This window comes from Pinus tabuliformis, chromosome J (assembly GCF_031772625.1).
Source record: "Pinus tabuliformis cultivar Carrire ecotype Pingquan chromosome J, CPIR1, whole genome shotgun sequence".
Taxonomy (NCBI): Eukaryota; Viridiplantae; Streptophyta; class Pinopsida; order Pinales; family Pinaceae; genus Pinus; species Pinus tabuliformis.
In genome coordinates this window covers 572,961,224-573,033,312 of record NC_142295.1, presented here as the reverse complement: position 1 = coordinate 573,033,312, position 72,089 = coordinate 572,961,224, and the positions used below count along the sequence as shown (strand labels likewise).

Sequence of the window (72,089 nt, the reverse complement as noted above, 5' to 3'; positions counted from 1 at the left end):
TGTCTTTTCACTTCTGTGAGCCATGCAGTGTCTAGCTTGGTGACCGAAGTTTTTACAGTGAAAACAGTGTCCAAGAAATATGGTTTTGAAGCAACCACAGTTTAATTCGCCTTCCTTTATGAGAATTACTCCTCCCTCGTCCTTTGGATTTTTGATGGGCCCTTGGTGGAGTACAGGTTTGTATTTGCTGTAGTGTCCATGATTTGACTCCACATTCTTCTTTGGAATAGCTCTTTCTTTATTCTTGGAATCTGGGATGCACTTTTGATAAGATACTTTTTCATCTTTTGGGTTGCAGGAAAGTGCATCGGCATAGCTTTTCGCACTATTCTTAGTGCTTGAGGATTCTCCCTTGAAACCTATTCCAGACTTATCATGTTGAGGTTTTTGATTTTTCAGAATAGTATCAAGTATTTGAGAGCTTTTATAGCCCTTTTTAATTTGCTCCAACTCCTTTCTTAGAGATACTACTTCGGCCTCACGTTCTTCACAAGTCTCTTCTTTTTCCTTAAGCTTTGTTTCCAAGAGATCTTCTCTCCTTCTTATTTCCTCGTTTTCCACTTTGAGAGAGATAATTTTGTTCCGTAGTTTCTCGTTCTCTTCAATGGCACTTATTAACAGTTCATCCACATTTCCTTCTTGCCCCAAGTCATCATCATCTGTGAGTGCCATGAATAATGCTTCTTGGCTTTCATCATGATCGCTTTCCTCATCTAATTTCTTTTTGATTACCATAAACTCATCCTCATCAGACTCATCTTGCTTGGAGAGAAGGTTTTTCTTATTGAACCCTTTCTTTTTGTATGTCATTCTTTTAGAATTTCTTTCATCATCACTGTCATGTTTATTAGGACATTTTGCTGCATAATGACCTATTTTACCACATTTAAAACAGATAAGAGGATACTTGCCTTTAAGCTTAGATCCTCTCTTCAGCTTTCGTACATATTGAGCCAATTCGGATTCCACATCTGACTCATCACTACAGTCATTCCTTTCTTTCCCTTTCTTTGACTTTGAGGCCTTGAATGCTGCATCTTTGGAGCTAGGGCCACCTTTCCTCATTTCATAGGCAGTGAGAATTCCATGGAGTTCATCCATTTTGAGGGTGTCAAGATCCTTTGATTCTTCTATAGCACTTATTTTGGAGTCAAATCTGTTTGGAAGAGACCTTAATACCTTTTGTACAATAGTACTTTCTTCAACTTTTTCATCCAATCCTTTCAGGGAATTTACCACTTCAGCTACTCGGAGGAGATATGCTGCAATGTCTTCTTCCTCTTCCATCTTCAAACTTTCAAATTGTCTTCAGTGAGTTTGAAGCTTTGCCTTTTTGACTTTTGAGTCTCCATCGTACAAGCCGACTAGCTTCTCCCACATTTCTCTGGCAGAGTTACAGTGCATGATTTTTGTAAACTTGGAATCAGTGATTCCACTAGTGATAGAGTTCATGGCTTTTGCATTTGCAATGTAGGCTTTCCTCTCATCTTGGTCTGTTGGAAGAGTGGAAGTCGCTCGGTATTCAGTTTGACAAAAATTCTAGACTTCAGGTCCAAGGGACATTAAATAGTAAGTCATTCTTTTCTTCCAAAAACCAAAGTTAGTGCCATCGAACAGAGGAGGTTTTCCTGATGCTTCATGATTTCTCATCATGGTTGCTGATCCTTCTTCAAGCTGTTAGGCTAGAATGAAGAAGCCCGCTCTGATACCAATTGTTGGAAATACTGAGAGGGGGGTGAATCAGTATTTCTTTTTCTCACTATTGTTTTACTAGTTAAAACATATATGTTCAGAACACAAAATGAACAGCAGGAATAAATGCTTTTATTAATATAACTGTGCAGTAAAGTAAATACAATAAATAGATGGTCACAATTGGTTGCCAAGCTCCAACTTGGACTTTTGTGAGGCTCCAACCTCCTGAGCACCAACTCTATTTTTCCAAGACACCAATCTTGGACTTAGGAGCACCAACTCTATTTTGCCAAGACACCAATCTTGGACTTAGGAGCACCAACTCCCAAGGACTTCAATCCTTTTCAATTCTGAGGCTCCAACCTCTTTGGTATACACTGGTGTGCTGCTGCACTCTTTTCAGCTTCCACTGCTTCTGCTGCCCCCTTTTCTTCTGCTGCTTCCTCTATCTCATGCTCAGGTTATACTATCCACTAACAACCCCAATAGTTCTCTATTTTTGTTGCTTTTATATGCTCCATGCCCCTGTCCATTCGTTTCCTCTTACATGCTGGCTCTTTGGCTTCCTCCTCACTTGATCGCTTGATACTTCGGCTTCCATTCCTTTGCTTCTTCTGTCTATACAAGTGTTCCAAAATCTGAGTAGAAAAACCCAAACTCCCCTTTCTTAAATAAAACTCGGCCCTTGACCTGTGGTTAATACCTTACAGGCTTTATCGGAGGTGTTTAATCACCCATCGGAAGCCACCACCCGAGCGTTTTAATCAACCAGCGGAAGCCACCACCCGAGCGTTTTAATCACCCATCGGAAGCCACCACCCGAGCGTTTTATCAACTATCGGAAGCCACCAATCGAGCCTTTAATCAACCATCACCGAGCGCTTTAATAAACCATCACCGAGCACTTTAATCGACCATCGGAAGCCACCTTTTATTCGACGATTTCTATCAATAATCAACCATTGGAAGCCACCACCCGAGCCATTAATCAACCATCACACAGGCTTTATCAACCATCGCACAGGTTTTAATATATACCTTAACCCCACGGCCATGTATCATATAATACACAGAAAACATTATAAACCCCCGCTCTAATTCAAATGCCGGACTTCAATTATTATGCACCCGCCTTTACAATTATCGGTGGGTCCGGATTTCGGCGGTCGCAATAACTCTTAAGCCCAGACCTCCGACGAGGTGCGGACCCGATATGGCTTTAGACTCCCTTTACTATTGTTTCGGGTCCGATGAACATAGGCGTTCGCTGTAAACAATAGACCCATTCCTCTGATGTAACGCGGACCCGATGCCTCCTTACATTTCTTCCTAAACTGAATTTGGATCCGTCATATCGGCGGATTCCTTATCGGCGAGTCTTGATGGGTTGCGGACCCGATCTCCTTTAGGCTGCTCCAAATATAATTTCGGCTCTGGATGATTTCGGCGATCGCTACCTCCGCTGCTCCGATGTGATACAAGAGTTCTGCGGACCCGATATGATTTTACACTCCACTTGATAAGGGACTCGGCTCCGGAAGTCGGAACTTTGCACTGCTGAAGGCCCTTTCCGGACCCGATCTACTTTATACTGGCTTCATAATATTTCGGCTCCGTTAATTCGGATCTTTCACTTCGGCTGTTCTAAGGCCTCTCCTCCGATGCGATATTTGGTTTCCGGACCCGATATGGGTCTGGACCAAAATTAATATTCTTTCAACTCCGCCACTGTCCCTCTTAAGGGGAAATATTTTGAATTCTCTGTGTAAACAGAGATATTCGATATAGCACTTGTAAAATGATTTATGGAGTCTGTATACGCTAGGATAAAAAGGAAATGACTCCCAAGGCTTCAATCACATATCATGCAGAAAATAAGCGCTCCAACACTTTCAATACACAGTGGATTAAGCTATCCGATACATGCATAGATATATATTAGCAGAACACCATTAACTCCTATACACAGATGGAAAAGCTTTCAAGAACAATGCTTTTGCTCGGTCCTCCTCTCGCTATAATTACAGAACACACACTTCTTCTTTTGTTTTGACATAAACATGAAACTCTTCATATACTTGCTCTCTGATGACTCCGATGGCCCTATTTTCTTGTAATATATATATGGCTCCTCTTGGCCCCTCTTGCTCCATCTGCTCCTCTCGGTCCACTCTGTTTGCTCCTGTAGCTCCTCCTCTTTGGCTCCGATATGACATATACATATGTGGTTCCTCTTGCTTAGTCTACACCTCTTGGCTCTGTTTGCTCCGATAGCTCCTCCGATGGCTCCTCTTGCTCCGATATATGTGGCTCCTTTGATCCTATCGGCTCCGATATGCTCTGTCTCCTCTTCTTGAATATTGCCATATTGACATCAATGACAATCTGTGTCCAACAATAGTATGTTCCATAACATCTTCCCTATATCCTTTTGACTCATCATATGAAAAGGCCAAAACATCCCTATATTCTTGAAGTAAATTTACTAATTTTCTCCTTTCCTCCTTAGTGGAACCCTTGCTTATCTTAACAATATTTGGATCATGAGTGGTAACAATGTTTATTTCAATGAATTCCTCTACCCCTATCAAACATTTTCTCCATGGCTACATGATCCCCAGGAGTGGGATTTGACATTGCATTACACTCCTCATATTTGAAACCCTCTTCTTTGTAGTCAACTTTAAAATCAGAAAATTCCTCCATATTATTCAAAAATCGAATCACTTGGCTTTCATCATTAAAGACTTGTCAATGCTCAATATTATCAGGAACTGATGGTCTAAAAATAACCTCCATCTTATTCCTATCATCCATCAAGCTCTCCCCAAGCTGTAAAGTGGATGCAACGACAACCAACTAATCAACTTGTTTATTTCCTTCGATAAGAATTATTTGAAGATCTAATGCATCGAAATATTCCATATTGTCCCAAACAAGATTACAATACTTCTTCAATCTATCATTCTTACAAGTAAATTGATTCTTTACTTGAAGAATGACTAAATCAGAATCCTCCTTCATACTAAGCATCTCTATTTTCAAGTCCTTTGCCAACTCTAGACCCAACAATAAAGCTTCATATTCTGTTTCATTGTTAGTTGCATCAAATTCAATCTATAAGAAAACTTGAATATATGACCGAGGGGGAAAGTAAGGAAAATTCCAGCACCATTACCAAACTTTGAATGGGCACCATCAAAGTTCATATGCCAAATCGAATCCTTCTTATTTTCCACTTCCTTCTCCAAAGGAGTAATAGAGTTAGCCAAGATAGCATAATTTCCCAAGTCATCAGATTCATACACAATTTCGTTATGAGGCTTCTTGGTATTATCCACATGATACTTTCTCTCCAACTCCCTATCCAACCTAACCATGATGCCCTCACTATTAGGGATCGTAGCATAACTTAGATCCATTTGCAAACTACCCCCTATATCAGCTCCCCACTTTCTAGACAATAACATCCCCCAAGCATCAGGCACATCAATCACCACAATATCCATGGTGATCATAATATCAGGATGTACTACCAAGTGGACTTGAAGATCCTTTATCAAACCACAAACTTCAATAATTTTTGAATCCATAGCATAAATGTTGTGGTAAGTTCTAGAAATTCTCAAGTTCAATTGATTCATGACATTCTTGTTCATGACACAATATGATGCCCCAGAATCAAACATAAAATTATGCAAAAGTAACCCATCAACCAACAATGTAATAAAGAAGTGTTGATGGTCCTTCTAACTTCTACACATATCACTACTTTGCAAAATGATAGGGGCATCCTCACATCCATCCTTAGCAAAAGTTGACATTTTTTTCACAGGAGGTGCATCAATGGCTTTCAACAAATTAAAATTTTGGGAGGGAATTTTTAGGGTTCAGTCATAGGTACTAAAATCTTTGCATTGTTTATCCATCCTCCCAAGCCAATATTTAAACCAAATGCAGGCGGAGTGAAAATTTTAGGGGCGTTTGATATCTTTCCTTGTTCCTTTCCCTTTCTCTATCTTTGGCTATCTCTAAAATCTGATTCGATGAAGGATTTTCCCCATATAATTCAGTGATCCTATCCAACTCTTCAAAGTTATTCACACTATGAGATGATGGAGACTTCTTATTTATCTTTTGGCTATTCTCCACAACTCCCATCCAATTCTCCATGGATAAATGTTGTTCCTTTCCAACCACATTTATTTACTCACTTGTCCTAGCCATTCCTTCTAAAATTCTTCTCACATAAGGACAAGTGACTTCATCATGCATTTCATCACAAGGTCTACAATAAGAAAGTGAATCATCAACTGAATTAGTAGACTCAAGTGGATTTGGTGGCCTATGCTCATTTGGAGGTTCTTTCTTTTTCCATCTATCATTTCCTCAATTTTGGAATCTCCCAGCATGATTCGTTTCCATGGCTACCAATCTATTTTTGATGGCATTCATTTGAGTTCTGTGATTTTCTTCTATAGTCTTAATGAGTTGGGTTAATTCTTTGATAGGATCATGTGAATTTTCTTCCTTGGCCTTCAATTTGAAGTCATGAGACTTTGATGGACCTCTATTCAAACCAGGAATGCATGATTTTTCCTGATTCCTTTCTAGCCCTTTCCATCTTCAAGCCTTTAGTTTGAGCTGCACCCAAATTTACAGGCTCTTTCCTCCTTAACTCATAGGCAGTGTCAACACAAAAAACATCCAAATATGAGCACAAAAGAAAATCATCAGGAGGCTTAATAGTAACATACATTCTTTCCACCAAATCATTAAATCTCATGTTAAATTCCTCCATGGTTTCATTCTCATTCTTCTTCATATTGCTAATGGCATTGATCAAGTGTCTATTATTTTTCTTCTCTCCAAATTTTCCATAAAAGTAGTCATGATAGCTTGCAAGGAGTCATAAGAGTTAGCAGGTTGCTATGTGAACCAATCAAGAGCATCCTCTCCTAAAGAGAGAACAAAAAGCCTCATTTTTACATCCTCATGGTCAACAATGTTACACCACTTAAAAATACAAACATTGAAATTCTTAACATGTGATGTAGCACTAATGGCATTGTTACCTTGAAAAGAAGACAACTTTTCAATAGCCTTGTCAGGGATATTGTGATGATAGCCATTAATGTTAGAAAAGTTACAAGGAACAAAAAGATCATTGATGATGTTAGGCTCTACTTGTTCTTGAAAAAGCAAATGGTTATAAGAAATAGCCTCTAGCCCAAGATGAACAAGAGTTCTACTATGAGAGAGTCTATTTAACCTCTCTCTAAAACAGCTTTTAGGCTCAAGAATGGGGCTAAGTAGACCAATTGAATGCCTCCTAGTAGAAACTCTTGCAGAATTTGAATTAAGTGGAGTTGTCACTTGAGCAAGAATATACTCCTAAAAGTCCAATATGAAAAAAACCAAAAATTAGTCGATTTCCATGTACAAGAGGAATTTTCCCCGACAAAGACGTTAAAATAATGTTACACACACACCTAAGTTAGTGATAAAATTCGTTAGCCCCATAAAGTGTGGTTGGTGAAAAAATCAAGAGATGGGGCTGTCACTTATTCCCAACTCTCTTTGTTTAAACTCTCTCCTAGGTAAGCTAAGGGGGGTGGTCCCTAAGTGAAAATCTAAGTGAAAAATGATGTGAGGTGTCTAGGAGATGTTAAAGTCAATTGGATTATTTTGAGATTATGAGAAAATTTCAACCAGTATGATGAGCAATAGGAAATGAAATATATTCTCAATAACCATCAACACATAAATCAAATATGAGCATATAAAACCAGTGCCTTCAATATTGCTTCAAAATAATAAACACTTTTCTCAAAATGAAATGCTTCAAAGTGAAACACTAAGAAATAGAGAAAGTCAAATGGATGTTAGAAAAATGATATTAACTTGCAAGATGTAAAATTTCTCTTAAAGAAATGCTTTCAAAATATAGCCATTCACAATTCTAAAGAATGTAAAGAAGCAATGCAAAATAACTTGCAATATGAGATGAAATAAACTAAAGATTTACTTGCACAAAATGATATTATACTTGCTCAATGAGATACTTCAAAATTATCAATTCAAGACATTTTCATCATGACAAGCATATAAATAAATTGCAAGTAAAACACCTTGAAAGTAAAGTGAAATGCACTTAACTAAGGTTAGATGCAATTATATTTATTAATTTTAGACTAAATGCCTATTCTAAGTGGGGGAATTTCTTTTTAAACTCTTGCAAAAGGGTAAAAATTGGGGTGACTGTAAGGAAGAGGGTTTGAGGACACAGAGGTGTTGTTAATGATACCCTTCCCCTCAGCTTTATGAGCCAATGTGTGCTTTTGTTCCTACAAGGGGACAAGCCACCTTCATAACTGTAGGTTCACACACCTTTACCTTCATTCATACCAGTTGGAACAATTCTCCAAGAAAATCTTTGCCCTATGATGTATATTAACCAAGATTATGCTTGAAGGTTAATTAAATTAGAAATGCAGACTATGTTAAAAATCCTGAATGAAATGCAAGTAAGTTTATTAGTTCTTTGCAAAAAAGAAATGCCTCAAGAAAATGGAAATATGCTCACAATGATATAACTTGAAAAATTTCTCTCAAAATTGCACAAGACATATAAACATAAGCTTCATAAGTAAATGAAATTACAAATTTCTTCAAGTAAATACCAATAAACAATAAACTTATAGCAATTGAAAATGAGATGAAATTAAGAGTGAATGCTTGCTTGTAAAGCATGCTTTGGAAATAAATGAGCAAAAGCACAATTGAGCCTATAGTGAGGCAAATTGTAAAGAGATCAAATGTTAAACACCTAAATTAAACTTGCTACACAAATTGAGATATTTTCATGTAAGAAACGAGTTGCTCTAAAATGTCAACTTGTACTTTCAAAGAAAAAATATAACGCAAAGCATCAAATGTGATTTTGTAGCAAAAGCTAACTTAGAAAAACGACATGTGATAGTAAGTTTGTCTTAATTTTAAAATATGCAAATGCAAAGATTGAAACACAAATTTAATCCACCCACACAAAATCCTCCTTCTAAATAAGGAGAAAGGATGCCTTGGGTAAAACCCAAGATCCCACAAGAAAACTAAGCCTTTTATTAACTTATTAAAATGATGTAAAAGCTTTTTAGAGGGCTTCCAAAATATGAAGGAGATTTGTACAAGATGAGAGCTAGAAAAAGCTAGAATATCCCTTCAAACTATGGTAACTCCAAAGGGCAATGAAGTCCTTCTAAAATCATAAAATTACAAGCTCCAAAAGGGTCCATGGCCTAGCCTTCTTTGCAGCTCCTTCTAGTGTCCACGACCTCTTTAGAATGAAGCTTGAATGCTTGAGAGGTCTTAAAAGAACAAATAGTTAGAGTTTCAATGGTGTTTCCTTGTTAAAATTGGCAACTAGGGCCAAAGTCCATATGGGTCTTCTTATTCATGGAAACTGATATTTTTCTTGTATTCCTCTCACTGAGAGGTGTAGGATTGATCTAAAGATCATCTGATTCTGATAAGTATTCATGGAGATATGAATTTATTTGTGTTATGGGACAATTCGTCAAGGTCGGCCAGCAACCAAATTGCCCCCACTTATGCTAAACGTTTGAGTATAAAAGGAAGTGGCTTGTTAGTCATTTGAGTAACACACATTTTCTCTTGTGATCTCTTCCTCTCCACTCGTTTGGGTCTTAGTGGAAGGAAGAGTCACTAAGAGTATACGTTGCCATAGAATGAGTGCCCTAAGCATCTATGCTGCCTAACATGAAAGTCCTAACGCAGTCTATGGAAGATCATGGAGAAGCATCTACGCTGTCCTAATAGAGAATCCTATACGTTGTCATGAAATGAGCCTAATTCCTATCCGCTATTATGGAACCTAAATCCTATATGCTGTCATGAAATGAGCCTAATTCCTATACGCTATTATGGAACCTAAATCCTATATGCTATCATGAAATGAGATCAATTTCTATACGCTATTATGGAACCTAAATCCTATATGCTGTCATGAAATGAGCCTAATTCCTAGACATTGTTATGGAACCTAAATACTATACGCTGTCATCCTTATGCTAAACGCTGTCATGGAAGATCTAGTCTCCTAGCTGTAGTACATGCAACAAGAAGGGACACTTATACTTTGGTTTGAAGAGGCTTTCATTTAGCCCTATCCACAATAAAGGAGGTCCACTCTAAGCTGAAGATACGCAGCCCTAGCTGCACTAACTACAAGCATGATCCTGTAGCATTGACAACAAAGTAATAGGGTGCAACAATATGATATGATGGGACAACATAGTGATAGGGTGCAAACAATATGATATGATGGGACATCATAGTGATAGGGTGCAACAATATGATATGATGGGACAACATAGTGATAGGGTGTATCAATATGATATGATGGGGCATCATAGTAATATGGTACAACAACATGAATGTATTGAATTACAACAGTCATAGTGCATAGTGATGGGTACAACAGTGAATGGTGCAGCATAGTGCATAGTGACAGTGGTGCAACACAGTGAGGCATAGTGCAGCATGATAAATATTACAACATGATGATGAAGAGGAACATGTTGGGTACAACATGATGAGGTACAACTCAGTGATGGTGCAACATGGTGCAACACAGTGATGATGGAAATGGTGATGGTGCAACATGGTGCAACACAATGATGATGGACATGGTGATGGTGCAACACGGTGTAACATAGATGATGGACATGGTATGATGGTGCATCATGATGTATCACAGTGATAGATACAACAAGGTGATGGAATCACCTATGTTCAGATCAGCTACCTCATGTGACATCTTCTTAGAGAAGATCTCTGCTCTTATTTTGACAAGTCAAAGTGTTGACTTTTGATGTATAAGCACTGAATTATTGAAGAACATAAGAAGAATTGATCAAGGGTTTCCCCACATTGGGGTTTGTCCCTGGCTTGTGTCTTTTTGTCTTGGCTTGTCTTTTGTGATTTATGTTTATGTTCTATCTACATTTTACCATCATGCTAAATGTGATTGCTAATGTGTAATTGATATTGAGCTAATATGAAAATTGAAGTAAATTTGCTATCAGCATAGAACATACCTAAAATTACCATGCTATCATAGTTGAAGTGTTAAAATTGGAAACTAGAGCCAAACTTCATGTGGGTCATCTTATTTATGGTAGCTGATATTTTTCTTGGATCCCTATCATCAAGAGGTGTAGGATTGATCTAAAGACAATCCATTTCCGATAAGTATTCATGGAGATATGAATTTATTTGTGTTATGGGACAATTCGTCAAGGTTGGCCAACAACCAAATATACCCCACTTGTGCTCAAAGTTTTAGTATAAATAAAGGAGGGCTTCAAGTCATTTGATAATCATCTCTGGTGATCTCACTCTCCACTTGTTTGGGTTTTTAGTGGAAGAGGAGATCTAGAGGAGATGCTTTCTAGGTAGCCCTAAAGAAGGGTCATCTAGGAGAGCCCTAGCCGCAGACTTGTAGGAGATCTGGCTGCAGATCTAAGAGGCCCTAATCCACAGCTAGAAGAGCCCTAATCTGCAACTAAAGAGAGCCCTAATCTGCAACTAAAGTGAGCCCTAATCCACAGCTAAAGGATGCCCTAAACCGCAGTCAAAAGAGGCTTCTTTTTCACAGCAAAGAAGGGATATCTACCCACTGTTTAGGGGAGCTTCTACACGCAACAAGGCAAACCTAATCTACAAACATGAGGAAGCCTTAAAAGAGCCTTTGTTGCATATCTAAGGAAGGGTTAAACGTGCCCTAGACATAGTCTATACATGGCTGAACGTGGGCCTAAACACAGTCACCTTAACGCTATTCTAGACTGCATTTGTGGAGGGTTTCATGTGCCCTTAGACTACTATGAGAAGGGATTTGAATGGTTCCTTATATGCAGTCTCATGACTTCCCTAGCCACAAGAAAAGAGAAGGTTACATTAGTTCATTAGTGGGACTATTTGGGAGGTCTATTATATCAAGGAGGACCGTAATGCTGAAGCATGGAGGGTAGCATCTGTTGGACACCTAATCCTAAAGGGTTAGTGTGGAAGCCGAAAAGACTAAGCAATCCAAGAGACCTTGGGATCTGAATGCCAAGAGTCACACATTGTACTATAAATGTATATCTGATGTTAATAAAAATATGCACTCACTGATTTATCTTTCATATGTTTGAGCTGTCCATGTGTGTTTAACATGGTATCAGAGCAGGCGTATTCCTGCCCTGCAAAATTAATGTGAGCCATTTGTCTTATGGCCTGTCTGTGCAGTGATTTCTGCCATCAATTCTGCATCCCAGGAATATTTTCTTACGAATATTTCTTCAGCTAAATGTTAGCTGCTCCTGGCGCTGTCCAGCACTGTCCTTGTACCTGCTCTTCTGTTGTGCTGTCATCCTGGCATTGAAACACCTGAGCATTGTCATCCCCTTTCTGCGCTGCCTCTGACCTGACAACGCATCTGCCTGAATTGTCCTCTGACCTGACAACGCACCTGCCTGAATTACCTGACAACGCATCTAATGTTCTTTGCCTCTGTCGCTGCCCAGAGATGCATGTAACGTTTTTTGCCTGAATACACTGTTCACGCTGCCCTCTCTGCGCATACACTGCCAACGCTGTAACGCATGGCGAAATTGGCGAAAGCTCGATAATCAGTTAAATGGAATGTATGCAATGTGCTTCAAGGATTTCTAGGAAATCCATTTTACCCTAAGATATTCTGGAGTCAAGTCTATTTTAATTGCGTGACTGTGTCTGCGTATTGCATCAATGCTTGTTTCCTGAACATGAAACTTGCTCCTAGAGAGAAGGTGCCGATTACCCCTCGCCCTTCACCTCCATGAATCTCAGTGACTTGGCCATCACTGTTGCCATTGATTTTGTGTTGAATTCTCTTCATACTGTAACCCAATTTGCAGCTAAGTTACTGAAATATCTCCAAAAACCGTTAAACAAATAGGCACTTCTGTGCTGAACTTGCTGGAGTGATTGGCTCTGTGTGGGCTTGCAAAACAGAGTTTCGACTTGTAGAAATGTCTATATATTGCTCCGTCAAACTTCGTTGAAAATTATCGCAAGAAGATCGACATTGGTTGTGAGGGTTGTCACAGTCATTGTGTTGTAGGGTCGAAAGAGATTGCTGGTATTGCTGTTCGTGCATCGATATGATTGCTGGTATTCTAACCAGTGATCACATGCCACCTTTATAATGATAGTTGCTGGTGGAAATATATCCAGAACGCAGGTATTTTGATGCTCCATATTTGGTTTATATTTGTTTAAATTCAAAGGCGATACATCTATGCCCTCGAGCTTTTGAAAGCCAACGATAACCAGCGTGATAAAGAAAGGGAAAGACTGCTGCATATATGTGTATATTGAATACGCATGTGCACATTAGGTGTATATTGAATACGCAGTTGGATATACACATAGTATATTGAATAAGAAGGTATATTGAATACGCATGTGAATAGTAGACCTTCTTAAATCTATGTGCACATTGTCTCCTTCTTATACATTGGTTACGGTGTTATCTCCTGGTGCGTTGGCTCCTTCCTACCCTGTGTTAATTGTGGTGCTACATGCATATTTGAAGACTATGATTTTGTGCATTTAAACAATGGTCCATTGGAACGATTTCTCTGTAATTTGCTTTAATCAAAGGTTCGTCATTGAATTGTGGCTGAACTCTGCCTCTGCACTCAAGATCATGAATCTGCTGCATTGAACTGTTCCTGGAATCTTTGTTGCTCATGATTAGTGTACACGCTGCTTATGAAGCCTTCGAACCTGTGTCGAATGGTGCGTAAGGTTATGATGGTCATGCGGTGAAATATAGAGCATTGATTTGTGCTCCCTGTTGTGCATTGAGTTATTCCTGACTGTGAGCGGTACAGGCTCGGAAATTCAAGAGTCATGGATGGAGGGCACCTGAAGGGACTCGACCTCATATGGAGAATGAGACGGTATGAGATTTTGGCACACATTAGATTCAGGTGACTTGCATTCAGCGAGTCCAGTTCCATTGCAGCAATCTTCATGGCCACTATCTGCACCAGTGCTAAATGGCCTTTTACAAAAGTTCATTTCTTTCAGTACATATGCATCATCATGGAGCCCAAATGGTGTGCTGTTAAAGTCGAAGTGAACTAACTGCATGTCTTCAGAGATCTCAATTTCAACAGTGGCACGGGGATGAGTCTGGACCAATATGAAGGGTAACGATACACCCCCAGATGGAGTATTCCCTGAACTATATCTATGCTCATTTCGTTTCACCAGATTTTGAAGGCCTATAATCTGTTCTTCGAGTTCGTGAAAATAAGATGCTTTCTTCTCAATCCTACTTTTCAAGAGCAATTTCTCAGCCTTAAGCTGTTCGACATCATTTATACTTGTCTTAGGCAACCCCTTCCAATGGATTTCTTTTTTCTCCTTTGAAATTATCTCCATTGCCATAAGTACATTCAGTGCATCATAAACCCTTCGCCGAATGTTCTTTTCATCATATTGTTGCCGGTCTGGTGAAACAAGAGTGCTGTCCAGATTTGCATATTTAGCTACAAGTTCATCTGCAACCTCATTATATGTGGTCCGGCCCTTGCTCTCAACCTTCTGACTGCATAGGCTTGCTAAGTCCGGAGTCAACTGTTGACTGTCTTGCCACGCTGAGTTGATTGCTTTAAAGCCAAGTCTGGTAACTTTGGTTTCATTCAATTAGAAAGTTTTCAGAAATCAGTGAAAGGCATTGCCCTTTTTTCACTATGGTCACAGAAGGTTGTGCTGAAAGAAGTTGGTGAAATATATGTAAAACATAATGCAACAGAATGCAATGTATTCAGAGGTTCAAAGACCTGTTTGGCTGCACCAGATTACTCTAATTACATAAAGACCTGCAATTCTAAAAACAAACCTGTTGACTGTGCTTTCAAATCATTCATTACAAAAGTTTTTTTTTGAAGGTCTATCATTAGTACCGCAACAATATGTTGGAGCAGAAGTGATATCATCATAGCATCAAATTTAAGGTCTTCAACAGTAACGTAGCTTCATCATCTTATTTTATATGGATTGTAATTGGTGCTTGTTGATCGCACACTGATCATTTGTTGCACGGGATATTGCTAGTGGGTGTTACCTTTTTGCATTGAGTAGTAGTTGTGATCAGTGTTTGAGGTGTAATTCTGACATTAAAGAAAAAATGGCCAGAACCAGTGAAGTATTACAGTTCCTTAAAACTTTGATATTATCTACTGTTGATGACACATTACAAATCAGCAAAGGATCTCTCTCAGAAATTCAGACATGTTTACAAAATGCACAAGAAAAGATCGATTTTTTGCAGCTTGAATCACAGCTACAGCAAGAAGAGCTACATCAAAATAGACACCATTCTGAACCTGTTTCTGTTCAGAACATTGAGACAACCACCCATCAGCAGCATGTTAATAATGGTACAGTTCATTCAAGTAAAGCAGCCGTTGTACATGCAGATGCAGAAACTCAGTCTGCACTTCCCAAGCCCATCATCAGACCTTGGGAACAGCTTGTCCACAACAAGCACATAACTGGTCTTGGATATGACAAGGACTTGTCCTTTCATATTCCAGACTACGCCAAGCCCATTCAGTTTCAGAGTGCTGGATTCATTTATGACAGTTCACTTCTTCCTCATGACAGTTCACCTCCAGCTGTTTCAGACTCTGCCCCTCTTCTACAGCAACAACAACAACAGCAACAACAACAGATCGTGAAATGCCAACACTGTGACCGAGTTGGCCATATGAAAGATCACTATTTTGATCTTCATCCATGTAAGCACTGTCATAAAACCAGCCATTCTTCAAACAGATGCTTCAGAAACAAACACCCTGCAAGAACAAAGATTCATCTTGGATGGATCGCTTCTTGGCAATGGGCATCAACAGCCAAGAAGATATTCCAAACACATGTCAGAACTTGTTCCAGAGTATTGAGCAGTCTTGAAGTTGAGTTTTCTCCATCATCTCACCTTGTATCTGACAGGGGGGGAAATGATGGTCATCTACAAGCTTCAAAGCCACATCAAGCGAGCCTGAGCCACAACCTGCCACACCAGTTTCAGAGTTGTAGCCAGAGATAAGATGCCTGAACATGCCTTCAGTTGGCAATCTGGGACTTCCTCTAGCAGAAGACTCCAGCTTCTTGCCAGTTTTGGAAGAGTTCCAGCAGAGTTGTTGGTCATCCTTAAACCATCACAGATTAAGGACACTTCCTCTAGCAGAAGACACCAGCTTCTTGCCAGTTTTGGAAGAGTTCCAGGAATTGCATTAAGCATTCTAGAGTTGTTGGTCATCCTTAAACCATCACAGATTGAGAACACTTCCTCTAGCAGAAAACTTCAGTTTCTCGCTGTTTTGGAAGAGTTCTGGGAACTGCACTAAGCATTCTAGTGTTGGTGGTCATCCTTAAACCACCGCCCTTTTTTACCAACATTTCATAGAGCACATTCAGCCTAGTGCTGCCATGCATTTTTGCACATTTTGTATTACAGCTCTCTTCTTGGACTCATACATAACCCTTCGGATTAAGGGGGGGAATGTTGGACACCTAATCCTAAAGGGTTAGTGTGGAAGCCGAAAAGACTAAGTAGTCCAAGAGACCTTGGGATCTGAATCCCAAGAGTCACACATTGTACTATAAATGTATATCTGATGTTAATAAAAATATGCACTCACTGATTTATCTTTCATATGTTTGAGCTGTCCATGTGTGTTTAACAACATCTTATTGGAGGACAACCAAAATCATTAGGAGAAATTATGGGCCAGCTTAGATGGACTGTTAGGGACTGTGATCAATACCCTAAACAGTCCCTGAATTGCAACATTATAGCATGTTCAAGAGTTCACATTTCTATACACTAAATGTTGCTGTGTTTATAATGATTTGACACTATCTGGGATACGTTTGTTGCTATGTGCTAGGCCGCATGCCATATCACCATAGAAAGAGTTGTTATGGGAAGTGTATCAAGGTGTGCAGAACAAGTGTATCATGGTGCAGCATAAGTGTATCAAGGTGTAGCATATGTGTATCAGGGTATGCAACACAAGTGTATCAAGGTGCAGCATAAGTGTACCAAGGTGAAACATAAGTGTATCAAGATGTAGCACAAGAGGATGTAGCATGATGGGCACAGTAAGGTACAGTTTGAAGATGTCGCACAAGGAGGTGCAACATGATGCTATGGTGCAACAAAATGATGTGTGCAACATGATGATGAAGAGCAACAAGATGGTACAACATGATGAGGTACAACTCAATAGTAATGCAACATGGTGCAGTCTGTGATGATGGACATGGTATGATGGTGCAGCATGGTGCAGCACTATGATAGGGTGATGGAATCACATGAGTCCATATTAGTTACCTCATGAGACATCTTCTTAGAGAAGATCTATGTTCTTATCTTTTCAAGTCGAAGTGTTGACTTCTGTTGTAAATGTACTATATCTCTCTCTCTCTGCTGAACTATTGAAGAACATATAAGAAGAATTGATCAAGGGTTTCCCCACATTAGGGTTTGTCCCTGGCTAGCGCCACATCTTGTGTCCTCTTGTCTTGGCTTGTCTTCTGCGATTTATGTTTATGTTCTATCTGCAGTTTACTTTAAAGCTGATGTGATTGATAATTTGGAAAAGATATTGAGCTAACTGTGAAAATTGAAATAAATTGCTCTAAGCATAGAACATACCTAAAATTAACATGGTATCAGAGCTAAGGTGAAGACAAAGCCCAAGCAAGATTGAAAGAGAAATCACCGAAGACAGTTGGGAAAGAACAAAAGGATCAGCGGATTCCTCATCCCTTTTCAAATTCACCGAGGGTGAAGTCGAAAAGAATATTATCAGGATGGCACAACGAAACATGGCCTACCTAAAGATCACTTCATTTGGAAGACCGGATCTCAGGGTGGAAGGAAAGGCAGATAACTAGTTCAGCCATTATGCGAAGGAGTGTCTGAATGGCAGGGACACATCACTTGATGATGATAACTGTTATCACCCTAAAATTTTTGTTTCTAAGCTTTGGAAAGTTTGCCTTGTTTCTAGTCATAGTCTTATAGGTTTTGAGTCATTTCATCTCAATAAGTGTCATTCTCTTTTCCAAAAAAAAAAAAAAAGTTTCACAGCCTCATTCCATGTCCTAGAAGTCTCACCATGTGTTTTGACATCAGTTCGATTCCAAAGGATTGATGTTAGTCTTGGTCTAGTCTTTCCATGGTTGTTTTAGAGTCTAAGATCTAAAAGAGAGTCTTGTTGGTATGGTCAAATAGGTTCAATACTCTGTTCTTGCCTATCACTGGTCCCACATCACACATAAGTTCCATGTGTCAAACTTGTGTCAAGGTTTTCGTAGTGCAAAACTCACTCTAGGTGTTTTCATAGCGCAAAACCCAGAATTTTCATTGGCTGCGCTACGGAATAGGGGATTCTAAACTAGGATTTTTCGTAGCGCGCTACGAAACCCCTGAAGCAGCCTGTTTCAGCATAAAAGACTCTATTTTTTGCTTTTACTAGTCAACTTCCAGAAGAGTTCCTAAGTAGCTGAGAACTCAATTTTCAAAAATGAAATAGGATTTTCTCCCTAACATACTTAACTACAAGAACCTCTTTCCGTTTCTTCAAATTAGTTCTGAGGTGGGAGGAATTTATGGTTAAACTTGCACTACAAAACTGCTGAAAGTCAAGCTTTGTCTTCTGGTTTGAGCAGTCTTTTTCAAGATCAGTTTCTGGTCACAGGAAAAGGTATTTTGGGATTTTGAAGGAGGTTTCCATTCATCAACTCTCTAGCTACAATAATATATCTCACTTTCTTCATAAGTGTTTTCAGTTGGGAGATACTAAGCTTTCTTTGAAACCCTAATTTCAGAGAATAGATTTTTCCTGTTTTACACGTGTTTTTCAAGGACAGATTCTAGACAGTTGGAGAAGTGTTTTAAAAAACCAAGAGAGGTTTTTGTTCTAGACATCATGGAATACAAAAAATTCCTTCAGTTTTGTAAAATATGTCATGGATGAGAAGATAAAGGCTTTGTCCCACGTGCCAATTTTCAAGGATCCTAAACCTAAAAATAGGGAAACATGTTCCCTAATTTCTAGGGTTTGTCATCAGCAGTAAGGTGACAACGTGGGAGGCTTCATCAAATTCGACTTCATGAGGTTGCAGCTGTAAAAGAATGTTTTCAATGTTTAGATAAGGTTGTTGTAATCATAACAAGGAGTTGTACTCCTAATTGTATTAGGACTCTAGGACTGCTAGTTAGCTGTCATTTGTATTTAATAGTTTGTTTTATAGTTAGAATAGGTGTCACTCATAGAAAATTCGAATTATCTTGATGAGGGATGAAGGAATACATGTTGTAAATGCTATATATAAAGCAAGAGGTCGAATTAGCAAAGGGTTGGAGACTTTTTGGCTCAGCTGCTGCTCTATGTGCAGATTGTGTATATTTTTAACCTAATGCGAAATTTCTACTTAGACAACTCAAGATTCATGAAGAGTTCTTGTTTGTTCTTGTTTTGATGGCATCTTCCAATACTTACATTGCAGTGGTGTTTACTTATGATACTCAGAATTCATCAATGATGCTCTGAATTCCTTCATAGATAAACTAACTGTGTTTCACTGTTTTATATTTGCATTTCTGCACTTGAACTCTATAATGCCTTGACTTCCATGCTAGGTAGAATGTTTTGGCTTCACTACTCAGGATTCAAAGAAAGTTTTTAATGTCCTATTGTCTCATGGCTTTCCTCTTTCACTTACTTGCAGTGGTATGAATACATGTTACTTAGAACTCATCAATGATGCTCTAACTTCCTTCATGTATTTATAAACTGTGTTTCCTTGCATTGTATCTTTGTTTTGTTGATGTATAAAAACTCTCTATGCCCTGAATTCATGTTAAGCTGATCTTGTTGTGGTACTGAAACATACTTTGACTCCATATCCCAATGGTAGTCAACCTTCATATTTCAACCTATAAACATATACAATCACAAACCATAGAGTTAGCTGATCTTGCTGTGGTACTGAAACATACTTTGACTCCATATCCCAATGGTAGCTAGCCTTCATATTTCAACCTATAAACATATACAATCACAAACCATAGAGTTAGCCATCTATCCATATCTTTAATCAAAATCATTAACCCTTTGAGAGAGCCCTCTCAGGCTAAGGAGGCTAAGCCTTAGCTAAAAGATTGGTCTGAAATAGTTACAATGAGATAGTCTGATCAGAAGCCTATCAAGGTCCTATTTTGGTGATAACAATAACAATCATTCCAGGGACATCTTCAATGGTCCAAGGAATGATAGGTAATGCAGGTCATCAAGGGAACAACTGACTCTTCAGAGAAAGCAAGGAAGCCTAGGTATGAAGAATCAAATGTTGTTTCTGATAAGATAAAGAAGCACTATCTTGTATTGACCCTCTCCTTCAGGTTCTTTGGGAATTTGGCTCGTCGATTATAGTGCTTCAAGGCACTTCATCAGATAGAAGGGTGCTCTCTCTTATTTGGTAGAGATGGAAACAATCGTGGGATTATACTTGGAGCCAATGCCACCTATCCCGGAAAGGGTGTAGGGAATGTTACCCCTCAATTGAATGAGGGTAACTTGAATCATTTACAGAATCTCTTTTATGTACTTGATCACAAGAAGAACCTGGTGTCCATTTCGGCAATGGAATTCAAAGGTTACAGGGTAGCATTCATCGATGGAAAGGTACGTGTTTGAAAATGAAATTTTCAAATATGCTTTTACTCATGGGTTCAGGGTTGGCAGTTTGTGTCAATTTGCAGGATGGTCCATTGGGGATCATGACATATCTCATCTATAACACCTGAAATCTACTTTATGAGGCCCTAACCGATGTGAGTTAGATGGTGACTCAGATACCTGAATTCAAGAAGAGCATGAAGGTACATGCATGAGATGTACCAAAGGAAAATCTTACAAGGGGACCATTCCCCTCATGTAGCAGATCCATAAGTTTGGAACAACCCGAGGGGTTTGAGATTCATGATTGGGAATATCATGTATACAGGTGGAAGAAAGCCCTCTATGGCTTGAAGTAAAACACCCCGAGCCTAATATGAGAGGATTGATAGCTGTTTGATGAAGCTGAGATTCACTAAAGGTCAAGCCAATCCAAACCATTGTTTGAAGGTTGTGGATGATAGACCTCTCATACTGGCACCTTCAGAGAAATGACCTAATTTTGACAGGTGCAGACCCTCTCACTTGCAGAAGTAAGAGGGAGTTGGATTCCAGATATGGAATGGTAAACTGTAAGCCCGTGACTACCTCGAGGATCTTAACTTTTAGAAGTTATATGGTGGTGATGCCAGACTAGATTTGGGAAATGCCTCTGAGTTTCATAAACTCATCTGCATTGATGTTCTTGTGAACTTTGGTCCATATATATGCTTTGCAGTTAGCATGGTGAGCTCATATTTGGTTGAGCCTCACTAGATTGGTGCTAAGAATCTTCTGAGATGTCTTCAGGGCACAATCTCTCATGGATTGAGATACACTGCCGGAAATATGAAGCTGCATGATTATTTGAATGCTGACTGGGCAAGCAGTGTGGAGGATCGCTAGTGCACTTCTCAGTGTTGGTTCTCTCTGGATTCTACTTTGATATCATGGATGAGCAGGAAGCAGAAGTTGGTTGTTATAAGCATTGCCTAGATCGAATACATAGCTACAAGTATGATCTCGTGTGAAGCTGCCTGGTTATGGAAGCTCATCAGCGAGCTGTTTGTACACATGACAAATACCACTGTGATTCTTTGTGACAACCAAGGGGGGATTCAATTATTGGGGAATCTCATATTCGATGATTTCTCTAGCAGATAGACATTAGACACTATCTTATCTGGGATATGGTAACTCAATGAGCAAGGAGGCTCCATCACATTGAGACTGATGTCTAGGTCACAGACACTTTGTCAAAGCCCCGGGGAAAGGTCAAATCTGTGATTTTCCCAAATGACTTGGAGTATTTGAGAGACCTTCATATAAGGGTCCTACATGTTGCATGCACTGAGCTTTGGGAGGTCTGAGGGGCTTGGGGTACTTACTGGAGCGACATATGACCACAGGGTGACTCACCCTCCCCTGGTGGTGTGCTATGTACAGGGTGACAGGTTCAACCTTTCCCTGTGATACCTCATGGCGACTATGGAACAAGATGATTAGTTGCCTGTGGGCCGGGATGATTAGTTCTCCCGTGGCAACTATTGAACAAGATGATTAGTTCTCCTATGGGCTGGGATGATTAATTCTCCCATGGCGACTATGAGCCAGGATGATTAGTTCTCCTGTGGGCTAGGATGATTAGTTCTCCTGTGGCGACCAATGGATAGGAGGATTCGTTCTCTTGTGGACATGATGATTATTTCTCCTGTTGAGGCATCCCACCCATGTAGTCTGGGACTCATGGGAAGTACCTCTCATCTGATCAATGAGCAGGGAAATGGGGTTAGGGATCATAATAGTACTATCGATGGATGCATCATTGTATCTATCATACTCCCTATGCTAGGATGACCTTCATTGGTCTGGGATCAACGAAACTGATTTGGGATCAACAAAATTGATTTGGGATCAGTATGAGTGGTTTGAGACACTCCCTTGTGATATTGATCCGGTATCAATAAAACTGATTTCGGGTCAGTAGAGAATGGTATGAGACATTCTCGATCAATTCTTCTTCTTCATGGTTCAATAGAGCAGAGAAAAATTGAGCAGAGCTCAGTAGAGCAGAGCAGTGTAGGGCACTGATGACAAAGATAGTATAGTTAGACATATGGATCAACGGATGGAGTTCTCCCTAGTTGAGAGGGAGTGTTAAAATTGGAAACTAGGGCCAAACTCCATGTGGTCATCTTATTTATGGCAGTTGATATTTTTCTTGGATCCCTCTCATCGAGAGGTGTAGGATTGATCTAAAGATCATCCGATTCTGATGAGTATTCATGGAGATATGAATTTATTTGTGTTATGGGAAAATTTGTCAAGGTCGGCCAACAACCAAATATACCCCACTTGTACTTAATGTTTTAGTATAAATAAAGGAGGACTTCAAGTCATTTGATAATCATCTCTTGTGATCTCACTCTCCACTTGTTTGTGTTTTTAGTGGAAGAGGATATCTAGAGGAGATGCTTTCTATGTAGCCGTAAAGAAGGGTCATCTAGGAGAGCCCTAGCCATAGACTTGTAGGATATTTGGCTGCATATCTAAGAGGCCCTAATCCGCAGCTAGAAGAGCCCTAATCTACAGCTAAAGAGAGCCCTAATCCGCAGCTAAAGTGAGCCATAATCCACAGCTAAAGGATGTCCTAAACCACAGTCAAAAGAGGCTTCTTAGCCGCAACAAAGAAAGGAGATCTACCCACTGTTTAGGGGAACTTCTACATGCAGAAAGGCGGCCCTAATCCATAGACATGAGGAAGCCTTAAAGGAGCCTTTGTTGCATATCTAATGAAGGGTTAAACGTGTCCTAGACGCAGTCTATACATGGCTGAATGTAGGCCTAAACACAGTCACCTTAACACTAATCTAGGCCACATTTATGGAGGGTTTCATGTGCCCTTAGACTGCCATGAGAAGGGATCAGAATGGTTCCTTATATGCAGTCTCATGACTGCCCTAGCCATAAGAAAAGAGAAGGTTACAATAGTTCATTAGTGGGACTATTTGGGAGGTCTACTATATCAAGGAGGATTGTAATGATGAAGCGTGGAGGGCAGCATCTCATTGGAGGACAACCACAGTCATTAAGAGAAATTCTGGGCTAGCTTAGATGGGCTATTAGGGACTGTGGTCAGTACCCTAAACAGTCCCTGAATTGCAGCATTACAACATGTTCAAGAGTTGACATTTCTATAGACTAAATGTTGCTGCATTAATAATGATTGGACACTATCTGGGATACGTTTGTTGCTATGTGCTAGGCCACAGGCCATAGCACCATAGCAAGAGTTATTATGGGCAGTGTATCAGGGTGTGTAGAACAAGTGTATCAAGGTGCAACATAAGTGTATCAAGGTGTAACATATGTGTATCAGGGTATGCAACACAAGTGTATCAAGGTGCAACATAAGTGTACCAAGGTGCAGCATAAGTGTATCAAGATGCAACACAAGAGGATGCAACATGATGGGCACAGTAAGGTACAATTTGAAGATGTAGCATAAGGAGGTGCAACATGATGATATGGTGCAGTAGCATGATGTGTTCAGCATGATAATGAAGAGCAGAAAGATGGGTACAACATGATGAGGTACATCTCAATAGTAATGCAGCATGGTGCAGCTCTGTGATGATGGACATGGTATGATGGTGCAGCACTATGATAGGGTGATGGAATCACATGAGTCCATATAAGTTACCTCATGAGACATCTTCTTAGAGAAGATCTATGTTCTTATCTTGTCAAGTCGAAGTGTTGACTTCTGTTGTAAATGTACTATCTCTCTCTCTCTCTCTCTCTCTCTCTCTCTCTCTCTCTCTCTCTCTCTGTGTGCTGAACTATTGAAGAACATATAAGAAGAATTGATCAACGGTTTCCCCACATCGGGGTTTGTCCTTAGCTAGCGCCACATCTTGTGTCCTCTTGTCTTGGCTTGTCTTCTGTGATTTATGTTTATGTTCTATCTGTAGTTTACTTTAATGCTGATGTGATTGCTAATATGGAAAAGATATTGAGCTAACTGTGAAAATTGAAATAAATTGCTCTAAGCATAGAACATACCTAAAATTTACTATCATGCTAAATGTGATTGCTAATCTAGAATTGATATTGACCTAATATGAAAAATTGAAGTAAATTTTCTATTAGCATAGAACATACCTAAAATTACCATGGTATCAAAGCTGGGGTGAAGACAAAGCCCAAGCAAGAGTGAAAGATCAATCACTGAAGACAGTTGGACAAGGTCAAAGCCTCAATGGGTTCCTCATCCCTCTTCTCAGCTAAAGTCAAGCTCCATGAAATTTATATCATGGATGGAAGATGTCTCTGAATCTGACATTGGAAGAGAAAGAAGTGCTGGATTACTTGAAGGGTAAAATCCCGGAGCCTTCAGCTAATGTAACAGCTAAAAAGAACAAGTACACTAAGGGTGGAAGGAAAGGCAGATGCCTTTCTTACAATAAGTTTTGCCATTATGTGAAGGAGTGTCTGACTAGAAGGGACACATCACTTGATAATGATAACAATCATTCTAGGGGCATCTTCAATGATCGAAGGAATGACAGGTACAATGGCAAAGGAAAAAGGAATGCAGGTCATCTGGGAAATGGTTGACTCTTCAAGAAAGTGAGGATCTCCAGGTATGAAGAATCAAATGTTGTTTCAGATAAGTAAGAGGAGTTCAACCCTCTTCACTACCTCTCCTTCAGACACTTTGGAAAAGTGGTATATTGATAATGGTGCTTCAAGGCACTTCACAGGACACAGGGAAGTTCTCTCTGATATGAGAGAGAAGGAAACAACTTGAAGATTATTCTTGGAAACGATGCCACCTATCCCGTAAAGGGAGCAGGAAATGTTACTCTTCCATTGGATCAGGGTATATGAACATGATCTCAAGAAGAACCTGGTGTCCATTTTGGCAATGTAAAGGTTTCAAGGTGGCATTCATCAATGGAAAGGTACGTGTTTGAAAAAGGAATTTTAAGATGCTTTTGAGTTCAGGGATTGGAAATTTGTATCAAGTTGTAGGAATTCCATTGGGGACCATGTTGTGTGACACATCTCTTCAATGGCACCAGAGGGATGCTTATCTTCATTGTAAGAACCTACTGATGTGAGTCAAATGGTGACAGGGATGCTTGAATTCAAGAAGAGCATGAAGGTACATGTAGAAAGGCCTCAGATGTGGAACAACCTAAGGGGTTTGAGTTTCATGATTGGGAATCTCAAGTATACATGTGGAAGAAAGCTCTCTGTGTCTTAGAGCAAACACCCCACGCTTGATATGAGAGGATTGATAGCTATCTAATGAAGTAGAGATTTGTTACACAGTAATTTGTCACCATTTGTCACCATCCCTGTTACCCCTCTCCCGCACTTTGGAGGACTCATTCCGGGACCTGTGAGAAGTGACATAACTTGAAAACACTTGCATTATGTTCCCCTAAGTATGGACTTCATATGCCCTGAAGACATCTCCTGCAGAATATCCTTAAAAAGTTCCCTTTTTCCATTAGCGCGGATCCACAGTGTATTACTCGCGCCAAAGGGGGAAATCCTCCAAAGAGGGCATGCCAGTTGGCACTCTATCTCAGAGCTATACTCGCGCCAACCGAGTTTGGGAAAGCTTTTTAACAAATGCACGCGCGAAGGTTGTTTCCTTTTGACTCATGAAGCTTTTTAAGGATAATGCCAATCCCATGGATGTCGTGATTAATCTTATCTCCCTTTCCTCTATCCATAATAGCTTTTTGAGGATAAAACCAATCCCATAGATGGTGTGATTGATCTTATCTCCTTCTCCTCCATCTATAAAAGCTTGCTCTTTTGCCTTGAGCAAGCTAGGGATAGTGATAGTGATAGTTCGAGCATAGGGAGAATTATACTTTCAGAAGTCTAAGAGATTGTTGTAAGAGTCTTCTTTGCATTCATAATCAAAGAGAGAGAGGCTTGTTCCCAATCCCGACAAGCTTTGCAAGGCATATGTAGCTGATCACCCAGCCAAAGGAGGATTTGACGTCAGAACTATGGTTGTATTCTTCTTTGTTGTTTATCAATAATAGATGACTATCATTATGGTTCCACTCTTGTTGTTCATTGTAATGATGTTTGAGTTATATCTTTTCTGACCGATATATAATTGCATCTATTGGATTTTATGCTTGTATTTGTGTCGTTCTTTGCATGTGTAGGTGTCCATTCACGGAGATCGTGAGGATCGTGACCGGCCGGAGCAAAGGAATGGGAGTGTCGACTCTTCTACAACACTAGCGTTGGAATCCAAGTAGGCTCTCATCATTTACCTTTAATTTGTAATTAGGAACCTACGTGTTAGCATTGTTTGATTGTTGCTAGACCCATTCTGGGCTAGTGGGGATCGCCTCTGTCCGTAGAGGGGATTTACCTCTCCAATCTGCCAAGCCTGTTCCAGACCAACCATTGGTCGGAAAGAGTGTCGACTCGAGTTCACCACCTGATCACTTTGTTTTGGAAGAGCATAATTCCCATGTTCTTCTCGTCTCCTCAGATTCTCCTGAGTTTGGAAATGACTCTCCTATCCCAGCTGCTCCCGAGAGTCCTGCTTCGGTCCCTTTAGAGCAGGGGGCAATCATACGATTCCCCCACCAAGTAGTTCGGTCGTTTCCTTCGACTGGAGTCGTTTGACCACCTCCCGCCTTCCATGCCATGTGCCTTTCTGGGTCACGGTACACGCCTATAATAGGGCAATACCTGGCACTATTTTGGATGAGGGTGCATCTGTCAGTCTTATGCCTGCCACTACTTGGCAAGCTTTGGGTTCCCCATAGCTTGTGCCAGTCGCGCCGAATCTGACGGCTTTTGACAGAGGAACTAGTCAACCATTAGGGATCCTTCCAAAGTTCCCTATTACTTTGGGAGGCAAAACTGTCTATATAGACGTATCGGTTACCCAAGTTGCTTTAGATTTTAGTCTTCTCCTTGGCCATGACTATGTTTATGCCATGGGGGCCCTTGTCTCTTCACTTTTCCGTGTGGTTTTCTTTCCACACGATGGAAGAATCGTGACTATAGATCAATTATCGTTCGTTCGTCCACGGGTCCCTCCTGTGTAGTTGTCATCCCCTCCTGGTTTTCATCCACCAGTTGCATCTGCCCCACCACAGATCAACTACGTGGCCACCTATCCCGTGCCTGTATCCAGCGATGCCGCCATCGTGCATAGTGTCCTGGGGGCATTGGGTCCTGACTTCCGAGATGTTACCCTTCCACTCGGAGTGGCACTCTTGGAAGCCTCGACTTCCTGTTCATTATGATGAAGTCCAGGCGGAGCATAGTTCATTTTCCTATGTCAAGCTCCTTAAAAAATGAAACTAGGTCTGGCCGAGCATAGTTCCTTTCCGGTGTCAAGCTCGTTAAAAAATGAAACAAGGGTTATGAGGATAGTTCTTTTCCTGTGTCAACCTCATTAAAAAATGAAACAACTCCCTTTCCAAATCGAGTCTTTTGATTAAGATCTCGTAAAAATACAAGTCGAGTCTTTCATAGATCTCGAGAGTGAACCTTCATTCCATCCACTTTGTTGAATGCAATGAAGCTTGGGGGGCATGTACCTCGATTTGCGTTATTATGCTGGGGGCATGCGAACTGATAACAAGCATAGTTTTTCATTTCAAGCTTGTGTAAACATGAAAACGAATCCAAGCAGAGTTCTCCATGGTTCAAGCTTCTGTAAAAATGAAACCATACCTGATTTACATCTCGTGATTGCCTTTTATCTGCTAAATTCTGTTAGATGAGCCTTGGTTGTTTCATTCCATCGCCACCATCTCTTTGGCTGATCATATGCTTTCACTTGGCTGTTTATCCTTTCCTGAGGAACCGCAGCGATGAGTGGTTTTATTAGCCAACCTCTTGACCATTACATGTTTTGAGTAGTTCCACCATTACTGGAACCAGTTGCTACCCTTTATACCACTCGTTCCTCCAGGACGAGTCTCCTTTTAAGCTCTTTTCTGACTCGTAAAAGATGAAAAGATAGACGAGTATTTTTCCTTTTTTGACTCGTTAAAAAGAATAAAAATGGAGGTCTACTTTCAGCTCTTTTCCGACCGTTTAAATGTGAAAAGATCGCCGAGTTATCCCTCTTGACTTGTTAAACGTAAATAAGAGGCGGTCGTCTTTAAACTCTTTTCCGACCGCGTAAAAACGAAAAGATCATCGGACCCTTGTCGTTTCAGGTTCGTTAACGGTTATGAAACGACGTGATTTCGATCGCTTTTTTACTTTTTCAGGTCGAAGTCACTAAACATGAAAAGTACTCCTCGATCGTAATGGTCGGGTGGTTCTTTCGAGCATTATTTTATACTTTTTCGGGCTCGAGAGACACAACTTTACGAAAAAGGACACCCTTGGAGTTTCCTTTTCTGCTGTCTTTTCAAACTCTCTAAACATGAAAAGACGCTGAGTTCTTCCTTTGTCAGACTCGTTAAAACCTGATGACATTGGATTCCGTCGAAATGACGCTTCACAAGCATATGCTATCCCCGTCAAGCTTGTTAATAAAAATAACTGGGGTACTCGCCAGAAATGGTGGGGGAAAATGGAACCATAATTATTGTCGTGTCGGCAGTATGTCTCTCTTGAACATGGCACTTATCTACTTTCGTGTCTGGGTGGGGAAATCTCATCTCGTTTTTCACTTGCCTCCGTGGATTTGGGTGATCCTGTTTGACCTCTCATTTTCTCATTGACATAATTTTGATTCACCACAATATTCTTCCTCTATCTCGTGTCAATGATGTGGGAAACACTATGGCCCACCTTCGATCAAGGTCACTTCCTGTCGACTTCAGCTCATTATCCAAGAAGCTGATCTAGAGACTCCCTTCCAGTGCCTTGGAGCCTGCATGCCTCAATGGCAGGTTCTTCGTGTTCGACGTGAGGTTTTCATCATTGGCCTTCGATCGAATGATTTTACGGGTGTTCGACGCCAGCTCACTGATTCGCACACCGTAGATTGTACCTATAGTACCTTGAGGGCCATTGTCATTAGGTGGTACCTCTCGCGTCTGTTAACAGTTTTCATTATTGACTGGTAATCAGACAATGTTCATGCATGTTCGACTTCAACTCATGTATTCGCATGCTTGAACTTGTACTTTTGTTCGGGTCGAGATGGAGCACAAGACCCTGGATTTTGTCTGTTGGAATCCAGGCTGCGATTTTGTGGATTATTGTGATTATTACATGACTCATTCACTGGATGGCTGCGACCATGCCTGAGTCTATTCATCGATCCCCACCGGATGGCTGCGCCCATACCTTGGATCTAGATTATTATGTACTATGTTATGGATGGCTGCGCCCATACCACATATATCATGTACTTGAGATATCAGTTGTACCTCTATATGTAGATTCTCCGGCGGCAGCATTTTCAGTTGCATGTGTTCTTGTAAATCATTTCACCCCTCTCTCTCTTGGGCCTCATGCTTTAGGGGGCATCTGTTACACAGTAATTTGTCAACATTTGTCACCGTCCCTATCACCCCTCTCCCGCACTTTGGAGGACTCATTCGGGGACCTGTGAGAAGTGACATAACTTGAAAACACTTGCATTATATTCCTCTAAGTATGGACTTCATATGCCCTGAAGACATCTCCTGCAGAATATCCTTAAAAAGTTCCCTTTTTCCATTAGCGCAGATCCACAGTGTACTACTCGCGCCAATGGGGGAAATCCTCCAAAGAGGACGCGCCAGTTGGCGCTCTATCTCAAAGCTATACTCGCGCCAACTGAGTTTTTGACCTCTCCAACAATTTGGCTACTCCACTGGGGAGTTAGCTTGTTGTTTGATTTGTAAACTTTAGACGGAGCCTGAAGTATGGCCAGATAGCCTTCGAAACGCTATTGCTCTGCATTAGCGAAGTAGATCAACGCCACTTCAGTCAATCTCCGGTTTGGTTTACGAACTAAACAACTTGGAGTTTGTCTTGTCTCTTTGGTTTTCTCTTGTTTTGATTGCTTAGATAGTTTTCTAGTTTGGATTCTTTGCTGTCTCTTGCTGCCTGGTCTGTCTTGATACTGTCGACCAAGCCTTGGACTGCTTGTTTTTATTTTTAAGCTAGCAAACTTTATTGGCGCTCTTTTTTGCATGACAGTCACGCCAATTGGCGCCTCTTGCCAGTGTACAGCCCGCCCAATCCTCAATTGGCGCTAGTTTCAGCCTGACAGTCGCGCCAGGCCTGTGAACTTTTCCAGTTTGCTTGTTTGCAACCTTCCAAGCTTGGGTTTTGTGTCTAGCTACACCTTTTTCAATCACTTGAGTGTGTCAGAGTCTTGTTTGACTGGTTTTGAGTTTTTATTGGCAAATTATTAATTTGATTTCCTTTGATCATTACTTGGAGGTTTGTCTCGGATTTACGAGGCAATGAGCAGATGAGAGGTCAAACAGGATCACCCAAACCCACGAAGGCAAGTGAAAAACGAGATGAGATGTCCCCACCCAGACACGAATGCTAATAAAGTGCCATGTTCAAGAGCGACATACTGCCGACATGACAATAATTATGGTTCCATTTTCCCCCACCATTTCTTGCGAGTACCCCATTATTTTTATTAACAAGATTGACGGGGATAGCATATGCTTGTGAGGCGTCATTTTGACGGAATCCAATGTCATTAGGTTTTAACGAGTCTGACAGAGGAAGAACTCGGCGTCTTTTCATGTTTAGAGAGTTTGAAAAGACAGTAGAAAAGAAAACTCCAGGGGTGTCCTTTTTCGTAAAGTTGTGTCTCGCGAGCCCGAAAAAGTATAAAACAATGCTCGAAAGAACCGCCCGACCATTACGATCGAGGAGTACTTTTCATGTTTAGTGACTTCGACCTAAAAAAGTAGAAAAGTGACCGAAATCACGTCGTTTCATAACCATTAATGAGCCTGAAACGACAAGGACCCGACAATCTTTTCGTTTTTACATGGTCGGAAAAGAGTTTAAAGACGACCACCCCTTATTTACGTTTAGCGAGTCAAGAGGAATAACTCGGCAATCTTTTCGTCTTTAAATGGTCGGAAAAGAGCTGAAAGCAGACCTCCATTTTTATTCTCTTTAACGAGTCAAAAAGGGAAAAATACTCGGCAATCTTTTCATTTTTTACGAGTCAGAAAAGAGCTTAAAAGGAGACTCGTCCTGGAGGAACGAGTGGTATAAAGGGTAGCAATTGGTTCTGGAAATGGTGGAATTGCTCAAAACATATAATGGTCAAGAGGCTGGCTAATAAAACCACTCATCGCTGCGGTTCCTCAGGAAAGGATAAACAACCAAGTGAAAGCATATGATCAGCCAAAGAGATGGTAGCAATGGAATGAAACAACCAAGGCTCATCTAACAGAATTTAGCGAAATAACGGCAATCACGAGATGTAAAATGGGTATGGGTTCATTTTTACACAAGCTTGAACCATGGAGAACTCTGCTTGGATTCGGTTTCATGTTTACACAAGCTTGAAATGAAAAACTATGCTTGTTATAAGTTCGCATGCCCCCAGCATAATAACGTAAAATGAGGTACATGCCCCCCAAGCTTCATTACATTCAACAAAGTGGATGGAATGAAGGTTCACTCTCGAGATCTATGAAAGACTCGACTTGTATTTTACGAGATCTTAATCAAAGACTCGATTTGGAAAGGAGGAGATGTTTCATTTTTTAATGAGGTTGACCTAGGAAAAGAACTATCCTCATAACCCTTATTTCATTTTTTAATGAGCTTGACACAAGATCAGGAACTATGCTCAGCCAGACCTAGTTTCATTTTTTAAGGAGCTTGACATAGGAAAATGAACTATGCTCCGCCAGACCTAGTTTCATTTTTTAAGGAGCTTGACATAGGAAAACGAACTATGCTCCGCCAGACCTAGTTTCATTTTTTAAGGAGCTTGACATAGGAAAACGAACTATGCTCCGCCCGAACTTCATTAGAATGAACAGGAAGTCAAGGCTTCCAAGAGTGTCACTCCGGGTGGAAAGGTAATATCTCAAAAGTCAAGACCCAATGCCCCCAGGACACTATGCACGATGGCGGCATCACTGGATCCAGGCACGGGATAAGTGGCCACATAGTTGATCTGTGGTGGGGCAGATGCAACTGGTGTGAAAACCAGGAGGGGATGACGACTGCGCAGGAGGCACCCGGGGACAAGCCTCTCTCTCTTTGATTATGAATGCAAAGAAGACTCTTACAGCAATCTCTTAGACTTCTGAAAGTATAATTCTCCCTATGCTCGAACTATCACTATCACTATCCCTAGCTTGCTCAAGGCAAAAGAGCAAGCTTTTATAGATGGAGGAGAAGGAGATAAGATCAATCACACCATCTATGGGATTGGGTTTATCCTCAAAAAGCTATTATGGATAGAGGAAAAGAAGATAAGATTAATCACGACATCCATGGGATTGGCATTATCCTTAAAAAGCTTCATGAGTCGAAAGGAAACAACCTTCGTGCGTGCGTTTGTTAAAAAGCTTTCCCAAACTCGGTTAGCACGAGTATAGCTCTGAGATAGAGCACCAACTGGCGTGCCCTCTTTGGAGGATTTCCCCCATTGGTGCGAGTAATACACTGTGGATCCGTGCTAATGGAAAAAGGGAACTTTTTAAGGATATTCTGCAGGAGATGTCTTCAGGGCATATGAAGTCCATACTTAGGGGAACATAATGCAAGTGTTTTCAAGTTATGTCACTTCTCACAGGTACCGGAATGAGTCCTCCAAAGTGCGGGAGAGGGGTAACAGGGACGGTGACAAATGGTGACAAATTACTATGTAACAGATGCCCCCTAAAGCATGAGGCCCGAGAGAGAGGGGTGAAATGCTTTACAAGAACACGTGTAATTGAAAACTCTGCCGCCGGGAAGAACCTGCATAGAGAAGTACAATTTATATCTCAAGTACATGATATATGTGGTATGGGCGCAGCGATCCATAACAGAGTACATAATAATCTAGATCCAAGGTATAGGCGCAGCCATCCGGTGAGGATCGATGAATAGACTCAGGCATGGTTGCAGCCATCCAGTGAATGAGTCATGTAATAATAATCCACAAAATCGCAGCCTGGATTCCAACAGACAAAATCCAAGGTCTTGCACTCCATCTCGACCCGAACAAAAGTACAAGTTCAAGCATGCAAATACATGAGTTGAAGTCGAACATGCATGAACATCGTCTGATTACCAGTCAATAATGAAAACTGTTAACAGACGCGAGAGGTACCACCAATAATGACAATGGCCCTCAAGGTACTATAGGTACAATCTACGGCGTGCGAATTAGTGAGCTGGCGTCGAACACCCGTAGAATCATTCGATCGGAGGCCAATGATGAAAACCTCACGTCGAACACGAAGAACCTGCCATTGAGGCATGAAGGCTCCAAGGCACCGGAAGGGAGTCTCTAGATTAGCTTCTTGGATAATGAGCTGAAGTCGACAGGAAGTGACCTTGATCGAAGGTGGGCCATAGTGTTTCCCACATCATCGACACGAGACAGAGGAAGAATGTTGTGGTGAATCAGAATTATGTGAGCTATCAGAGGGAGGTTGTTATTGTGTAGAGGTCAACTTCTCTTGAACACATCGGCGGCACGACAGCGGATTTGGCAGTATTTGACATCAATGGATCAAAGGTCATGGTGACGAGGCAATGAGCAGATGAGAGGTCAAACAGGATCACCCAAACCCACAGAGGCAAGTGAAAAACGAGATGAGATGTCCCCACCCAGACACGAATGCTAATAAAGTGCCATGTTCAAGAGCGACATACTGCCGACATGAAAATAATTATGGTTCCATTTTCCCCCACCATTTCTAGCGAGTACCCCAGTTATTTTTATTAACAAGCTTGACGGGGATAGCATATGCTTGTGAGGCGTCATTTCGACGGAATCCAATGTCATCAGGTTTTAACGATTTTTTTAGAGGAAGAACTCGGCGTCTTTTCATGTTTAGAGAGTTTGAAAAGACAGTAGAAAAGAAAACTCCAGGGGTGTCTGTTTTCGTAAAGTTGTGTCTCGCGAGCCCGAAAAAGTATAAAACAATGCTCGAAAGAACCGCCCGACCATTACGATCGAGGAGTACTTTTCATGTTTAGTGACTTCGACCTGAAAAAGTAGAAAAGCGACCGAAATCACGTCGTTTCATAACCATTAACGAGCCTGAAACGACAAGGACCCGACAATCTTTTCGTTTTTACACGGTCGGAAAAGAGTTTAAAGACGACCACCCCTTATTTACGTTTAGTGAGTCAAGAGGAATAACTCGACAATCTTTTCATCTTTAAATGGTCGGAAAAGAGCTGAAAGCAGACCTCCATTTTTATTCTCTTTAACGAGTCAAAAAGGGAAAAATACTCGGCAATCTTTTCATTTTTTACGAGTCAGAAAAGAGCTTAAAAGGAGACTCGTCCTGGAGGAACAAGTGGTATAAAGGGTAGCAACTAGTTCTGGAAATGGTGGAATTGCTCAAAACATATAATGGTCAAGAGGCTGGCTAATAAAACCACTCATCGATGCGGTTCCTCAGGAAAGGATAAACAACCAAGTGAAAGCATATGGTCAGCCAAAGAGATGGTAGCAATGGAATGAAACAACCAAGGCTCATCTAACAGAATTTAGCGAAATAACGGCAATCACGAGATGTAAAATGGGTATGGGTTCATTTTTACACAAGCTTGAACCATGGAGAACTCTGCTTGGATTCGGTTTCATGTTTACACAAGCTTGAAACGAAAAACTATGCTTGTTATAAGTTCGCATGCCCCCAGCATAATAACGCAAAATGAGGTACATTCCCCCCAAGCTTCATTGCATTCAACAAAGTGGATGGAATGAAGGTTCACTCTCGAGATCTATGAAAGACTCGACTTTTATTTTACGAGATCTTAATCAAAGACTCGATTTGGAAAGGAGGAGATGTTTCATTTTTTAATGAGGTTGACCTAGGAAAAGAACTATCCTCATAACCCTTATTTCATTTTTTAATGAGCTTGACACAAGATCAGGAACTATGCTCAGCCAGACCTAGTTTCATTTTTTAAGGAGCTTGACATAGGAAAACGAACTATGCTCTGCCAGACCTAGTTTCATTTTTTAAGGAGCTTCACATAGGAAAACGAACTATGCTCCGCTAGACCTAGTTTCATTTTTTAAGGAGCTTGACATAGGAAAACAAACTATGCTTCGCCCGAACTTCATTAGAATGAACAGGAAGTCGGGGCTTCCAAGAGTGCCACTCCGGGTGGAAGGGTAATATCTCGGAAGTCAGGACCCAATGCCCCCAGGACACTATGCACGATGGCGGCATCACTGGATCCAGGCACGGGATAAGTGGCCACGTAGTTGATCTGTGGTGGGGCAGATGCAACTGGTGGATGAAAACCAGGAGGGGATGACGACTGCGCAGGAGGCACCCGGGGATGAACGAACGATAATTGATCTATAGTCACTATCCTTCCATCGTGTGGAAAGCAAACCACATAGAAAAGTGAAGAGACCAGGGCCCCCATGGCATAAACATAGTCACGGCTAAGGAGAATACTGAAATCCAAAGCACCTTGGGTAACCGATACGTCTATATAGATGGTTTTGCCTCCCAAAGTAATATGGAACTTTGGAAGGATCCCTAATGGTTGACTAGTTCCTCCGTCAAAAGCCGTCAGATTCGGCGCGACTGGCACAAGCTGTGGGGAACCCAAAGCTTGCCAAGTAGTAGCAGGCATAAGACTGACAGATGCACCGTCATCCAAAACAGTGCCAGGTATCGCCTTATTATAGGCGTGTATCGTGACCCAGAAAGGCACATGGGATGGAAGGCGCGAGGTGGTCAAACGACTGAACTACTTGGTGGGGGAATCGTATGATTGCCCCCCTGCTCTAAAAGAACCGAAGCAGGACTCTCGGGAGCAGCTGGGATAGGAGAGTCATTTCCGGACTTAGGAGAATCTGAGGAGACAAGAAGAACATGGGAATGATGCTCTTCCGAAACAGAGTGGTTGACGGGTGGTGAACTCGAGTCGACACTCTTTCTGACCAATGGTTGGTTTGGAACAGGCTTGGCACAGCCAGGTTCGGGAAGAGGGGCCTGGACACGAGAAGAATTTGAATCAATCTCTTTGTCAACAGGGGGATGATCTGCGGCTGCAGAAAGACGTTGATAGCCAACGGGTAGTTGGGGTGAAGGAGCTGTAAGACTTTCCAAGACAACAGAGGCTTTATCCATGAGCGGACAAAGGTGAAGGGGATGATTGCCTTCACAAAGTCTACAAGGGATTCGAATCTTCCCTTTTCCCTTTCCATTTCGAGCTAATAGAGTAGCATCGCCATGAGCTTTAGAGGACGATGAGGGGCGGGCCGGATCGTGAGACCATACTTCTAAGACCCTGGGAATGCCAGGACAATCGCGCAGAAGATGGTCATCCTTGCATAATCTACAAGGAAATTTGACTTTCCGCGGAGGAGCTGAAGGTGGCTCGACTTGAGTTGTACTTTTAACCTCTCGCTTAGGAGTCTTCTTCTTCTTCGTCTTCTTCTTCTTCTTCTTAGCCACCTGGTTACTTGAATCCAGACTTTCACTAGGTGAAGTAGAAGATGAGGACGGAGAAACAGGCGAAGAAGGGGAGAGGTCCACCTTGGAATCAACATGATGTTGTTCGGGTGGAGGAGACGGTGGAACAGGAGTCATCACACTCGGGACCACCGAGGTTGAAAACAACCATACAGGCAAACCGATGGTTAACCCACGCAAAGACAAAGTTGCCATATACGGAGCACCGGCATTTCCAAAAGAAGGAAATGGACTAGGGTTTCCATCCAGGGGAACACCTTGGCTGGTAGACTCGGGGAAGGTTGCCATTGAAAACGAAACCTACTCAAGCTAACGCAAACAAGATCTAACCGGGTAAATGTGAATCGCGGCCGAATAAATTTAAAGACGCGAGGACATAACTTGACCTTTTCATTTTTTAAGAGTCGAGAAAAGGACAAAAAGATGACTCTAGTCACCTTCGAATGTTTAATGAGCCTGAAGTGACAAGTGCTCAGATGGACCTTTTCTTTTAGGGAGTCCGAAAAGGAACGAAAGTTACTACTCTGGAGAACCTAGGCAAAGGGTTTACCAGACAATCCGTAAAACTGCTTATACACCTTGGCAATCGTATGAAAACCAAGGACTTTCCATACAGCAATCAATCTTCCTGAATGCTGTGTTCAGTGCGTTACGTCTTGTAAGGCGGCAGACACGGCTTCCTATGGATAAAGAATGATAACCTAGTGGGGTCTCCCCATATACTCGACGGTACGTGGGAGCTCAAATCCGTGCTAGACCACTATTGCGTCACGAAAGGAGGAATCACCCAACCTTGAATGAAACAAAAGTGACTAGGTTTAACGACGCCGGAGCACGTCTCTAGCCTAGACCTCTAAATGTGTGTGTTATGTTCCAATGTGTTGTTAGATTCATTCAGTTCATTTTACGGTTGATCTTGGATTAGGTTTCGATTTTCAGGCCTTACCGTATGTAATTTCTCACAATTTCCTCAATGCAAGCTATATGCCAAAATGTATCATTTTATTCAATGAATGCTAGCTACAGAAGAGTTGAGAGCTTTCACACAAACAAAATGACCATAAAACAATCAACAATAACTCTAATGCAGCTAATGGCAATTAAGAAAACTTTTCTCTAAAGTTACTAATCGCTAATAACAACCAAAAGCTCTAACTTCCATTAATTAATGCAAAGCAAAAGAGATTGTTCGTTTTCTTTTCAATGGCAATAGTGCACTAAACAAATTTTGAGAGATAATAACAAAGAGTAAAAGAGACAAATTTCACTCAATGAAAACACAATCAAGTCCCTGAAACACCAAGGCAATCTTTCAAACCAAGAAAAATCACAAAGACCTCAATGAGCTATGTGATCTAAGCCCAAACGAAGCCAAGTGAAATCCAAGCGAAAAAGAGGTAAATCGCTCGAATAACACAATAAAAAGCTTTAACAATCACTGAACAAGTGCAAGAGAGTAACCAAAAAGTCGACTGGACCAACAGAAGGCCAAAACTCCTAAGGAAGGCTCGATGCACAAAGCCACTAGATGCCCTAGGGCTAAAACGTGAAATCGGTAGAAAAAAGCAAACACCCAAAGGGTAAAGGCCAAGAACCAGTCAAACAAGACTCTAACACACTCAAGTGATTGAGAGGAAGTATCCAGACACAAAAACCAAGCTTGGAAGGCTCAAAACAAGCAAACTCTAAAAGGTTCCCTGGGCTGGTGCGACTTTCAGGCTAAAAGTAGCGCCAATTGAGGATTGGCGCGGGCTGTACATTGACAAGCGGCGCCAATGGCGCGACTGTCATGCAAAAAAGAGCGCCAATTGAGTTTGCTATGCTAAAATAAAAAACAAGCAATCCAAGACTAGGCCAGCAGTACCCAGACATACCAAGAAGTAAGAGACAACCAAAGAATCAACCCAGAAAGCTGACCAAGCAAGCAAAACAAGAAAAACCAAAGAGGCAAGACAAACTCCAAGCTGTTTAGTTCGTAAACCAAACCGGAGATTGACTGAAGTGGCGTTGATCTACTTCGCTAATGCAAAGCAATAGCGTTTCGAAGGCTATCTGGCCGTACTTCAGGCTCCGTCTAAAGTTTACAAATCAAACAACAAGCTAAATCCCCAGTGGAGTCGCCAAATTGTTGGAGAGGTAAATCCCCTCTGCGGACAGAGGCGATCCCCACTAGCCCAGAATGGGTCTAGCAACAATCAAACAATGCTAACACGCAGGTTCCTAATTACAAATTAAAGGTAAATGATGAGAGCCTACTTGGATTCCAACGCTAGTGTTGTAGAAGAGTCGACACTCCCGTTCCTTTGCTCCGGCCGGTCACGATCCTCACGATCTCTGTGAATGGACACCTGCACATGTAAAGAACGACACAAATGCAAGCATAAAATCCAATAGATGCAATTATATATCGGTCAGAAAAGATATAACTCAAACATCATTACAATGAACAACAAGAGTGGAACCATAATGATAGTCATCTATTATTGATAAACAACAAAGAAGAATACAACCATAGTTCTGACGTCAAATCCTCCTTTGGCTGGGTGATCAGCTACATATGCCTTGCAAAGCTTGTCAGGATTGGGAACAAGCCTCTCTCTCTTTGATTATGAATGCAAAAAAGACTCTTACAGCAATCTCTTAGACTTCTGAAAGTATAATTCTCCCTATGCTCGAACTATCACTATCACTATCCCCAGCTTGCTCAAGGCAAAAGAGCAAGCTTTTATAGATGGAGGAGAAGGAGATAAGATCAATCACACCATCTATGGGATTGGGTTTATCCTCAAAAAGCTATTATGGATAGAGGAAAGGGAGATAAGATTAATCACGACATCCATGGGATTGGCATTATCCTTAAAAAGCTTCATGAGTCGAAAGGAAACAACCTTCGCGCGTGCGTTTTTTAAAAAGCTTTCCCAAACTCGGTTGGCGCGAGTATAGCTTTGAGACAGAGCGCCAACTGGGGCGCCCTCTTTGGAGGATTTCCCCCATTGGCGCGAGTAATACACTGTGGATCTGCGCTAATGGAAAAAGGGAACTTTTTAAGGATATTCTGCAGGAGATGTCTTCAGGGCATATGAAGTTCATACTTAGGGGAACATAATGCAAGTGTTTTCAAGTTATGTCACTTCTCACAGGTCCCGGAATGAGTCCTCCAAAGTGCGGGAGAGGGGTAACAGGGACGGTGACAAATGGTGACAAATTACTGTGTAACAAGATTCATTAGAAGTGAAGTTGATCCGAACCTTTACTTTAAGGTTGAAAATGATAAACCTCTCATACTGGTACTTTATGTGGACGACCTCTTTTTGACACGTGCAAACCCTCTCATTTGAGAAAGTAAGAGGGAGTTGGATTCTAGATTTGGATTTATGAACTGCAAGCCCGTGACTACCTCGATGAAGCCTAACTTTAAGAAGTTATGCGGTAGTGATGCTGGACCTGATTTGGGAAATGCCTCCGAGTTTCATATACTCATACTAGCATTGATGTTCTTGGTGAACTCCCATTCGGATATATGTTTTGTAGTTAGCATGCTGAGCTCATATATGGTTGAGCCTCATTGGATTGGTGCCAAGAATCATTTGAGATATCTTTAGGGCACAATCACTCATGGATTGAGATACACTGTCGGAAATGTGAAGTTGCATGATTATTTTGATGTTGATTGGGCAGGCAGTGTGGAGGAATGTAATATCACTTCTAGGTGATGGTTCTCTTTAGGTTCTGCTTCAATATCGTAGATGAGAAGGAAGAAAAAGTCGGTTTCTTTGAGCACTGCTGAGATCGAATACATAGCTACATGTATGACCTCGTGTGATGCTGCCTGGTTGAGAAAGCTCTCTAGTGAGATGTTTGGACACATGCTAGATACCACCATGATCTTCTGTGACAACCAAAGGGGGATTCGATTTTTGAGGAATTCCATGTTCTATGATCGCTCCTAGCATATAGACATCAGATACCACTTTATCTGGGATATGGTACATTAAGGAGCAAGAAAGCTCCATTTCATTGGGACTGATGTGCAAGTCGCTGACATTCTGTTGAAGCCCCTGGGAAAGATCAAATTCTTGACTTTTTGAGAACGACTAGGAGTTGTGGAGAGACTCTCTCCTAAGGGTCCTGTATGATATGTTCATTGATCTTTGGGAGCTCCGGGGGGCTTGGGGGTACATCGTGGAGTGATGATAAACCATAGGGTGAGTGGTTCAACATTCCCTTAGTGGTCTACTATGTAGGCAGGATGAGTGGTTCATCCCTCTCCTGCCGAGACACAGTCATAGGGTGAGTGGTTCAGCCTTCCCCTAGTGATTTTTTTTGTACAGGTTGAGTGGTTCAGCCTTCCCCTGGGATACCCCTGGTGACATGTAGGCAGGATGAGTGGTTCATCCTTCTCCTACTGAGATATCCTACCCATGTAGTTTGGGACTCATGGAAAGTACCTCTCATCTGGCCAATGAGTAGGGAAATGACGATAGGGACCATAGTGGTACCGATGACGCATCGTGTTACTACCGTACTCCCTATGCTAGGATGATATTGATCTGGGATCAATTGGAACTGACTTCAAGTCAGTAAGGGCGATATAACTCACTCTCTTTTGGAACTGATTTCGGATCAGTAAGAGTGGTATGATACACTCTCTTTATTTGGAACTAACTTTAGGTCAGTGAGAGTGTTTTGACACACTCACTTTATTGGAACTGACTACGGGTCAGTAAGAGTGGTATGAGACACTCTCTTTTATATGGGACTGACTTTGGGTCAGTAGAGGATGGTATGATACATTCTCGATCACTTCTTCTTCTTCATAGTTTAGCAGAGCAGAGAAGAGTAGTGCAGGGCATTGATGGTAGAGATAGTACAGTCTGGTAGATGGATTAGTAGATGGAGTTCTCCCTAGTTGAGAGGGAGTGTTAAAATTAGTAACTAGGGCCAAACTCCATGTGGGTCTTCTTATTCATGTCAGCTGATATTTTTCTTGGATTCCTCTCATCGAGAGGTGTAGAATTGATCTAAAGATCATCTGATTCCGATAAGTATTCATGGAGATATGAATTTATTTGTGTTATGGGACAATTCGTCAAGGTTAGCTAGCAACCAAATTGCCCCCACTTGTGCTCAACGTTTTAGTATAAAAGGAAGTGGCTTATTAGTCATTTGAGTAACTTACATTTTCTCTTGTGATCTCTTCCTCTCCACTCATTTGGGTCTTAGTGGAAGGAAGAGTCACTAAGAGTATACGCTGCCATAGAATGAGTGCCCTAAGCATCTACGCTGCCCTAACATGAAAGTCCTAACGCAGTTTATGGAAGATCATGGAGAAGAATCTACACTATCCTAATAGAGAATCCTATACGCTGTCATGAAATGAACCTAATTGCTATATGCTGTTATGGAACCTAAATCCTATATGTTGTCATGAAATGAACCTAATTCCTACACACTGTTATGGAACCTAAATCTTATATTCTGTCATGAAATGAGCCCAATTCCTATACGCTATTATGGAACCTAAATCCTATATGCTGTCACGAAATGAGCCTAATTCCTATATACTGTCATCCTTATGCTAAACACTGTCACAGAGGATCTAGTCTCCTAGCCGCAATACACGCAGCAAGAAGGGACACTTGTACTTTGGTTTTAAGAGGCTTTCATCTAGCCCTATCTGCAATAAAGGAGGTCCACTCTCAGTTGAAGATATGCAGCCCTAACTGCACTAACTATAGGCCTGATCCTGTAGCATTGACAACATAGTGATAGGGTGCAAACAATATGATATGATGGGACATCATAGTGATAGGCTGCAGCAATATGATATGATGGGACAACATAGTGATAGGGTGCAACAGTATTATATGATGGGACATGAATGTATTGAAGCACAACAACCATAGTGTAGCATAGTGCACAATGATGGGTACAACAGTGAATGGTGCAGCGTAGTGCACAGTGACAATGGTGCAGCACAGTGATGCATAGTGCAACATGATGAATAGTACAACATGATGATGAAGAGCAACATGTTGGGTACAACATGATGAGGCATAACTCAGTGATGGTGAAAGATGGTGCAACAAAATGATGATGGGCATGGTGATGGTGCAACATGGTGTAGCACATTGATGATGGACATGGTGATGGTGCAGCATGGTGCAACACAATGATGATGGACATGGTATGATGGTGAAACATGGTGCAACACAGTGATAGGTACAGCAAGGTGATGGAATCACCTGTATTCAGATCAACTACCTCATGTGACATCTTCTTAGAGAAGACCTCTGCTCCTTTCTTGACAAGTCAAAGTGTTTATTTTTGATGTATATGTACTGAACTATTGAAGAACATAAGAAGAATTGATCAAGGGTTTCCCCACATTGGGGTTTGTCCCTGGTTGGCACCACATCTTGTGTCCTTTTGTCTTGGCTTGTCTTCTATGATTCATGTTTATGTTTTATCTACATTTTACTATCATGCTAAATGTGATTGCTAATCTAGAATTGGTATTGTGCTAATATGAAAAATGGAAGTAAATTTGCTATCAGCATAGAACATACCTAAAATTAACATTCCTCAAGGCACTTGTTGTCAAAAATCCAACTTATGGGCAAAACAAAGACAAAATTAATGTAGAGAGAGCATGTACAATGAACAAGTATGATACAAAATAGTGTACAAAACCAAATCAAGTGATGGGAGTGATGTTGAAAAATGTAAGTAGGTTCGGTCTTCAGAATGACATGTAATTGTGACTTTTGTAAACGATGAAAAGAAGAAAATAAAATTATTATTGTAAGGCTTTCTTCATGGGTTTCACGAGCAAGGGATTTTATTTTAGATGGCTCCCATTGAGAGCCCTTAGGATTTTTCATAAAAGTCATATAGAATCAATGTCATGTATGAAGAATGTATACGAGTCAATAGAATGGTATAGTAGCCCTCCAAGACAATCAAAAGGTATTTCTTCCTCATGTCGGCTTCAAGATGAAGTGAAGAACTCATGCCGACTTCACATTATGGAGACACACCTATTCATATACTCATGCAGGCTTATTCATAGAGGGAAACCACTATATATATGGGTGAAGGCTCTTCACATTTCAATAGTCAGAAAGATTCAGATCCCTTTGAAATTCAGGTGACAATTACATAGCTAAGTTTGGATAAGAGTGTAGAAGAAAGTTTGGTGAAGGAGTTCAAACTAGAGGACATAAGTATAGAGATAAACTCGGTGTAGTCAAGGTAAAAATCTGTCTCGGTACCATAAGGAGAAATATTGGAGAGATTATAGTGAAAAAATTTTGGTACTAGCACAAAGAAGGTCTTTTTGTCTTGGTTCATAAATTCAGTCTCGGTGTTACTACAGTATGTTCCTATCACAAATTGGTGATCATCTCTATGTGCTCGGATAGGAGATGATCTCAGTCTATCCACAATTTGTTTTGGAGCTATCTCTGTAACTTTGTTTTGGTGCCTCCATAGTGAGCAAGGCTCAGTACTATCACAGTTTGAAGGTATCGATGAGGACTCAATGCCATCACAGAAATAAGATCTCTATGTCATGTTAGTGACAAGGTCTCGGTGGAGACTATGTCTCGGTGCTAAGAGGGTTGAAGCAGAAGAAGAGCCAAGAAGAAGGTTGAATGTCAAGAGAACTTGTGTCTTGGTCTTGGAGTGGCTAATAGTTCAAGGGTCTTGGTCTTGGTATTTGTTAATTGAAATATCTATAAGAAAAATTTGTGTGGGCTTTCCTCTAAAAGAGTGAGAGGTTTTGGCCCTGGATGATAACATACATTTTGTGTCTCTTGTCTATTTATGTTCATGCATTTGTAGTTGTATGATGAAGAAGAACACTAATAACTTAAGCAACAAGAAGATCCTATTCTAATAAGGAAAAGACACTCTCAATTACTAGTTAAGAGAAATCACCTAATTAATGATGCCCTAGATTTCTCAACATGGTATGAAAGCTAAGGTGAAAAAGTCAAGAAAGGGGTATCTAATCAAAGAGACACTCAAGCATCAAGTTTCAAGAAAGGCATCAAAGCAATTCAAAGGATATTAAAGTGAAGTTGAGATCTACATTGAAGTATCAAACCCTATATCGAAGAAGAAGTCTACACCAACAATTTTTTTGGGATCCTATAGTCATCATCCAAGAGACCACAAAGACCCTCATCAAGTTGAAGAGATCTACATAGCAAGGTATCCTGAAGTATAAACAACCAAGATTAGCACTTCAAGGACAAAGATCACATCATCTTGAAGAAAGTCAAAACCCTAGAAGCATTTCTGATTTGCACTCATTCACCACCGAAGAAGTCAAAGTATCTTGAAGGCTAGAAGGCTAAAGGCATTGTCATCATCTTCACAAGGCTATAAGGCAAGTTCCCCCTCATTGAAGTAAGGAACCCTTCATTATTCTTAAAAAGTATTATCCGAGGATGCATTAAGGAATCCTCATCAATCACCATCATCAAAGGGAGCTAGATCAAAGGAGTGAGGTAGGCCATCTTTCCTCTCTCATGTCATTCTGATTTAAACTAGGAGAGTTTTGCATGTATTTGTTTTGGTTGTTAGTAGATCCACTCATTGGACTAGAGGGATCACTTCTATGTGTAGAAGGGATTTCCTAGTTAATAAATTGGTGACTCCACTAGGGAAGCCTATAGCCTTGTCAACCCTCCTTTTTCATTTGGCCTTTATGACTAGTTTGGCCACCTTTCAATGATCCTTGGTTTTGACTACCTTTAAGTCTACAATTTGAGTAGTCTATGTTTTAGGGTATCAGGTCTAGGGTTTTGTTCAAACCTTGTTTGTTTCTCCTAAGCTTTCCTTGCCCAACGACCTTTTTCTCTGACATGGTCGCACTGACAACGTTGATTTTTCCCAGTATAGTCGCGCTCAAAACCCTGTCTTCCATTGTTTGCCGGCGCTAGTCCAGTTTCTTGTCCAACATTGATTTTTCTGTGTAAATTAGTTCTGTCATCACAAATTTTTCTATGTAGAGTAGTGCTAATGACCTTTTCAGCAGGAATTTTTCTATGCATGTTCACTGTCTTTGTCATGATGTTCTCAAGTACTTTGTTTGTTGATTCAACTTGTCCATTTTCTTGTGGGTGGTATGGAGTTGATTTCCTATGCTTAATCTTGTATTTCTCTGTTAGGTCTCGAACAAGCTTGGAGGTGAACTGTGTCCCTTGATCTGTGACAATCTTCCTTGGAACTCCATATCTTATAAATATTTTTTGATAAAGAAAAGAAACTATTGTATTTTCTGTTGCTTTGCTCATTGCTTTAGCCTCTGCCCATTTTGTTACATAGTTAGTACATACTAGGATGTACTTCTTACCATTTGATGGTGGGTTGATAGGACCCACAAAGTCAAGAGCCCATTGTTCAAATGGCTCTATGAGTACTTGTGGCTTCAATGGAATTTCATCTGAAACTACAAGTCTACCTATTCTTTGGCAGCTATAACATCTTTTAGCATAAGTCTTTGAATCTCTGAGTAGTGATGGCCAATAGTAGTCCTAGTTTAAGACTTTGTATGTTATCCTCTTCCCTGCAAAATGACCACCACATGGTTCGTCATGATCTAGTATAGAAAAGATCTCCATTAATGCAAGTGTATCTTGCACTGTTTCTAATTATTTTCCTTTTCTTATTTGTAGTGAAATGAGATGGTAATATTCTAGATGATATATAATTAGCTATATATGAAAACCATGGGGTTTTACTTGTTATAGAAAATAGATGCTCATCAGGGAAGTTATTTGACACAAGTATATGATCATCAGAAGACTGAGTTCTTGATGGAAAATCTGCTACTTGGTTATCTCTCCCTGGTCGATCTAAAACAATGATATTAAATTCTTGCATTAATAACAACCATTTAGTGATTCTGCCATTGTTAATTGTTTTGTTAATTAAATATTTAATGGCTGAATGATCTATATGGACAAATACTTGATAACCTGTTATATAATGCTTAAATTTATTGATTGCATGGACAACAACTAACATTTCTTTTTCAATTACCGAATAGTTTAACTATGTCGGAGTTAAATTTTTACTTATGAAATAAATGACACAGTTAAACTGATTTTCTTTTTGTCCTATAGATGCTCATATTGCTGTATCTGAAGCATCAATAGATATATGGAATGGTAATGACCAATTTGGTCCTCTGAGAATGGGTGCTATAGACAATTTTTCTTTCAATTTTTCAAATGCATTTTGACAAGTAGTCCATTTTGACAATTTTTCAAATGTCTTTTGCAAGTAGTTTGAACAAGAGAAAAGCTATCTTACTGAAACTTTCAATGAATTTTCTGTAGTAGCCTGTATATCCCAAGAAAATTCTTACTTCTTTCTATGTTTTTGGTGGTATTAAGTTTACAATGACTTGTATCTTTGTTGGGTCTACCTTAATTCCATAAGAAGAAATGTGGTGTCCCAACACTATCCCTTCAGTTAGCATCATAACATATTTTTCATTGTTGAGGAATAAATTTGTCTCTATACATCCTTTTAGAAAATTTTCAAGATTATTTAAACAATCATCATATGCAATTCCATAAATAATAAAATCATCCATGTAAACTTCAACACATTCATGTATAAGATTTGCAAAGATAGCTAAGACTACTCTTTGAAATGTAGCAGGTGCATTACATAGTCCAAAAGGCAGAACATTGTAGGTATATGTACCCCATGGACAAGTAAATGTGGTTTTATCCTAATCCTCTAATTTTATCTTGAACTGATTGTATCCGCTAAAGCTAATGAGTCTAGTACTTGATCAATGAATGGTAGTGGGAAATGATCTTTCAATGTTGCTTTGTTTAGTTCCCTATAATCTACACATATTCTCCATTTACCATTTTTCTTTGGTGCCACAGTTAAAGGAGAAACCCATTGACTATTAGAGATAGGTTAGATAAATCCTACCTGTAATAGTTTCCGCAATTCTTCTTTCACTATTTCTTTCATCATTAGGTTCATTCTTCTTTGTGGTTGTCTTATTGGCTTGATTGTTTCATCTGTGTAAATGTGATGGATACATGTTTTTGGGTGGATTCCTTGCATGTCTGTATAGTCCCGGGCAAAATATGTTGAATATTTCTATAATAAGGCAATTACCTGTTGTTCTTGTGATGATTGTAGATTATTACCAATATTTAGATTCTTTCCTCGATTGATTTCAACAATTTTGCTTTGAGAATTGGTAATTGAGTTGACAAAAAAATTCTTTCAAATGAATTTTGCAATGATTGAATATTACAATTTTCTTGAAAACATTGATTTAAAAGATGATTTGCAATTATTCGTAATTGTTTAGAAATATCATGTTCTGAAATAAAAAAAGGTCTATTAAATCCTCATTTTCTTCCCCTTCTCTAGAATTAAAGGCTCGATTAATGCTTAAAATAGGCTGAGTATTCTCTTGTTCATCATCAAACCATGATAGCAAAGAATGATATTGAGCAGGAGAATAGAGTGTAATATGTTTCCTTTCATCTCCATGTGCTATGATAATGCTTCCTGATCTGCATTCAATGAAGGCATCTACTGTGGCTAACCATGGTTTGCCAACAATTAAAGGATGGCCTCCTACAGGGTATTCCCATGAATCCAAAGAAACAATGATGTCCTCAAGTATTCCTTCCGGTACAACTTTAGATCTATCTGCTAGTTCTAAAATTGTAGTAGTAGGTCAGATATTTGGCAATTTTAAATACTTCATAGTTTCTATTGTTATGACATTTATAGTAGTTCCTAGATCAATTAAAATTTTAGGAACTAAAAAATTATTGATTGAAATGGTAACTATAGGTATCCCAGGATCAATATAACTTTCAATTGTTGTTTTTGTAGACATGACACTAGCTAATTTGCTAATGACTTGGATTATGGGTGGATCTCTTTTCTTTCTTCTAGTTTGCTTAATGCATAATTCTTTTATTGTTTTTCTATAAATTGGAATTTCCTTAATGGCTTGCAATAAAGGAATTTTAATATAAGCATTATGTAATTCATTTATAATATCAAATTCAAAAAGAGAAATTGATGGTTTATGATCCACTAACCTTTCTGGAAAAGGTGGTGTTTGAGTCATAATAGTTTTATTTTTCTGAATTTAATTCCTTGGATTAGATTTTTTAGATTGTTCTCCTTCTTCAATTGTTCTTCTATGATTGGTGGAGAATCTTTTTGTAGTACTTTTCTAGACCTCAAGTGGATGTCTTGAATAAGAAGAGTAGAATATGTAGGAAATAAAGTTTCTTCTTTCATATTATATGATGACCTTTCTACTCTATTACTCGGATTTGATATTGGCTGAGTTGGTAATTGAGTTGGTCTGGGTGGTGGTTGATTAGAAGGTAGCTGAAGCTACTAAGGTTGAATTAGTGAAGACATTGATTGTTGTGTAAATGGATTTGATTGAGTGGATTGTTGGAATTGCTGATATGGGAATGATTGTTGAGGATATGGCTGTTGATATGATTAATAAGATTGATATTGTTGAAGGTAATATTGTAGAGGAGGTTGGGTTCCATGAGCATATCCTTTCCAAATTTGTGAAGGTTGGTTTTGGTTTTGCTGAGGAGGCCAAACCTGCCATGGCATAGGAGTATTCCATGAATTCTGATATTGAAAATTTTAGGGAATTTGTTGAGGAAACTGTTGAGATGTACCTGCAAAATGTGGTTTCCAAGATCTTATTAGTGTCATATAATAAAATCCTTGAGTTTCTTCTATTTGACTTGCTTGCAACTCTTTTAATGTTGGAAAATTGTCTGTAACATGATTTTCTGTACATAGTCCACAAACATGTATATTATCCAAAGGACATTCTCGTAAAAGATGCTTCTTCCTAAACTTAAGACAAAAGATTGACATTATTTTTTCTTATTCTTGTTGTTTCTTCTTTGCTTTTAATACACCAAATTTTGTTCCTAAGGTACTCAAAAGATCTGTTTTAAAGTTTTCTATCAAACTCCCTATTTCTGGTCTTGTCACTCCTCTTACTGCAGATTTAGAAGCTCTAGAAGTTACATCTCTTTTTCTTGTTTTGGATATACCTCTAAAGTATTTTTGACATAGTTCAGCTATTTCATCAAATGGTATGTATGAAATATCTCCTTTACCCATCACATTGAGAATATCAAGATACTCATCTCTTATTCCTTTAAAAAAAATTGTTCTAATGGTATCAGGATTTAGAGAATGTTGTTTGGATTTTTGCAGGTTGTAAATGAATCGTTCTAAATATTCTTCCAAACTCTCATCTTCTTGTTGAGACATTCTAAAAATATCTTCTTTTGAATCTCTAGGCCTGCAATAGGTTTGATATTTCTTAAGAAAAAATTTCTTCATTTCTTCCTAGGAAGTAATAGAGGGTTCTCGTAATCCCATAAACCATTTTAATGCAGCTACTTTAGGAGTAGCAGGAAAAAGACGAAGCTTATGTGTATCATCAATGTAACCATAATTCCTATGTAAGATATCAAATTCGAACATGAACGAATCAGGATCTTCAAAAGGCATTCCATAGAAATTTGGTAAAACTAAAGGTGGAATATTCTTCATTTTTACTTCTTCTCCTAGAATTTCTCTAGTATCTACAATTGGAAATCCAAAAGTAGCTTCTTCATCATTTTCTTCATCTTGTCTTCTCGTATGATCATATTCTCTTTTGAGATATTCTTCTCTTTTCCTTTCTTCTTCTCTTCTTCTTTGCTATTCTTTTTGTTGTTTTCCATATTGTAACCTCTGTTTTGGAGTGAAGATGGTAGATCCTTTCCCTTCTTCTGCCATATCTTTTTCAATAATTTCAAATGTTTCAGTAGTAATTTGAGATTCAAGTTGTTTTATGTTTTCAAAGATAGGTTGATCTATTTGTTCAAGAATAGGCTGATCAATTGGTTTTTTTGTTTCTCTTTGTTTTCCTATGGAAGGTATTTCTGTTTGTTTGTCTTTTTTTCACTTCATAAGCTAACAAATTTTGTCTTTCAACAAGAGTTAATCTTTGTCCTGAACGTTGTTTTCGCTCTAACTCTTCCAAAGTTGGTTTTCCAGCAATTGGTGTAGTTAATTCAAATGGAGGCATACCTGCTTCTACCAATGTTTTAGTAGTTGGGCGGTCTTGTTTTATGTATCTACCATTTTCATCTCTATATCTATACAACAAAGTGTACTTAGCTTGGTATGGGGGCCCTCCATTCTTGATGGTACACTACTAAAATACTTATCTAAAACAACTTATTCACTCCAACAAACACAAGGAAATCATGAAACAAAAATTGTCTTCAATTATCTCAAAATAATAATCTTCAAGTTTTTCTACATGTTCTAACTATGAATAGGCAAAATAATAACCATATAAGAAAAAAAGTCTAAACCAACTATCATTAATGTTATCCCACTTCATCAGGTCAAAGGCATCCATTAGTTACAAGAAATCTGGAAGAATATGAGTGGAATAAGGTGGAATATGATGGTAAGCAAGTGAGTTTATGATAAACAAAATTGACCAAAATTGAGGGCCAACAGAGCCCATCCCAACCTTCAAAGGTTTTACTACATGACTACTATGGAGATCAGATTTACTATCATATTGTCTCTTTATCAATTAGGTTACTGCTTCATTGTATTACACTTCAAGGACACTGTCGCATACTACACTTCATCAAAGTAACTGCCAAATGTCACTCAATGTCGTCTCTGTCACATATCAATGGTTTATGAGTCATACATGTATCAAGGTCTTACTAGTTCATCACCAAATTGTAATACATGTAATACATCATTACATGTAGTCAAATATTAATACAACCTAGACTACCACTGTAAGAGCTGGAGACCATTACAAGTGTTTAATTTGAATGGAATACTACTATATGTAATACTTTCCTACACGCTCAACATCATCCACAATATCAACCAACAACTTCACAAATGTCCCTACAACCAACACAATATTTGATGATTAATAACATTATGGCTCAACCTTTACACTAATCATAGTTATGCACATGCCATATTAGCTTTGATATGCCACATAGGTCTACAATTTGTGATGCATGTTTCATGGATTCAGGACCAAATTTGTAGTTCAAATAGTGTGTATTCTTCAAAGTGATTGAAGCTCACTTAGTGACATCAATATGGCTGCGGGCATAAGTTCTACAAAGGAGACTCTACCATAAGAAATGTCATACATATTTGGAATGTTGGAAGTCATGTTATGGTTCAAAAGTTGCTTTAGAGATCATGCTCACAAATTCAGTCAATAAGGTCCAATATTCTTCAACTTGTGCAGTGATAAAATCCTTTTCAAAACTGTAATGCTATATGCAACAAAAATCCTAATCTCCTTGCTAGGGATACAAATAATGATGATTAGATTCAATCTACTTAACATAGTTATATTATTGTCATGAAACCCGTGCTCCATTTATCTGCAGGCTTCGTGTTGTAGGTTACAACAATATATTATGGTGATGAATTGTATCAACTTCAAATTCTGACAGGGGTCAAACAATCTTCGAATTGTCTGACCAATGTCGCGGTTCTTTCTTAAGCCCTACAGTTCTTTAGATCATGGTATATGGGAATGAAATTCTTGTATTAAGTTGATTCCCTAAGAGGGCCGCAGACCTACAGGCCTATACAAATGAACCACAGAGAAGCGATACTCTAAAGAAACAACGAATCCTTATCCAAAATTCTGCTCCACAGGACTGATAGATATGCTCGCTAAAGAAATATATCATAGGTGAAGCTACAGGTGAAGGGGCCTGCAATTAAGCGTAGAATCTAGCAAAGAATCCCATAATTAAAAGAAAGCCAAGCATAGCCCACAAAAAAATTAAATTGATTTCTTGTTAATTTCTTCAAGCCCCAGGTACGGATAAATTTAATTCTCTATTATTGGTTAACGAGTTGGTTAAAAATAGTGCTAGTGCCACTAACAAAACTCCAGAGAAATTAGAAAATGACCCACAAAGTTTTCAAAGAAACCCCAGATCGAAACCCTAGCAAAAAGAAAAAGCATCATCGCTGGTCTTCGCTAGTCTTCCAACTCGTGAACTCCTAGCTGCAGAGGAAATAATAACGAGTTCATGTTTTTTCTTAAAAGGAACCAGGCCATAAATTTATGGTGGACCAGGTGGATTTTGAGAGGGCCGACAAATTTAAGGTCATGAAATCCACATGACATCTTTAGAAAGAAAATTCAAATTTTTATTTGAATTTTGTGCAAAATATTATTTTGATTAAAAAAACCTTCTATGATCCTTCTTTGTGCCCAATATTATTTTAATTAAAAAGCCCCTTTACGATCCTTCTCATTTTAGGCCCATGATAAATTAAATACTCTATTTCCCCTGTTCAAGAAATATTTTATTTGACCTTTGAATAAAGGTGCTTTTCTTTCTAGGTGTGAGCCACAATTAAACTAATCATATGTATCCACCTCAACGACCCCCTTTGGAGTTTGAACCATAAATTTGGTCTTCCACTGTGACTGAGCATTTCTCTCAAACCGTGAATGCCCATGGAACACTCCACATACCATTGAAATTAACTCGACGTGGAGAATCCAATGGCAAGGGTCTCCAAGGTAGATTCAATGATGTGTTGCTTCAAAATCGTCATAAAGTGTGGTCTATGTCAATCGACCAAGGAACCAAACCCTAGAGCTAGGGTTTCGTCAAGCTGCATCATCCCCCGTGTTGTACCTTAGGAGACAACCCCTGAATGACTAGAGGTCAGCTCCCAAGACATTTATTCAAAATGATGGATTTACCAATTTGTTGTTCCATTGTTAAACCGCATAAGTATTTGTTTTACAAGTAAAAACTATAAATTCTTCTTCGAATCAAACACCCTTTCAAAATGGGCCTCTAATGATGAATATAATTTTAAGCTGCAGTACAATGAATGAAAATAATTTATGAAATTTTTTTAAACAACAAGCTACTTGCAGTAGAATCTCTTGTTTTAAACTTTAGCAGAATTATGGAAGAAAGATGAAATGAAATACAGAAAACATGGGTGCATATTAAGGTTGTTTGATTTTAACTTATAGATACCATAATCTCAGTGAAACTATAATATTAAAGACCAACAACTTCATTACTCTCTTCTACAGAAGAAACACCATTAAATACACAAATATGAGGAAACACATAACACATTCAAAATTTTTCTGGAATCATTTCAAAAGTTTTATTAAAAATACCATGAAGATCCAAATATTACACATAAATATTTTTTCTTACGAAGCCTAAAAACTTGGAACCCTTCCTTGTTCCTCAAAATTTCCTTTTGTATGATAATTACAATGAGGATGGTTATGAAATTGTCAACTGTCAAAACTAATAACTCCTTAAACTATTTCAAACTGTTTGGTCCTTCGAAGGACTACATTCATGACAAATTAAAACAAATTTATATCATTTTAGAAAAACGTTTTAAAAATTTCCGATGAAGTAACAAACTCTTGTCAATTTTGGTGTTAAAATTTAAAACAAACTCTTTGATTTCTGCCAACTTTGTCTGAGATGTTTTCTTGTACAATTTTTTTAAAACCATTTTGTTATCTCTAGCAACAATTTTGTTTTGTCTTCAATCTGAATCTCTCTTAACTCTTGTGATGACTTAGAGTTAAGGAAGTCGATCATCTTTTTGGAAAATTGTGCTCACTACTGGAGCTTTTGTTTACCACCAGTAATTATACTAAAGAAGAGTCTTTCAGTAGAAATCACATACGAGAAATTTTTTCCGACATTTTTTGAACCAGCTAGTGTGGTTCATCGAACCAATAATTATAATTTCCAAGTCTCTAACAATGGCTTTCTCCTCTGCTACAATTGACAAAAAATCCCTAACATTCTTCATTATATGAATAATGTCTTTCCAAACAATCTCCCTGGCTTGAATGAGGGACAAGTTCCCTTTCATCTTCTACTTCAATTCTTTAATTTCATGAGAAGCAATATGATAATCATTTTGATATTTTGAGGTTGTGTCTTTGGCCATGGCTAATTCCCTCTATGATATTTCCAAGATCTGCTTTGTATCATCTAGATTTCTCTTCATCTTCTTCATCTCATCCTCTGATATTTTCAATTTTGTCATCACTCTAGTCAGCTTCTCTGCAGGATCATCATAATCAGGTTGTACTAAAATAGTACAAACATGTGAATCCAATTTCTACTGCAAAGTAGAATTCATTTCCTTGAGTGCATCAATTTCATTGTTTCTTTGCAAAAGATCATTTGTTAGAATTTCTTTTTCCTTTTCCACCTGAGCTATTTTTGGGGCCATGACATGCTCCACAAAAGGTAATTTTAGCTTTTTCCTTAGGACCTAAATTTCAGTCTTTGCCCCCTGCAAAATTTTCTGTATAACACTCATGTCTTTAGGATTCACACCAATTTTTACAATTAACTTCTTTAAGTCCACATTCTAGGTAAACAAGGTTATGGAATTTTCCTTTTCCAATTTTAATTTATCAACCACTTTTTCTAATAAAGCTTCATATTTTCTAGCAACCAAGGATGCTTTGCTTAAGTCATTGTAGATCAATTCCCTAGTTTGCCTGTGCAAATTAATCTTGTCAAGCAATGAGATTTCTCTTGCATCTAGAGTCAAATTAATAGTTTTAAAACTTGATGACGATGAAACAAATAAATAAGAAGGATGAGAGAAAGACAAATTCAATTGATTGCTCTCAAGATGCATGGAAGATATTAGTTTAGTGTGATATTTAGAAACTGATTATGCTTCAAGATGAGATTCATTACCTTCTTTTAACCTCTATTTCTTTCTTCTATTTGACCACACAACTGCTTTATAACATGAACAACACTCTAAGAAGCTTCTTCAAGTACTAGAGAAGAAGGTGTATAGGTAACATCTCCCAATTGCAACTAAAAACCCATTCTAGCCGAGGAGCTTCCAACCAAAGATTCAGTCTCCTTTTCTATCTCAGACAACCTTGGATTTTTTGAAATCTGACCTGCTTCACTTTCCAAATCAATTATGTCTCCACTGCCTCTTTTTGGACCCTTTTTAGTGGGATGTGGAGTTTCAATTTCTATTTCTCCTTGTGCTCTTGTTTGACCACCATTTGCTAATGTTTACACATCTGATCGAGGTTCATGTGTATAAGGAGAATATGAATTTTTGACTCTGCTCTTAGAGATAATATGATGGGGATCATATCACCATTTTTCACCCAGCTATAATTGCATTCCTTCAAGAATCTTTGCCACTTCTTCCATGGCATGCATGTTGTTTATAATAAAAGGCCCAATTTGTTTTAGCAATTTGAATAAGTGCCCCTTTGTTGTTGGGACAAAATGAACCTGATCCACATTTAAAATTTGTCTGATAAAATCTAAAGAAAACAGTCTCATAGGAACAAATGTAGGAAGTCTATAAGGGGAAACCTCTGCTTCATACAATCTAATCTCAGTATAGTCTTCAAACTAGAACCAATCACCCACTTTTACATGTTTTCTAAGGCGTAGAAGAGATTGAGCCTTTGGCAAAATGCAAGGTGGAGGAGAGCTATTTATAATGGAGTAAGTGACTGACAAGAAAGTAGTGAAATATACAAATCCTTCATAATTGGCATGACATCTTAAGGTATCTCTCCAATTCACCATGGAATGCTTCTTTTTATGAATATCCATTATATTAAGACTCAAATGCATGAATTTCTCCACATGATTGTACAAGAAAAGATAAGTCATTAATGAAGGAAATCTGAAAAAAACAGTACGAGCAAGGTTCGGCAACTAATAATTAACTAGTTTCTCCCAATAGGTAGGTATATCAAGTACAGTCTTGGGTTGCAACATTAAATTAAACATCCCTAAGATGGCCCAAACAATTACAGTTGTATATTCTCTTCCCAAAACTTTGGCAATTATTTGCAAAATTGGTCTTACAGCTTCATCAAAAGTTTCAAGAGAAATTTGAGTAGATTCCATAGGCAATTGTTGTCCTATAGGCATTAAGAAGAAATCCATCTACGCATAACCTTCCCATACAAGTTTTGAAAAATAAACAACAAAGTTTCTTCTTCAAATGAGGTATAAAGACTTGAAGGTGGAAATTCCAAGGCTTGCTGAATTAAAAGGGAAGACACCTAAAAAATATTTTCACGTAATGCATTCATCACAAAGCACTTTTGAGGATAGAGAGAAGAGACTAACCAGTAGATAAATTATGGGAAAGCATAGGTTTGGGGAATTATTGCAGCAAAAAGACTAGATTTTACGACTGCAACATACATAGGAGATTCCCTTTGATTGACTAGAATATGCTGATGAAGTCCCATTAGATTTAAAGAAAAAATTGGATCAAAAACATTCCTCTCGATGTCCATGAGAGGAATGTAGGTAAAAAACCTGACAACACAACTTTCTTTGACATTTTGAAGACTTTAACAAGTGGATATGATTTATAATTATCTGGTTAACATGACTGGTGATGATAATTTTGAATTTCAAGCTGAACAACCACTGACTACAGAAATGGAGAACTAAAAATGATGAAAAGGGAAGAATGAGAATAAACAGGGTTTGTGGTAAAACAAAAAAATGGAGGGAAAATAGAATTAATGTGAAATTGATGTGTACGGAATGGATGAAGTGGCAGATGAGACATGACGATGTGATGGGGTGATGTGGGAGTGATGAAATGATAACGTGGAGGACTGAACTGTCGAACGCACTTGCTTGCTACAGAGCTATGGGGGCACCCACCAGAACATGGGAAGCTCTCCCAGTGTGATCCCACAACTCATATCCACCGTCTATCTCAAGTCAATCATTATCTCTGACTTCCTTTACAGAACCACCTGCTGGTATAACAATTGAGCATGATGTGATGTTGGGTTGGGGCCATTGTGGGGTCCCAACATGGCATTTAACTTCGCCCAGTGTAGATGATCGCCATTTAACTATATGTGTGTTTATATATATATATATATATATATATATATATATATATATATATATATATATATATATATTAAATAAAATAACTCCGATTGGGTTCAGCCATTGCATCATTCTTAACAATAATATTGATCCACCCTTAACAAAATCATAATCATTTTGTTCGTTTGTTTGTTTATTTATTTATTTATTTATGTTTATGTTTAAAATATATAATTTTTCTTTTTCTACAATTTAAAGACATAGCGAAAAACGAGCTACAACATTTGGCTCCACTTGGGGATATAGCTTTCAGAATTAAACACTAAAAACCACAGATTAGTGCCTTCACCTCGAGCATGGAGTCATATTATAATTTAGAACATTACAATGAAGAACTCACTGGTTATTTACAATGAACAAGCCAATATTTATAATGGAAAAGTAAAAGATCTAATTATGGAAATAATGTTTTAAACACTGCCCATTGGCATGCAGCTGCAGTAGTTCACCATCCAAATTTTGCAAAATGGAAGTGTTATTGGATCTGATTTCTGTTATTCAGAATGGTCCAAAACATAGAGGATCAAATTTTCCGTATTTTCCCTTATCCTCTCTTCTTACAACCCATCTTAGAATCAAATCTCCAGGCTGAAAAAGAATATTTCTGGCTTTTCTGTCAAAAATCAATTTCATTTTCTTTTGATAGCTGAGTAAATTCTCCATTACCTTCTCTCTATTTTCATTCAATTCCACTAGTTGGTTCATCCTCCTAGTCAGTGCATTAGATTCCTCTTCAACATCCTAAATAAGTGCAACAACTGGTTTTGCTAATTGACTGGGAAACAAAGTTACTACTCCATACACTAATTAAAAAGGTGACTTTTCAGTGGCTCTCTTAGTAGTCACCCTATTTACCCATAAGGAAAATTTTAGCTGAGAGTCCTAATTTTTCTTATTTTCAACTATAGTTTTCTTAAGTATCCTCACAAGAGTTTTGTTTTTGGATTTTGCCAACCCATTCCCTTAAGGATGATATGTGGTAGAATGTGTAAGTATTACATTATACTTTTGGAAAAAATTAATCCACTTTGCAGATTTGAACACTTGGGCATTATCTGCTACTAACTTCTTTGGACAGTGAAATCTAGTGAAAATATTCTCCTCTAGAAATTTAATTACCACTGAATTAGTTTCCTTCCTAGTTGGAATGACTTCCACCCATTTAGTAAAATAATTAGTACCTGTCAGGATCCATTTGTTGTCCACTTGAAGGTGGATTTATTTCTCCAACAAAATCAAGCTCCCATTGTGTAAATTGTTCTTCAACAAACGGATGAATCAGTGATAAAGGTGCCAATTTTTTATTTTCAGTAAATATTTGGCACTTTTGACAACTTCTCACTAATATGTAAACATTTGAAAACAAAGAGGGCTAGTAGAAACCAACTTTCAAAATTTTATGTGTTTTGACTTTCCAGTTATAATTACCACCACAAAAACAACCATGACTTTCTAAAAACATCTATAATTTCTCCTTTTGTCAAACAGAGCAACAAAATACCCACATGATCCTTCCAGTACAATATTCCATTTGTTATTACATACTTCTGGGATTTTAGTATGAGAGCTTTGCACTTCGTTCTAACTAAAGAAGTTGGGTAGCTAAGAAATGATAGATAATGGACAATATCTTTATACTAGTCAAAACAAAGGTACTTATATTGAATTTTGTTAAAAAAAAAAATTTCATTACCTTTTTCTTCTACAATTTTTGATTCAGAGACTTCAAATAGAAAATTAATTCCCATAGCTTGGTTATTTGCTTCGGTCGGGATCTTTGCTAGTCCTTGTCCCTTTACCAATTTTGTTGTTTTGATGTTCATATCATACTCTTGAATCTTTCCTATCCACTTTCCCCTTTTTCCATCACTATCACTCTGATTTAACACATCTTTGACAACATCATTAGGAACATATGTAGTGATATGAGATTGTAGAACATAATTTCTAAAGGATTTCAATGCTTTAACCAGAGCATAAGGCTATTTTCTAAAATGTTATACTTCAACTCTAAATCCCTTAGCACCCTGCTAAAAAATGTTGAGTAGAGGTCAGTGCCCAAGACATTTATCCAAAATGATGGATTTACCAATTTGTTGTTCCATTGTTAAACTCCAGAAGTATTTGTTTTACAGGTAAAAACTATAAATTCTTCTTGGAATCAAACACCCTTTCAAAGTGGCCTTCTAATGATTAATGCAATTTTAAGCTGTATTACAATGGATGAAAAGAATTTAGGAAAGTTTTTTAAACAACAGGCTACTTGCAGTAGAATCTCTTGTTTTAAACTTTAGCAGAAGTATGGAAGAAAGATGAAATGAAATGCAAAAAAGAGGAGCACATATTAAGGTTGTTTGGCTTTAACTTACAGATACCATAAACTTAGTGAAACTGTAATATTAAAGATTCACAACTTCATTACTCTCTTCTATAGAAGAAACAACATTAAATACATAGATGTGAGGAAACACATAACACATTCACCATCTGTCTGGAATCACTTCGAAATTTTTATTAAAAATACCAAGAAGATCCAATGGTTACACAAAAAGATTTTTTCCTCTGAAGTTGAAAAACCTAGAACCCTTCCTTGTTCCTCAAAATTTTCTTTTGTATGATAATTACAACGAAGGTAGTTATTAAACTGTTAATTGTCAAAACTGACAACTACTTAAACTGTTTCAAACCGTTTGGTCCTTCAAAGGACTACATTCATGATAAATTAAAACAAAATTATATCATTTTACAAAAACATTTTAAATTTTTTGATGAAGTAACAAGTGGCTTCTTCTCATTGAGTAATTTGATATTTTGGTGTATTAGAAGGTACAATTTCCATTGTTGTTGTTGTGGGAGTCATCCACTCTCTGCATTTCTTCCAGCCTGTCATGTCCAATCTCTGACTTTTCACAAACCTTGTGTGAGCCATTCTGAAATTGGTGATCCTGCTATAAGTTGGCTTCTCAGTAAAAAGCGTTCTAATCAACCATAATAGCTGAAAGTCCCTGTGTAAATAATTCACAATTGTTGCCCCTTTCAGAACTGTTGTTTTTTCATGAGAAGTGCCAGTATTACTTTTGACTTCTACTAGAAAGGTTTCATAAGTCTACCAGGAAAGAATATTTCCCTGTTGATCCCAACACGAAGGTAGTCCTGCTCTGGTTCTCTTGTCAAAGTTGGTGTTAAACTTTAAAATAGACTCTTTGATTTTTGCCAACTTTGTCTCAACTGTTTTCCTGTACAATTTTTTAAAACCATTTTGTTTATCTCCAACACCAATTATGTTCTGTCTTCAATCTACATCTCTCTTAACTCTTGTGATGACTTAGAGTTAAGGAAGTTGATCATCTTTTTGGAAAATTGTGCTCGTTGCTGGAGCTTTTGTTTACTAGTAGTAATTATACTTTCCAGGTCTCTAACAATGGCTTTCTCCTCTGCTACAATTGACAAAAATTCCCAAACATTCTTCACTATATGAATAATGTCATTCCAAATAATCTCCCTGGCTTGAATGAGGGACATGTTCCCTTTCACCTTCTCCTTCAATTCTTTAATTTCATGAGAAGCAATCTGATAATCATTTTGATATTTTGAGATTGTGACTTTGGCCATGGCTAATTCCCTCTCTATTATTTTCATATTTTGCTTTGTATCATCTAGATTTCTCTGCATCTTCTTCATCTCATCCTTTGATATTTTCAATTCTATAGTCACTCTAGTCAACTTCTCTACGGGATGATCAGAATTAGGTTGTGCTAAAATAGTACAAACATGTGAATCTAGTTTCTACTGCAAAGTAGAATTCATTTCCTTGAGTGCAAAAATTTCATTGTTTCTTTGCAAAATCTCATTTGTTAGAATTTCTTTTACCTTCTCCACCTGAGTTATTTCTGGGGCCATGATATGCTCCACAAAAGGTAAATTTTTATTTTTCCTCAAGACTTGAATTTCAGTCTCTGCCTCCTGCAAAAGTCTTTGTATAACACTCCTATCTTCAGGATTCACACCAATTTTTACAATTAACTTCTTTAACTCCTCATTTTGGGTGAACAAGGCTTTGGAATTTTCCTTTTCCAATTTTAATTTATTAACCACTTTTTCTAATAAATCTTCAACTTTGCTAGCAACCAATGATTTTTTTCTTGAGTCACTATAGATGAATTCCCTAGTCTGCCTGTGCAAATTAATCTTGTCAGGCAGTGGGATTTCTCTTGCATGTACAGTCAAATTAACAGTTTTAAAACCTAATGATGATGAAATAGACAAAGCAAAAGGGTGAGACAAAGACATCTTCAATTGAATTCTCTCAAGATCCATGACATATAATATTCTAATGTGATATTTAGAAATTGATTGTTCTTCAATATGAGATTTAATACTTTCTTTTAGCCTCTTATTTATTTCTTCTATTTGACCATACAATTACTTTATAACGGGAACAACACTCTGAAAAGCTTCTTCAGGTACTAGAGAAGAAGGTGTACAAGTAGCATCTCCCAGTTGTAGCTGAAAACCCATTGTAGATGAGGAGCTTCCAACCAAAGATTCATTCTCCTTTTCTATCTCAGACAAGCTTGGATTTTTTAAACTCTGGTCTGCTTTACTTTCCAAATCAATTATGTCTCCACTGCCTCTTTTCAGACCCTTTTTAGTGGGATGTGGAGTTTCAATTTCTATTTCTCCTTGTGCTCTTGTTTGACCACCATTTGCTAATGTTTACACATCTGATCGAGGTTCATGTGTATAAGGAGAATATGAATTTTTGACTCTGCTCTTAGAGATAATATGATGGGGATCATATGACCATTTTTCACCCAGCTGTAATTTCATGCCTTTAAGAATCTTTTCTACTTCTTCCATGGCTTGCCTGTTGTTTATAATAAAAGGCCCAATTGTTTTTGGCAATTTGAATAAGTGCCCCTTCTTTGCTGGGACAAAATGAAACTGATCCACATTTAAACTTTGATAAACTCTAAAGAAAACATCCTCATAGGAACACATGTAGGAAGTATCTAAGGGTAAACCTATGCTCCATACAATCTAATCTCAGTATAGTATTCAAACTGGAAACAATCACCCACTTGTACATCTTTGCTACGCTGCAAAAGAGATTGAGCCTTTGGTAAAATGCAAGGTGGAGGAGATATAATTATAATGGAGTAAGCGACTGACAAGAAAGAATTAGTGAAATATACAAATCCTTCATAATTGGCATGACTTCTTAATGTATCTGTCCAATTCACCATTGACTTCTTCTTTTTATGAATATCCATTATATTAAGATCCAAATGCATGAATTTCTCCACACGAGTGTACAAGAAAACATAAGTCACTAATGAAGGAAATTTGAAATAACTAGTAAGAGCAAGTTCTAACAACTGAGAATTAACCTGTTTCTCCCAATAGGCAGGTATATCAAGTACAATATCGGGTTGCAACATTAAATTAAACATCCCCAAAATGGCTCGGTCAATGATAGTAGTATTTTCCCTTCCCAAAACTTTGGAAATTATTTGCAGAATTGTTCTTACGTGTTCAACAAAAGTTTCAAGAGAAATTTAAGTAGATTTCATAGGCAATTTTTGTCTTGTAGGCATTAAGAAGAAAGTCACCTGGGCATAATCCTTCCCAGACAAGTTTTGAAAAGAAAACAACAAAGTTTCTTCTTAAAATGAGGTATAAAGACTCGAAGGTGGAAAGTCCAAGGCTTGCTAAATTAAAAGGGAAGACACATGAAAAACATTTTCACCTAATGCATTCATCAAAAGTTTCAAGAGAAATTTGAGTAGATTCCATAGGCAATTTTTGTCTTGTAGGCATCAAGAAGAAAGTCATCTGGGCATAATCCTTCCTAGACAAGTTTTGAAAAGCAAACAACAAAGTTTCTTCTTCAAATGAGGTATAAAGACTCGAAGGTGGAAAGTCCAAGGCTTGCTGAATTAAAAGGGAAGACACATGAAAAACATTTTCACGTAATGCATTCATCAAAAAACACTTTTGAGGATAGAGAGCAGAGACTAACCAGTAGATAAATTTTGGGAAAACATAGGTTTGCGGAATTATTGTAACAAAAGACTAGATTTTACGACTGCAACGTACAAAAGGGACTCCCTTTGATTGACTAGAATATGTTGACGAAGTTCCATTAGATTTAAAGAAAAAATTGGATAAAAAACATCCCTCTCGCTGTCAATGAGAGGAATGTGGGTAGAAGAATCTGACAACACATCTTTCTTTGACATTTGGAAGACTATGATAAGTGGAGATGATTTATAATTACTTGGTTAACAAATGATTGGTGATGATAATTTTGAATTTGAAGCCAAACAATGACTGGATACGGACATGGAGAACTGAAAATGATGAAAAGGGAAGAATGAGAAAAAATAGGGTTTATGGGAAAATGGAAAAATAGAGGGAAAACATAATTAATGTAAAATTGACCTATACGAGATGGATGAAGTGGCATATGATACATGATGATGTGATGGGGTGACGTGGGAGTGATGCAATGATGATGTGGAGGACTGAACCGTCAAACGCGCTCGCTTGTTACAGAGTTATGGGGACACCCACCAGAATAGGGGAAGCTCGCTCGGTGTGATCCCACAGCTCATATCCACCATCGATCTCAAGTCAACCATGATCATTGACTTCCTTTACAGAACCACTTGTTGGTATAACAGTTGAGCATGTTGTGATGTTAGATTGGGGCCATCACGAGGTCCTGACATGACATTTAACTCCGCCTAGTGTAGATGCCCACCATTTAACTGTATGCGTGTTTATGTATATATTTTTAAATAAAATAATTCCAATCGGGTCCCACCACTGCATTATTCTCAACAATAATATCAATCCACCCATAATAAGATCCAAATCTTTTTGTTTGCTTTGATTTTTATTCTTTTTTTTGTGTTTGAAATATATAATTTTTCTTTTTCTACAATTTAAAGACATAGTGAAAAATGAGCTACAACACCCTGCATACTTTCTCCTACTCTTGCTTTGACATCAATGACATCTTGAACACTTGCTCTTGTTCCTCCTTTGACATCAATGACAACATACTCAACAAAATTCTCCTCAAAATCCTTCCATGACAACTCTTATTCCTATATATCTTTTACAATTTTTAGGTCTTCCCACAATATGTCAACCTTTCCGTTCAAACTGAAGGTAAACACCCTTGGCTTCATGTTCTAATAATAGTTTTGAATTCTAAAGACTTTTTCATTCCAAGCAACCAGGCCTCTGCATCTTTGAACTTCTTCATCTCACCATCAAATGTTGGAGGTTTTTCCTCCTTAAATTCATTTGGTATATATTTTCTTCCTCTTTCTTCATGGTGACATTGATAACAATGATGATGCCTCCCATGAGTGTTCTCATACCACTGCTCATGGGTACTTGACTTCTTTTCAAGGGTTTCTAATAGGTTTCCTCCTTTCACTGTGTCCTCACTTGGATATTTGTGCCTTTTCCTAGATCCATTTCTGTTTGCCCCATTAGTTCTTTCTTATTTTTCCAAGGGACTCCACCTATCCTTATGACTAGCACCCAACTCATGTTACCTCTGCCTTTGCAAATATGGTAGGCTTTGTTATATAAATGTATTGACTTCTGCTTATATTTCTTGTACTCTAACATGCCTTTCATTGTCAGTATTGCAACTCCTTATTTCAACTCTCAATCTCCTCAAGGTATTCATCTAGTAAGAAAGTCTACCTCTCCTCGTTGCTGAATTGATCTCTCATATTTGCCATGTTGTGATTGGTTAGAACTATATTGTACCATTTCGATGCCTATATTAGACCATCCTCCACTGTTCATGTTGTCTTTGATCTCATGTGGTGTCACACAAACACACACAAATGTTATATCCAACCAAAATTCAACATGCATGATAAAGATTATCAACTTGGCTCATTATTGGAAGTCTAGCTGAGGTAATGTTAACTAAAACATCTCACGTCATGTTAGTACATCAATACCAATGAAGTCATGACAAAACATTAACATATCAACAACAATAATTTAGGTCAAAGCATTAACATCGTGTTACATGCATAGGTCACAACACACCAACATTACGTGCAACCAATCACACAAAGCAACTTTTGACATTTAAAAATCTGTGATGTCTCACTTCTAGAAATCTAGTGTTGAGACCCTTGCTCTGTTAACTCTCTAACAGGGCACAAAATTTCTCCCAAAGGTTTAGAGTTGAATTTTATCTTCATTTCACCCATGATAGATCCCATCTAGTGCAAGTGTTGAACCTGGATGCTTTGATACCACACTATAACACCACCCCTTCCACTACCCAGAGCCCATACTAAGGATAGAAGGGTGAGTTAGGGTCATAGACTTGACCTCCCTAGTCCTTCATGGAAATGGGGTCCTAAAACTTCTCATTTGTCACTTCTTCAAAGCCTAAAAACAACATTACCATTGCGTTCCTCTCATCGAGACCTTTTCGACGATATAGATTTTTATCTCAATTTGACTTATGGATCAAGAGATATGACCATCCAAAGATAGTTCGTTAAAACTATGTCACATTACCTCAATCCAACTTATGGATCAAGATATATGACCATCCAAAGATAGTTCATTAAAACTCTTCCACATCATCACTGGCCACAACTGACACATTGCAAGTGCCTAAGTGGCCACCCTGCCACAATGGACACTCCACATTGTAAGCATGTCTTTTGGGAGTTGGAAGTTGGCCTTTTTGGAGGAAAACATAAATGCAACTAGACCAGAGCCTTGTTCTGACTTAGTATTTGAGCCCCGACTTGTCTTCAGGCCCCGACCTAACAAACATGACTGACTGGCTCAACCCTCGACCTTCCCAACACGATTGACTAGCCCAATCCCCGACCTAGTTGGCACCACCCACAATTTCGACTTGCTTGCAAATATTTTACAAAAATAAAATAAAAATTCCTAAGTCTCTCCTAGTAAGCTTACACATGCCTGAAGTGTTCCAATATTTCGGCTTGAGAAAATGTATTCATCATGATTATGCTTCCTCCCTCAGTGCATGAAGGCCACGAAGCCACTACGTTGGGCTCTTGACATCAACAAAGCTTGTTGATAGGTGCTCATGGTTGTAACCCTGAGACTTGAATACAATACATTTAGAAAGAAATATACATAGGACGTGAAACTCAACGCACATCTCATGTTTACAAGAAACTTACCTAGAAATTTTCCACAACATGATATGCCTATCCTTTGCTTAACATTTCAATAATACCAAAAAATAAATGGAAAACAAATAGTGCATACTTACATGCATACTCTTCAATTTAATGAAATAACACAAAGACTTCACCATCTCCAAAGAACTACAAAATGACTAAGATTTAATATCTTAGACATACATGAATTGTACCATTCCTTAGACATGCATACAAGAAATTCAATAACCCATTAACACACCATAAATCAAATTCCTTAATATCAACAAGACCATATATTAGATATCAATTTTGGGATTCAACTGCGTTAAGTAAGTCATTCACGTATGACCATTTCCATGAGAGGTAGTCGTAAGTGACTAATTTCTCATGATTTGAATAGTTCACTTAGCACTCATTGCATTGGGTGATGCTCATAGGGGTGAAGAAGTGGGATTGAAACTGGTGAAATAAATCACATAGCGTCAATCATCACTTCCGAGGCTTGCACCCGATAACCAAGACTTCCCGGGAGATCACCCATCCCAGATCGCCTCTCGCTCAAGCGCGCTTAACTATGGAGTTTTCCCCACAATCAAGCCCACTTAACTTGCTACCCCATTTGCAAAACCTTAGCAAGTATTGTGCCTCATGAACCATTGAAGTAGAGATCCATTCACTCTTTTTGAATTTAAGTATAGGGGGTTACGCAATGCAAGACCATATAACCAATACCATACACTTGTACATATCATTTAACATAAGAAGACTAGGTATATACTTATCTTATGTAGCAAGTTAAACTGGCAACTAAGAGTGGGGGTTTGACTCTCCACCCAACCATAGAAAAACTGTAGCTAGTTCTTTCTTGCAGTTGTCACCCCAAACCAAATTTCATAGATTGAGGATGAGTTCTTTTCAGAGAAACAACCAAATCTCAAGTTGAAACAGGGTGTCCCAAGGCGACACTGCCTTCACCCACCAGCTATTCGAAGAATCAATAAAGCTAGTGAACCACACTGTTACATCCCCCAATTCCAACGGTAAAATTGAAAAAGTATTACAGCTGAAACAGGGTGCCCCAAGGCTAAACCGCCTTCACCCATCAATGATCTAAGTAGATTACAACATCGCGACATTGTAGCATAGATATTTCACAGAGAGTGCAACTCAACTCCAAGATAAGAGTTTCCACTTAAAACAAAAGGTTCATCAACTGGATAAGCTACCAAGGAGTACAAGGGTCATCCTTTCATTGGTGGTTCATCATTGAGAGCAAGCACTAGTGTTACTCAACCGCAAGGCAACACATGGTGGTTCATCAACCCCATAAGCACCAAGATGTCTCCTACTCCCAATAGGTAGGTTTATCAATCCAACAATCTTCCCAGTGGGTTCTTCAGCCTCAAGGTAAGCCACTATTCTATGATATTCACCCAACAATCCCACTTGGGTTTACTTAGCTAGTTATAAACAAAGTTTCTTTTTCCTTCTTCCTCCGCATATTTTCAGGACATTTTCTCTCATGATTGCGATGCATGTTCTGCTACATCCTCTCTTACTCTCCTTGAGCATACATATTATAAGAAACACAGACAAGATCCTATCCCAACCTCCACTCTCATCTGTTCTTCATCATTTTTTGAGACTAATAATCTCTCCCTCTTGTGGTCTACACGAACCACATTTTTCCGTGAACAACGCTAACACCCTGTCCACTCTTTTTTTGTCCTTTCTTTCTTGTGTGTTTCCTCAAAGGAGACATGGGCACATCCTTTGTTCCTAGCTGAATTAATGAATGATCAACTCCATTAAAAACCAATCAGTTAGCCCATACTTGACTTTTAAAACAATCAATTCCTTAAGCAATGAAATCTGTGTCCCTTTCTCTTAGCCAATTTATTATGGCTACATATTTACAATGTTTTCAAGAGGGAATTTGCAAAGTGAGTATGTTACAAGTGGCTCATGTAAAGAAGGACATTAGAGCGTAAAGAATTATCATGGATTCCATAAAGGATCATTTGATCCCACACTTGATAGAAAAGAAGTCGGTGAGGGATATGTTCAAAGTTGTAGTGGATTTTTCCTAGAGTGAAAACATGAATAGGGAGATGATCTTGAGAATTAAGCTTAGATCCATCTAGAAGTCAAGGTCTAATAACTATAAAAATTACTTGATGAGGATCACCTAGACACAAGATCAACTTGTAGCCATTGGGGAGAAAGTGGAGGGTGCAAAGCTCATAAATGTGGCATTGAATGGTCTCCCCAAGTCATGGGAACCATTTTTCAAGGGGATTTGTGATTGAGTACACCTTCCCAATTGGGAAAGGCTTTCAGATGACTGAATCTAGGAAGAGACTCTAGAGGATTCTAAGGCTATCAAGCAAGGATGTAGAAAGGAGAACATAACCTTGGTTAGTATGGCCAAGAAGGGAAAAGGGGAGGGTTTCAAGGGTGACAATGAGGGGGGGAACCTCTCAACCAAGGAAGAGGGATTCAACCAAGCTCAAGTGCATAATTTTCCACAAGAATGGGCATTATGCATCATAGTGTTCAGAGAAGAAGAAGGGGAAGGCGAAGTTGTAGCAGAGAATAACATCAACATAGGTTCAACTTGATGAGTTTGCAACAAACTTCAAGAAGAACTTCCCATTTGCCTTCGATATATCTACCAACTCCATCATAAGGAGTGCTTAATACTTGGATAATGGTGCATCACACCATATGAAAAAGGCATGTCAAACATGTAGCAGCCTTATCGAGAGTGACTCAGATTTATCTGTGGAGATTGGTAATAATGTCAAGTATGCAGTGAAGGAGTTTGGAACCATTAATTTCTAGTTCGAGTTAGAAGGGATGTTGGAATTCAAGGATGTGTTATTTCTACTAGTACGAAAGAAGAACTTCCTCTCAATCTCAATGATCAAGGACAAAGGATACTAGGTATATAGGTTGATGGGTAAAAATGTTCGGGCTTTGGTACATGATAGTGACAACCTGTTTGAGGTATGGTATAGGTGGAAGTGACACTTACACTACATGAAATTGATGATCTTGAGGGATATTTCCACTGATATCCTAGAGTTTAACATTGAGTAATAGGGCGTGTGAAGAAAGTGCACACCTGGAAAGAATGCCAATGATTTTTTTAGTAGTGAGGGTAGGTCCAAGGGGATCTTGGAGCTCATTCACTTAGATGTGTGTGGGCCAATGTTAGTGGCATCGATATAGGGAGAAAAATACTATGTCACATTTATTGATAACTATTCCAGTAATATCTAGATCTTCTTCATGAAGATCAAGGATGAGGTCTTCAATTGGTTCCTTGAGTTCAAGGCTCGTGTGGAGAATTAGACATGTAAGAATATCAAGGTCTTGAGGTCAGATAAGGGGGAGAGTGTTGGAATCAAAATTTCCATTACACCAAAGCTTGCAAGTGTTAGTAAATAGATGATCACTAGAGTTAATGGATCTATGACAGGAATTTAAACACATGTCACGAAACACACAGGGAGCATTGGTTTATCCAATGTCCAACAATTCCCCCCAAGTGTGTGACAGGTGTGATTCAAAATCAAGACCTTTGGCTCTGATACCACTTGTTGCAATCATGATTGCTATTACACTAAAACCTGCAGGTGTTAGTAAACAGACACGTCACTAGAGTTAACTCATTCAGGAGATGCAATTAAGCACACGTCATGAAACACATGAGCAATGTTGATTTATCCAATGTCTAATAGAGAGTACACCTTCCAAAACTTCAAGGGTTTTTCAAGGAGGAAAGAATCAAGAGTGAGATGAAAGTCTCATACAATCCTCAATGCAATGGGGTTGCAAAGAGAAAGGACTAGTCCACATCAGTTTTTCCAAGTCTATGATACATGACTAGGAGCTATCTATGTTTCTTAGGGTAGAGGCATGTAACACTATAATATATGTGTAAAACAAGAGTCCTCATAGGGTATTGGGGAACAAGATTCCCAAGGAAGCATTCACAGGGGTTAAGCCAAAGATAAGACACTTTAGGATCTTTGGTTTTCTAGTATACATCCATGTTCTTGTCGAGAAGAGGATGAAGTTGAAGCCTTCACGACATAAGGGAATATTGTTGGAATATAATAAGACTTCAAAGGTGTATATCATATTCATACTAACATAGAGGATGATAGTTGTGAGCAAGGATGTTAGGTTCAAGGGGAATATGGCATACAAGAACTCTCGTGAGTTTCCACTAGTAGTGATAAACGATGAAGAGTAGAAAGCTCCAAAGGTAGAACAACATGCACAGGATTCCAATTTAGGGAGTCAACCTTGATGTGTGGAGGAGTTAGTAACCACTTCTAGTTCTATTAGGATACCTAGGTGGTTTGAGTAGACACTAAGGGATGCTCAAGAGCATGTGGAGGATCTTAGGAGCACTTTCAAGGAGAGTAGGCCCCTGAAGATTTTTTTGAAGTACATGGCACTAATAAGTAGCATCCTTGAAGAGGCATCAAACAAGGATATTTTGAGGAAAAAAATCGTAAAGGATGATTCATGGGACATTTTTCTAGGGATAGAGGGACAACCTGTTCTAGGTGGTTCTTCAAGAAGTACCTTCCTTGCTAAGAGAGAGTGTAGATGTTTCTAGGATCAGATAGGTACTTTTGCATAGACCTAAGTGTCTGGGCGTGTGGAAATCACCTAATTTCCACTTACCTTTAACAATTACTTTAATTATTAAAGTAATTTGATTTTATAATACAACATGAGTTA

At 38.8% G+C, this 72,089-nt stretch overlaps 1 protein-coding gene across 1 annotated transcript; it reads right to left on the bottom strand.

The window, feature by feature from the left end:
• Positions 1-12,066: 12,066 nt before the first annotated feature.
• LOC149228283 (transcription factor-like protein DPB) lies at positions 12,067-61,746 on the bottom strand. Its single transcript, XM_089380727.1, has 4 exons — positions 61,539-61,746; positions 52,024-52,078; positions 13,675-14,437; positions 12,067-12,336 (listed from the first exon to the last, which is right to left on the bottom strand). The coding sequence occupies exons 1-4, from the start codon at positions 61,744-61,746 to the stop codon at positions 12,067-12,069; spliced, it is 1,296 nt and encodes a 431-aa protein (XP_089236853.1).
• Between the last annotated feature and the right edge of the window lie 10,343 nt (positions 61,747-72,089).

What these genes read in the sequence shown, in the direction of transcription:
- LOC149228283 (XM_089380727.1), bottom strand. Translation starts at nt 61,746, where the DNA reads ATGGCCAAAGTCACAATCTCAAAATATCAAAATGATTATCAGATTGCT. An exon ending in CATTGTTAGAGACCTGGAAA is followed by an intron (nt 52,079 to 61,538) that starts GTATAATTACTA and finishes TGTTGGTTGTAG; the next exon opens with GGACATTTGTGAAGTTGTTG. An exon ending in ATGAGGTCGAGTCCCTTCAG is followed by an intron (nt 12,337 to 13,674) that starts GTGCCCTCCATC and finishes GTGTATGCGCAG; the next exon opens with AGAGGGCAGCGTGAACAGTG.